We start from the raw sequence: 72,089 nt of genomic DNA, 5'->3' as shown, positions 1-72,089 counted from the left end.
CTTCTTAAACACTACAATTTACTTGTGAATGATGATGATACAAATATCCAACTTTAAACAATAAACAGAGTTGAGCCGAGTGTATCTGCCACTCCGTCTTTTTTGAAACATACTTGTTGTTAGAGTGTAGCAGAAAAAGGTTACCAAGTCAAATAATCATTTTTAGGTTATTTGACCTATTGGGATCAGAGTGTAAATTCATCATTTCCCTAAATTCATCATTTCCCTTTTCGGATAAAAGCAACAAGGGCCTACTAGATGCCAAGATTAACGGGTCTAACAGCAGCATTCTCAACCTTTTTTCCTTTATTGTAATGGAGGTTCCAAAAGTGTATTGGAACCATCCCAAACATAGAATTAGCTGTTAGGATACTTGTGTATAAGAACATTTACCTTGTACACACTTGAAAACAATTCAGATTATCAGAATCAATATTGAAATCGATCATATTCATTCATACAATTACTTTATCAATTATTAACATGGAATCAGAGCTAACGGTATCGATCTTTCGATCAAGATAATCGTTTTATGGCTCAATCATCTACCACGAATATAGCTACCATGTCTAAGATTGACGGTAGCCCAGAATTAATCCAAGCTGCCATGTCAATCTTAGACGGCAGCTCAGCTCATAATGAAAGGAGTTACCTTGAAGTTCTCTGAAAGCCTTTAATCATTGCCGGAACAGAAACAATCAAAATTAACCACCATAAACCACTACAACCGTTAAACTGCGTGTACTGTGGTATGTTACATCATACAGTGATTCAATGCTTCAAGCTCATTGGTTATCCCAAATGGTGGAACAAGGAGAAACGTGGCAGGGTTGTGATGACAATGGAGACCACCGGCGGCCACCATGGGGTTACCGGCAACGGCTTATCCAAATCATCTCAGAATCTGACAAGAGGTATCTCAAACTTTAATTTACATCAAAAATCTACCAAATGGGTGAAGATTACATCTTCAAACCCTAATAAAGGTCTCAAATCGAACAAAGTAATTGGGGTAAACCCTAATCACTTTGAATTAATTGATGATAATCGGTTCAAAGGCTTACAAGAACTGATAGAAGAAGAAGAAAAATTAGAATCCATACCTCAATCCAGGCCTCAATCGACCAGATTGAAAGGGGTTAACCCCAATCGATCAAGAACACAGAAGGGGATAAGAAAACCCTGTGTTCGATCTACAACAGATGAAAATAACACCAATCCCTTTTCACGATCTAAATCTGATGAGAATATCACAATTATATCTTCAATTGATAAAGAAAAAGTGGGATTTGGGGATAACAAAACTTTCTCTGATAAAGAGAAAGGTATATGTGGGGATAATAAAACCGATGGGATGATAAAGCATGGAGGGTTGAACCCACGCGTGACCAGGAAAGATGATCAAAGGGTTGGGGACAATGAACAGAGAGATTCTATCTCTCTTGGGAAACGACACACATATGTACCAAGGAACACGCTTGATAAAGTTGGTACAGATGTACAACTCATAACCACTCGTGACAATCTAAAGGACCAGTCAAAAGGGTACACAACATGTGGGCCAATTTTTAAAGAAAAAAATATAATTGGGCCAAATCATGGTAAACACACTAATGGACTGGATATTAATGGGTCAATTAAAAATACTTTTTCTGGCCCAAAACGTGATCAGGCCCAAAACCCAAAACGTTTTGTTAAAAAGACCCAATCTTTGAATTCAAACTATTTTTATAAAGCCCATACTATTGCCACACAAAATCAGGCCCAAAAGTCTTACGATTTTAAAAAGGTCCAAAACTCCGCTAATCTTGAAAATAAAAATTTAAGTAAACCATGTTTTAATCCATCCGGAAGACCTGGTTCACTAAGGCCACCGCTCTGATACCAACTGTGAAGACCCATCCTAATCCATCCGGACGAAGTCCATATCGATTATAAACGATTCACAACAGTTGATTACATTGCGAGGTACTTGAGCTCTATATGATACATTTTACAAACATTGCATTCGTTTTTGAAAAGATAATCTTTCATTATATCAGAAGTTGACGTCATGCATACCATTTCATAATATATCTAACTATAATTGACTTAATAATAATCTTGATGAACTCAACGACTCGAATGCAACGTCTTTTGAAATATGCCATTAATGACTCCAAGTAATATCCCTAAAATGAGCAACTGCACAGCGGAAGACTTCTTTCGTACCTGAGAATAAACATGCTTTAAAGTGTCAACCAAAAGGTTGGTGAGTTCATTAGTTTAACATAAATAATCATTTCCATCATTTTAATAGACTACAAGATTTTTTTTATTTCCATTTCTCATAAACATACGTCCCATGCATAGAGACAAAAATATCATTCATATGGATTGAACACCTGGTAACCGACATTCACAAGATGCATATAAGAATATCCCCATCATTCCGGGATCCTCCTTCGGACATGATATAAATTTCGAAGTACTAAAGCATCTGGTACTTTGGATGGGGCTTGTTGGGCCCGATAGATCTATCTTTAGAGTTCGCGTCAATTAGGGTGTCTGTTCCCTAATTCTTAGATTACCAGACTTAATAAAAAGGGGATATTCGGTTTAATAATCCAGCCATAGAATGTAGTTTTAAGTACTTGTATCTATTTCATCAAACATTTATAAAAGCAGCGCATGTATTCTCAGTCCCAAAAATATATATTGCAAAAGCATTTAAAAAGGGTGCAAATGAAACTCACAATCCAATATTTTGTAGTAAAAATATTCATACGACGAAACTGAACAATGCCGGGTTGGCCTCGGATTCACGAACCTATGTCATTTGTATATATATTAAAACATATAATGAAAATAAAATAATTTCATCTATTAATTATATAGTATTGGTATATTTAATGTTGTAGTTTATATATAATTTGTACTAAGCTCTAATATATTCCATATCTTAAATTGCATGATATATATATGTATTTATTTTGTGTATACATAATAGAAATGTTAATATTCTTAATATATAATCATAGGTAATATTAATCTAATTTTAGTATGAGTATATTTTTATATACAAAATATTTATTTGTTATAATAATATAATAATAATAATGATAATGAAATTTTAAATAAAAAGGTAGTTTTAATAATATTATTAGTTATAATAATATTATTAGTTATAATAATAATAATATAAATCTTAATAAAAATGATAATTTTAAATGATGCTTTTGGTAATACTAATAATTTTAATGAAAATATAAATTTTAATAAAAATGATAATTTTTAAAAAAATAAAGGTTCTTTTAATAATAATAATTATTATGATAATATTAAAAATAATAATAACAATGATAATTCTAATAATGATACTTATTGATAATATTAATAATACTCATACTAATAATAATAATAATAATAATAATAATAATAATAATAATAATAATAATAATAATAATAATAATAATAATAATAATAATAATAATAATAGAGAAACTACCTTTCAAGGAACAGTCCCAAAAATAAAGCATATGCCCGGGTTCGAACCCGAGACCTCTCGAATAACACCAACACTCACAAACCATCGATCCATCTATTAAATTTCCTGATTCAATCCAGGATTAAATCTATTTAAACCCTTACTTTCTGTTTCCTTTTTCTATTATAATCTTTTGGCCCAACCACAATAAGATACAACCCAATAACCATTTCATGAGCCCAAATAAGTTTATAAGATTATGTTCGGTTTTACGAGAGAGTAGATCAAAGCAGTAACGATGGGACCATGTGGTGGTTTCTGGTTTATAATCGAACAACCAAAGATAAGTATACAGCAGTTAACCTCCAATATTCATCATCATCGTGGCTTGTATTGTTATCATATCTTCATCAAGTCATCATTTAATCAAAACAGTAACAGTAATAGTAATGATAGTTTGGTTCGACCAAAACAGAAACAGAAGATGTCGACAGTAGTTAGATGGTGGTTTAAGCGACGAATGACAGAAAACAAAAGGACAGCCGTAGTAGTTTAATGGTTGATGGTTTAGGGAAGTTTTGTGTGGTGGTTCTGGATGATTTACGAAGAACATATAGTAACGGAATTTGATGTTGTAGCATGGTAGAAAAGGAAAAGAGAAACAGAAACAATCAAGTTGCAGCCGCCTTATTGGTCCTTCGATTAGATAGAAACAGAAACAGTACTCGATGATCCTTGATTAATCATCATCGTTATCACCGATCAACATCAAATGCAACATCAACTATTTGTTATTATCATCTTCTTTTTAATTTCAGAGAACAGGAGCAGTTAGCAGCGACTAGTAGCGACTGCAGGTTCACGAATCCAAAACAGAAAGAAGAAAAAAATATATATGTAACGAGTGGTGTTTGGTGTTGGGATGACCGGTACATAAAATGGGAACGAGTAGCAGCCTTTTGGCTTTAGTTTCGACCAGAAATATGGTATACAGTAGCAACCTATGATGGTTGCAATTGGTTGCAAGTTCGATACTAAAAAAAAATAGTATACGGCAGTGGTTAAGTGAGGGCGATGGAAGGTTGAATGGTTGTGAACTTCACAACACAAAAACAGAAAATAAGATATAGCAGCAGGTAACAACGGAAACAAATTGGCGGTTTGTTGTGGTTTCGATGGCAATGGAACAAAGATATTAATTTTACAGTTTGGGTTTCGAACGAGGAGAATAGTACAGGTGGTGTCGATTGAGTAGAGTTTCGAACAAAATTAGATGAGAGGGAGAGAGAAGAGAGAAGAGAGAGAAAGAGAGAAAGAGAGGGTGATGAAGATGGCTTGATGGTGGTGTTGGAGATGGTGGTGATTATTGGGTTTTGATGGTGATGAGGAAGTGGTGATCTATATGATGATTATGATGGTTCAAAGAGGTGGTGACGGCTGTGGTGGTTCACGGAGGCTGCAACAGCTGGAGAAGGTGACTGCAGTGGTGTGGTTAATGGTGGTTTTCATGGTGGAAGGGAGGTGGAACAAGTTGATGGTTGTTGTGGTTTAGTTTACAACCGATATTGAATTTGTGGGATTATAATATCATGCATATGTGTATGTTTTCAAGTGGTAAAACAAGTAGTGGTGGGTTTGGTAGATGGTTAATGTTAGTGGGTGTCTCAAATAAGAATAGAAACAAGAGTCTATGGTGATTTTCATAATCCATATACCTATATATGTATATATCTTATATGTTGACGGTAAACAGAAAATATATATATTATATATAATAAGTTAAAGTAATATAATATAATAATAATTTTATTAAATGCCATGTGGGGATGAAATGAATTCAAGAACAATAATTAAGGAAGTAAAAGGAACAGTTTAGCCATCGGTACTTTGTACCTATTCAGTCGACATCCCATTATATCGTGTCCATTGCTTAAACAGTTATAATATAAAAGTGTTCTTAAAAATCCCAAATTTTTAGATTAAATATATTTAATTATTTCACTCATTAACTGGTTGAAACCTGATCAAAAAGGTTCGATAATTATTTATTTTCTGTTCCAATTTATATGTGCGGAGTACTAATATTTAAACTTAAAAATGTAAAAATATTTTTAACAAACCTAAAATCTTCGTAATCGATTTACAGTCCAACTTTTATTTCAATCCTTCATGTATATGTACAATATCTATATTATAACTAACAAAACATCAACCGAGTATTACTGACGTTTACTAATTAAGCTCGAAATCATTCATTTTCCATTTACTCTCTCTCTCTCTCTATAACCAGTTTTAAATAACAAGTTTTATCACATAAATATATATTATATATTTTTAAACAAATAAATTTGATATTATTTTATATATTTCCAAGTAGTATATATATATATATTTATACACACACACACACACACACACACACACACATATATATATATATATATATATATATATATATATATATATATATATATATATATATATCTATTTACAAATAGTTGTTCATGAATCATTGAGAACAGTCGAAGGTCAATTGAATATATGAAACAATTCAAAATTTTTGAGATCCAACCAACAGACTTTGCTTATCGTGTTGAAAATACAATATCGTATCGAGAGTTTGATTTAAAATTAGTCGAAATTTTCCGGGTCACTACAGTACCTACCCGTTAAAGAAAATTCGTCCCGAAATTTGAGTGAGGTCGTCATGGCTAACAATAAAAATGTTTCATGACGAATATAAGTTGATAAATAGAGTTTTATCATCATTGAGTAATACGGATAAAATAATTCGATTATCCAACAATATGAATGAAGTTATCACTAAATAGTGAAATGAGAAAGACATGTGTCATCCTAACTTTTGACTAGTCATGGTTGAATTCCGGAATTCAAGGAATTTAAAGAAAATCTTCGAAATCTAAAAGATTTGAATCTTCGGCAAGTAAGGAAATTAAGATCTCTATAATTAAATACGGTGATCTGCCTCGATTACAATGTCTGATATTTCCATTATAAATTAAACTCCTCCGTTCCATTATTCTCACCATTCCTATACTTTCTTTCTTAGTTCATACATCCAAAAGATTGTGAAAATGCTTAGTCCAGTTCTAATCCCTAATATTTTCCTAATTATCATTTCTGTCATCCTTTTTTTCAATCTTTCACCAGAAAAATATGTTTACTTTTAATATAACCTTGGGGTGATACTATTCTTAATTATGTCGTGTCTTTATATTGCTATTCTTATTAATATCCACGGTTTGTAACTTCTGTGTTGTTATTGGGTTTTATATCTTCCCTTATATTTCAATGTCCCTGTTTCTGTCTCCTATAATTATTGTCATCCACAGCTAATGCGCTCTCTTATTTGCTGCGATTTATACCCCCTTTCTTTTTCGGAGCTTCATGCTTTTGTTTACTTTTCGCAAGTAACGGTCCAGAATTCATAGGTATGGAGTTTCGAATTATCATAATATACATGGTAGAAAGGAAAGGTAGTAGCACGATTTGTTTTGTCAAATTACCTGTATCACTGAGAATAGAACTATCAAGAATATATTTTCTTGATATGTTCAGAAGTTAAGCAGAACGAAAGAGTTATGTAACATGACACATGATGACGTTATAATCTGTGAATCATCACGTTCCATTTAGAAACTCAGCATGACTTACTGTAATATAATCATGTTGATCAAGTGTCATTATATTATACTAATTCATGCATAAGTCTTAACATTACTTCAATAACATTCATATTTTAAGCTTGAAAGTTTACAGAATATAAAAACTAACAGTTTCTATATGATGTAACACTGATATCATGATGAGATTAATGATTTCAGATAAGAATAGCTATGTAAATTTCTTCAGAAATATAGAGGATATTTATAATGAAAGATACGATAATATCTCAGAATATCTAAGGTCAGAGGATGATAGAGACTATTATCTGCAAGGGTTTAGAGCAAGGAGCAAGATATTCACTAAAGACTTTAGCAGACATTGAATCATTTGGATTCTTTGAAGTCAAACTTATTCTTTATGATTTGTTCACGGCTTTCTTCCTAGTTTTGCATAATCTGCTTTTCGGTACTAAATTTTCTATTGAACGTTTCCAATATAATGATACACAGGAAACACGAGGAGGTATATAATTTCGGACGAGAATATTTATGACAATATCCTCAGAAATATCGAAGATATTGATAAAGATATTTTTGAATTTCTGAGTTCGATGGTTGATGGAGAAAGATTTTCCACAAGATTTTAACATGACTTCGGAGCAAGATATTCTCTAAAGATTTCAACGGATCCAGAATTACCTGAATTCTTTGAATATAGGGTTTGGTCCTTGTATTTGTCCTTGGTCTCCTTCATGGGTAGCTCAATCTGTTTTTTTTTTTCAATACCCAATTTTCTATCGAGCGTTCCTAACACTCCTTTCTTTATCATCAAACTTTTGGTCGTTTAGACCCTCTACCATTTTTTTGTTTCCTCTGCATTTAATGCTATGATATCTGAATCATCGGTTATTAATCCGAGGTGGTTTCAGGAAAATTGTGTTTTTAGATGATAAAACGCTGATGGTAATATAGTGGAATATGAAAGGTTCCCTGGTAACAATAAAAGAGCACGCGTATATATCAACGTTATAATAAGGTTGTTTCGTACAAAAAGTCGAAGTTGTCTTGCTGGAGCTGTGACAAAACTGGCTATCTCGAACAGCAGATGCAAAGTTATTTTCGGTAATAATAACGCTAAAGGAATTAGCATAGCTACGTTTTAAACGTTTACTCAGGTTTCGAGTGTTTTCAGGTGCATAACTATAAGCATCAATCTTTTCTCCCATAAATTAAGTGCGGTTGGTTCATCCTCTCGATTGAGATGTTTTCAAGAATCATGAAAGGTTTGAACGCAGAATGTAATCGTGAAGATACAAATGAGGTTTAAGATGAAATCAAGTGGCAACTTGAAGAATTGTTTAGTTTCATATGTTATAATCAATATTATAATTCATTTTAATTGTCCAATGTTATTAGTCCACAGTCGATAGTCCACAGTTGACAGTCCAATAATTCATATATAGCTTAATATATAATATTCGAATTAATTAATACGTGTCGTGACCCGTATACATCTCAGACTCGATCACAACTCAAAGTATATATATTATTATAGAATCAACCTCAACCCTGTATAGAGAACTCGATCATTACTGCATATAGAGTGTCTATGGTGATTCCAAATAATATATATAGATGTGTCGATATGATATGTCAAAACTTTGTATACGTGTCCCGATATTTAAAGTGCGTAAAATAAATAACAGAAATTAAATGACGATAAATAAAGTGCGTAAAGTAAATAATAGAAATTAAATGACAATAAATAAAATTGCGAGAATATAAATTGCGATAAAATAAATTGCGATAATTAAATTGCGATAAATAAAATGTAATACGGAATTAACAGTTAGATAGGAACAGTTAGCTAGGATTTTGTTAGCGTGGTTTCTTAATAAAATTTAATATTGTTAATTAGTCTGTTTCTAATCAATTTTTATTGTGTCCATTATTTCTTCATTATGCCACTTGTTGGATTCTGATAGGTCAAAATCTAAATATGAAATTGAATTTGAATGAAAATAGTTATTCTTTGGTGAACGGGTACGTATCTCGGTGGTTGTAAATAGGATAGTGAATAACTGTTGAATCAGATTCGAAGAATATACAGTGTAACTTATTAATGTGAAATTTAAATATTCCTCGGGTATTACCTACCCGTTAAAATATTTTTACCATTAACAGTTTGTACAAAAGAATTTTTTTTTTTTTTTTTACAATCTTTTTGAAAACATATATACATATATATTTTCTTCAGATGTAATCATGGATTTAATGAGTCAATATGATATTAAACTCATTTGATTTATCGTTAGAACAAGAATATATAATCTCTAACATATTAGAGATTACATAATCACCATGTCGAACGAAGATAAATGATGTAGAACGATTCGCAGGTTGATGATTATTCCCGAGGTACATAATGAGATGTTGAGGTGTATGATATTGAACTTGGGTTGTTGGTAGTACTGGTATTGATGTTGGTGCTGGTGATATTGCTGAAGCTGGTACGTTTTGCACCATATTCTCCAAATTGATTACTAGAGCGCGAAGTTCGTTGACTTCTTGTATTACTCCGGGATGAATGTCGATCGGAACGAGCGGATGAATAAGGTTTAGAATCTGAGATAGTATATGATCGTACCTAGATACTCTGTAAATGGGAGAGAAAATGGTGTCTCGAACAGGTTCGCCAGTAAACGCTTCAGGTTCATTGTCGAGAGGTGAATTCGGTTAGTGGAAGGGATCTCCTTCTTCGTGTCTCCATTGATTAATTCGACTACAGACCCATCAGATGAATTGGGGATGGATGATGGGTTGATTCATTCTGGTGACACTGCTTTTGGAGCTTAGGTGAATATTCATGTCGGAATGGATGTTGGAATAACTATCGGAATAGCTATCGAAATCTGAGGGACTCGAACTGGTTGAGGGATTCATCTCGTACGATTAAATGAAGTATTTTCGATACGAAATAGATTATAGGATGTAGATTAGTACCCTGCAATACATAATTTACATATGCATGTATAATATTAAAATCCCATAAGTTACGGAGGAATCTACGGAAGTTGTCAGGCAAAGTCTACAGTAACAGATATGCTAAGATATGAATTAGGAGATACGCTAAGATACGAATTTTGTCTATACACTATTCATGCAATCATTGCAGTAAGATGTGTCTAGACTAAGAATGATAAGCAGGTAATTTCCTAAGGATGATAAACAGATAATTTTCGACAAAAATGATAAGCAAAACTTTTGACATGCAGACACGGTCGTAGTGCAGACTTACTAATGCATCCTAACGACTATCAGTTAAACACATTAATGCAAGACCTGGTTCACTAAGACCACCGCTCTGATACCAACTGTGAAGACCCGTCCTAATCCATCCGGACGAAGTCCATATCGATTATAAACGATTCACAACAGTTGATTAAATTGCGAGGTACTTGACCTCTATATGATACATTTTACAAACATTGCATTCGTTTTTGAAAAGACAATCTTTCATTACATCAGAAGTTGACGTCATGCATACCATTTCATAATATATCTAACTATAATTGGCTTAATAATAATCTTGATGAACTCAACGACTCGAATGCAACGTCTTTTGAAATATGCCATTAATGACTCCAAGTAATATCCCTAAAATGAGCAAATGCACAGCGGAAGACTTCTTTCGTACCTGAGAATAAACATGCTTTAAAGTGTCAACCAAAAGGTTGGTGAGTTCATTAGTTTAACATAAATAATCATTTCCATCATTTTAATAGACCACAAGATTTTTTTTATTTCCATTTCTCATAAACATACGTCCCATGCATAGAGACAAAAATATCATTTATATGGATTGAACACCTGGTAACCGACATTCACAAGATTCATATAAGAATATCCCTATCATTCCGGGATCCTCCTTCGGACATGATATAAATTTCGAAGTACTAAAGCATCCGGTACTTTGGATGGGGCTTGTTGGGCCCGATAGATCTATCTTTAGAGTTCGCGTCAATTAGGGTGTCTGTTCCCTAATTCTTAGATTACCAGACTTAATAAAAAGGGAATATTCGGTTTAATAATCCAGCCATAGAATGTAGTTTTAAGTACTTATGTCTATTTCATCAAACATTTATAAAAGCAGCGCATGTATTCTCAGTCCCAAAAATATATATTGCAAAAGCATTTAAAAAGGGAGCAAATGAAACTCACAATCCAATATTTTGTAGTAAAAATATTCATACGACGAAACTGAACAATGCCGGGTTGGCCTCGGATTCACGAACCTATGTCATTTGTATATATATTAAAACATATAATGAAAATAAAATAATTTCATTTATTAATTATATAGTATTGGTATATTTAATGTTGTAGTTTATATATAATTTGTACTAAGCTCTAATATATTCCATATCTTAAATTGCATGATATATATATGTATTTATTTTGTGTATACATAATAGAAATGTTAATATTCTTAATATATAATCATAGGTAATATTAATCTAATTTTAGTATGAGTATATTTTTATATACAAAATATTTATTTGTTATAATAATATAATAATAATAATGATAATGAAATTTTAAATAAAAAGGTAGTTTTAATAATATTATTAGTTATAATAATATTATTAGTTATAATAATAATAATATAAATCTTAATAAAAATGATAATTTTAAATGATGCTTTTGGTAATACTAATAATTTTAATGAAAATATAAATTTTAATTAAAATGATAATTTTTAAAAAAATAAAGGTTCTTTTAATAATAATAATTATTATTATGATAATATTAAAAATAATAATAACAATGATAATTCTAATAATGATGCTTATTGATAATATTAATAATACTCATACTAATAATAATAATACTATTAATAATTAATAATAATAATAATAATAATAATAATAATAATAATAATAATAATAATAATAATAATAATAATAATAATAATAATAATAATAGAGAAACTACATTTCAAGGAACAGTCCCAAAAATAAAGCATATGCCCGGGTTCGAACCCGAGACCTCTCGAATAACACCAATACTCACAAACCATCGATCCATCTATTAAATTTCCTGATTCAATCCAGGATTAAATCTATTTAAACCCTTACTTTCTGTTTCCTTTTTCTATTATAATCTTTTGGCCCAACCACAATAAGATACAACCCAATAACCATTTCATGAGCCCAAATAAGTTTATAAGATTATGTTCGGTTTTATGAGAGAGTAGATCAAAGCAGTAACGATGGGACCATGTGGTAGTTTCTGGTTTATAATCGAACAACCAAAGATAAGTATACAGCAGTTAACCTCCAATATTCATCATCATCGTGGCTTGTATTGTTATCATATCTTCATCAAGTCATCATTTAATCAAAACAGTAACAGTAATAGTGATGATAGATTGGTTCGACCAAAACAGAAACAGAAGATGTCGACAGTAGTTAGATGGTGGTTTAAGCGACGAATGACAGAAAACAAAAGGACAGCCGTAGTAGTTTAATGGTTGATGGTTTAGGGTAGTTTTGTGTGGTGGTTCTGGATGATTTACGAAGATCATATAGTAACGGAATTTGATGTTGTAGCATGGTAGAAAAGGAAAAGAGAAACAGAAACAATCAAGTTGCAGCCGCCTTATTGGTCCTTCGATTAGATAGAAACAGAAACAGTACTCGATGATCCTTGATTAATCATCATCGTTATCACCGATCAACATCAAATGCAACATCAACTATTTGTTATTATCATCTTCTTTTTAATTTCAGAGAACAGGAGCAGTTAGCAGCGACTAGTAGCGACTGCAGGTTCACGAATCCAAAACAGAAAGAAGAAAAAAATATATATGTAACGAGTGGTGTTTGGTGTTGGGATGACCGGTACATAAAATGGGAACGAGTAGCAGCCTTTTGGCTTTAGTTTCGACCAGAAATATGGTATACAGTAGCAACCTATGATGGTTGCAATTGGTTGCAAGTTCGATACTAAAAAAAAATAGTATACGGCAGTGGTTAAGTGAGGGCGATGGAAGGTTGAATGGTTGTGAACTTCACAACACAAAAACAGAAAATAAGATATAGCAGCAGGTAACAACGGAAACAAATTGGCGGTTTGTTGTGGTTTCGATGGCAATGGAACAAAGATATTAATTTTACAGTTTGGGTTTCGAACGAGGAGAATAGTACAGGTGGTGTCGATTGAGTAGAGTTTCGAACAAAATTAGATGAGAGGGAGAGAGAAGAGAGAAGAGAGAGAAAGAGAGAAAGAGAGGGTGATGAAGATGGCTTGATGGTGGTGTTGGAGATGGTGGTGATTATTGGGTTTTGATGGTGATGAGGAAGTGGTGATCTATATGATGATTATGATGGTTCAAAGAGGTGGTGACGGCTGTGGTGGTTCACGGAGGCTGCAACAGCTGGAGAAGGTGACTGCAGTGGTGTGGTTAATGGTGGTTTTCATGGTGGAAGGGAGGTGGAACAAGTTGATGGTTGTTGTGGTTTAGTTTACAACCGATATTGAATTTGTGGGATTATAATATCATGCATATGTGTATGTTTTCAAGTGGTAAAACAAGTAGTGGTGGGTTTGGTAGATGGTTAATGTTAGTGGGTGTCTCAAATAAGAATAGAAACAAGAGTCTATGGTGATTTGCATAATCCATATACCTATATATGTATATATCTTATATGTTGACGGTAAAAAGAAAATATATATATTATATATAATAAGTTAAAGTAATATAATATAATAATAATTTTATTAAATGCCATGTGGGGATGAAATGAATTCAAGAACAATAATTAAGGAAGTAAAAGGAGCAGTTTAGCCATCGGTACTTTGTACCTATTCAGTCGACATCCCATTATATCGTGTCCATTGCTTAAACAGTTATAATATAAAAGTGTTCTTAAAAATCCCAAATTTTTATATTAAATATATTTAATTATTTCACTCATTAACTGGTTGAAACCTGATCAAAAAGGTTCAATAATTATTTATTTTCTGTTCCAATTTATATGTGCGGAGTACTAATATTTAAACTTAAAAATGTAAAAATATTTTTAACAAACCTAAAATCTTCGTAATCGATTTACAGTCCAACTTTTATTTCAATCCTTCATGTATATGTACAATATCTATATTATAACTAACAAAACATCAACCGAGTGTTACTGACGTTTACTAATTAAGCTCGAAATCATTCATTTTCCATTTACTCTCTCTCTCTATATATAACCAGTTTTAAATAACAAGTTTTATCACATAAATATATATTATATATTTTTAAACAAATAAATTTGATATTATTTTATATATTTCCAAGTAGTATATATATATATATATATATATATATATTTATTTATTTATTTATTTATACACACACACACACACACACACACACACACACATATATATATATATATATATATATATATATATATATATATATATATATATATATATATATATATATATCTATTTACAAATAGTTGTTCATTAATCATCGAGAACAGTCGAAGGTCAATTGAATATATGAAACAATTCAAAATTTTTGAGATCCAACCAACAGACTTTGCTTATCGTGTTGAAAATACAATATCGTATCGAGAGTTTGATTTAAAATTAGTCGAAATTTTCCGGGTCACTACACCAATTCCATACCCTTCCGACTTCATTTAGCATTGAACCTCGAATATTTGGGTGCTCGGTCTTCGTCCATATTCCAAAACATGAGCGTAGTAAACTAGATCCATGTGCGGAAAAATGTGTCATGGTTGGCTATGGAATTAACCAAAAAGGATATCGGTGTTACAGTCCAAAAATACGTCACGTTTTTACTACAATGAACCGTGATTTTGTTGAAACTGAATATTTTTACAAAAATACCCAACTCACGAGTGAGGGGGAGAATGAAAGTAATGACACTCTCAGTTGGATGACATGAGTTCCACATCAAATACCTCAAACACAAAACCCTGAACCACCTCAAACACAAGAGCCCGAGCCAACACAAAACCCCGAATCTATACAAACTCCAACACAAAACCCTGAACCTATACAAACTTCAAAACTGAACCCCGAGCTAACACGGGACCATGAACCCACAGAAACTATCCCACCAAACCATGAGACTACTGAAACCTCCTCGAACAATGAACATCAAACCCATGAGACACAAAATGACACAAGTTTCGATGAAACCACACAACAATATGTCCTACCTCAAAGAGTCAATAGAGGTGTTCCACCTAAACGATACTCACTAGAAAAAGAAGCGCAAAGATCCAGATATCCTATGGCTAATATAGCACAGGAAAATCAGTCAAAAAAAGCTCATAAATTTAACTCCGCGATCTACTCCGAAAATATTCCAACCTCCATTGAACAAGCTCTAAAATCAATAAACTGGAAAAACGCAATGGAGGTTCAAATGAAAGCCTTGAATGATAATAACACGTGGGAAAAATGTGCCATGCCTCAAGGAAAGAAACCAGTGGGTGTTTACGATAAAATATAAACCAGATGGAACTATTGAAAAATACAAAGCTCGACTGGTTGCAAAAGGGTACACTCAGACATACGAGATTGATTACTCCGAAACCTTCTCACCAGTTGCAAAGATTGATACCATTAGAGTTCTCTTCTCTATCGCTGCAAATGAAGATTGGCCACTTCACCAATTTGATGTGAAGAATGCTTTTCTACATGGCGAATTAAAGGAAGAAGTCTATATGGAAGCACCACCGGGATTCACTGACAACTTCAAAAACAGGGAAGTGTGTCGACTTAAAAAGGCTTTATATGGGTTAAAACAATCCCTACGGGCTTGGTTTGGGAGATTTACATTATTTATGAAAAAATACGATTTCAAACAAAGTAACTCGGATCATACTCTTTTCTTTAAACGAAAAGGAAAGTTAATTACATGTTTAATCATTTATGTTGATGATATGATAATAACAGGAAATGATAAAGAAGAAATTTCTAACTTAAAAATGAACTTATTTAAAGAATTTGAAATGAAAGACTTAGGCAGACTTAAGTATTTTTTGTAGATTGAGGTATTACGATCCTAACAGGGAATATTTATCTGTCAAAAGAAGTATGTTCTTGATTTTCTTGCAGAAACATGTATGATTGATTGCAAACCAGCTGATACTCCAATGATTCCAAACCAAAAGTTATATATGGAAGACAAAGCTGATCTTGCTGACAAAGGGCAATACCAAAGGATGGTGGGAAAACTCATCTATCTTGCTCACACTCGACCAGATATAGCACATGCAGTTGGAGTTGTGAGCCAGTTTATGCATTAACCACAGGTTCACCATATGGATGCTGTAATGAGGATCATCGGATACTTAAAGAAAACAGCAAGTGATGGAGTTGTATTTAAAAGGAATGGGCACCTTGAAGCACAAGTTTATACGGATGCAAGTTGGGCTGGAGAGAAAGGAGATAGACGATCAACTTCAGGGTTCTTCACAATAGTTGGAGGAAACTTAGTTGCGTGGAAAAGTAAGAAACAGAAGGTCGTTTCCTTATCAAGTGCTGAATCAGAATTTAGAGGAATCGCAAAGGGAGTGGTGGAAGCTTTATGGATTCGAAAACACTTGACAGAAATAGGATTCCCTCCAAAAGAAGCTATTTAGATCCTCTGCGATAATGAAGCAGCAATTGCTATCTCAGAAAATCCAGTTCAACATGATCGAACAAAACATGTTGAAGTGGATAGACACTTTATCAGAGAAAAGTTGGATGCAGAAATAATTTCTTTACAATCAATCAGATCAGAAGATCGGCTCGCCGACATCCTTACGAAATCTGTCAACGGAAGACTTTTCAGTGAAGTTCTTGGCAAGTTGAATATCGGAAACCCCACTATTCAACTTGAGGGGAAGTGTTAGAGTGTAGCAGAAAAAGGTTACCAAGTCAAATAATCATTTTTAGGTTATTTGACCTATTGGGATCAGAGTGTAAATTCATCATTTCTCTTTTCGGATAAAAGCAACAAGGGCCTACTAGATGCCAAGATTAACGGGTCTAACAACAGCATTCTCAACCTTTTTTTCCTTTATTGTAATGGGGGTTCCAAAAGTGTATTGGAACCATCCCAAACATAGAATTAGCTGTTAGGATACTTGTGTATAAGAACATTTACCTTGCACACACTTGAATACAATTCAGATTATCAGAATCAATATTGAAATCGATCATATTCATTCATACAATTACTTTATCAATTATTAACACTTGTACCACATCGAAAACACATATAACCATTCGTATCACAACTTACAAGGTTGATACATGAAGCTTTGATTTACAAAATCATCCATTGAGAATTATGAGAATTACCCTTCATTGGAAATCTTTCAGTGCAATGACTAACCAGAGTTCCAACTTTTAACGATAATTTTATATCTACGTTTAGTCATATGTATAAACTGGCTATGACAATTTATTATATTAAGTAATGCTCATGTTTTTACCCCGCAAATTTGCAGGGTTATAACCTAGTTAATATAATATAATGAAATAATAATAAAAAATATACTTAATTAATTGGGTACATAACTGTCCTTTTTTAGAGTTTATTACCTTGAAAGAAAAACAATGAAATCGTGTAGATTTTTTAGTATTAATATAAAAAATATATCACCATATATAAAATAATGGCAAGACATGCTTATTTCAAGCTTGAAATCTTTTAGAGATGGAAACAATCTTAGACATATATACATATATAAAGTCACGTACGTACCTTAAACAAATGCATATATAACGAATCAAATTATATATATATATATATACATAGGTTGAGGCAATCGATCGATCGATCGATCAGGTAACGTACGTACGTATAATAAAAATCGATCGATCATGTATTTGTTTACATTGTAACAATACATGTGAAATTAAAAAGTTTAAAGACTTCTTAAAGTCTAAGTTTCAAATAAAAGATTTAGGTGCTCTCAAATATTTTCTGAGAATTGAGGTTATTAGAGAAAATAAAAACATATGTTTGTCTCAAAGAAAATACACTCTTGATTTATTAACTGAGTTTGGGTTATTGAACTGTAAACCAATTTATACACCTCTTGAACCTAATCTTAAGTTTAATAATGATAACAATCATATTAATTTACCTCTTAAGAATATCACTGAATATCAAAGATTGATTGGAAGATTAATATACCTTACTTTGACCAGACCTGATATCTCTTATTCTGTTCATGTATTAAGTCAATATATGCATGCTTCTAAGGTTTCTCATTTGAATTGTGCATTAAGAGTTTTGAGATATCTCAAGTCTGCACTTGGAAAAGGTATTTGTATAAGAAAGTATAATGATAATGATCTTGTGTGCTATGTGGATTCTGATTGGGGTAAAAGAGTTATGGCTATGAAATCTGTGACTGGCTATTGTTTGTTTTTGAATGGTTCACTTCTTACTTGGAAAAGTAAGAAGCAAGATTGTGTTTCAAGATCTTCTGCAGAGGTTGAGTATAGAGCCCTTGCAGATGCATCATGTGAGGTTATTTGGATTTTAAAAGTTCTCAAAGATTTTGGTAAAAGTTGTAATATTCCTGTTTAGATTCATATTGATAATTCTGCAGCAATCAAGATTGCTGCAAATCCTGTTTTTCATGAGAAAACTAAACATTTTGATTTGGATTTGCATTTTGTTAGAGATAAAATAAATAAAGGTGTTATTCAAACTAAAAAGATTGATTCTGCTGAAAATAAAGCTGATGTATTTACAAAAGGGGTGTGTTCTTTTGAACACAACAAAATGTGTAATCTTCTTGGTTTAAAAGATTGTTTTGGCAATTAGATTGAGGGGGGGTGTTGAAATAGTCAATCTAATATGCTTTAATATTTATGTTTGGTACTTAGTATGTGATTAGTTGTGCAGGTATCCTAAAACAAGTCTAGATGAGATGTTGCACAAGAAGATCAAGTTACACATGAAGATAAAGAAGAGCTAAACCCTTCGTGGATCGAGTATAAGTTAAAAGTAGCTAACATACCTAATATGGGGGTGAAATTATACTTATACAACGACGGGACATAGTTGGGTTTAGTTTTTATCACTTCAGGGACGGGACTGTTTCTGTCAATTCTCATTTCTCAAAGATGTACAGGGGCCTGAATGTCATTATTCAAAGTTTATGCAGTGTCGGTGTTAGTTTTTTGATATACTCATCTGTCTAGGGTTAGGTTTTCATTGTAGTTGTATTCGTATTCATAATATTCACACATTCATCATTATTGTATCTGTGATCCATAGTTTGGATTTGTGATTTGTGTTCATCTAGTTGATGAACAAAGTATTGTAATCATTGTTAAATCTTCAAGTGATTGATTGTTGGTTTGGTTTCTGGTTATTCAAAGTATACGATCTTGTATACTTGTTGTTATTGATTCGTTTAATCTGTTTTAACCAAATGCGGCCCATCTAATTTTATGACTTCATTAATTGGCCTGCTTTCTAACGAGGCCTCAATACCCGAAGATTTAACTGAATCCAACTTGGATCAATTAACATAACATCATACCCAGAAACAAATTCTTGTGACCAGAAACAATAATAATAAATATAATGAAATAATAATAAAAAATATACTTAATTAATTGGGTACATAACTGTCCTTTTTTAGAGTTTGTTACCTTGAAAGAAAAACAATGAAATCGTGTAGATTTTTTAGTATTAATATAAACAATATATCACCATATATAAAATAATGGCAAGACATGCTTATTTCAAGCAAGAAATCTTTTAGAGATGGAAACAATCTTAGACATATATACATCTATGTATAGTCACGTACGTACCTTAAACAAATGCATATATAACGAATCGAATTACATATATATATACATAGGTTGAGGCAATCGATCGATCGATCAGGTAACGTACGTACATATAATAGAAAATAAAAATAGAAAATAAAAAAAAAATGGATAGCAGAAGACGAAAGGAGGATGCGGTGGCGATAGGAATTGACTTGGGAACAACGTACTCATGTGTTGGCGTATGGAAGCATAATCGAGTCGAAATCATAGCGAATGATCAAGGCAACCGAACTACACCTTCTTCCGTTGCTTTCACTCCTAATGATCGTCTCATTGGCGAAGCTGCCAAGAATCAACTACCTATGAATCCTACCAACACCATATTTGGTACGTACGTAATTAATTAATCATCCATCTTGTTCAATTCCCACTAGTGGTCGGCTTTTATTTTATTTTTGTCTTGGTAATTAAGTGAATTGAAGTTAACAAATTAAAAAACAAAAATTAATCTTCTTTGCTATGGCTTAAGTTTCGCTTTAACAGTACTTTCCGAAAGCTTTGAAACTTTTTACGAGTTAGGAAATTAAACTTGCCTACTCATTTATTTTTACCAAATTAATAAATAAAATAATAATCACGAGATACGTACTATTTGTGTTTACATTGTAAGTAGTACGGGGTAATTTGTTTAATTAGATAATTTTAATAATGGATGATGCAGAGAAAAGAATAAGAAAATCCACTTCATGTTTTAGTACAGAGGACAATTAAACAAATGGAGTAATTAACAAGTAACAATGACCAGCTAACTTAATTTTGTTAGTTGACATAATTTTCTTTTTTATAAATAATTAATTAAATAGAAAATATATATATATTTTCAGATGCAAAGAGGTTGATTGGACGGAATTATAGTGATAGCAAAGTGCAGGATGACATGAAGTTGTGGCCTTTTAAAGTCATAGAAGGTCCTTCCGACACACCAAAGATCGTTGTCACCTACAAAGGTTTTGATAAGGAATTCACGGCCGAAGAAATTTCATCAATGATTCTTGGTAAGATGAAAGAAACCGCAGAGGCCTACCTTGGACAAGTTGTGAAAGATGTGGTTATCACCGTTCCAGCTTATTTTAATGATTCCCAACGTCAAGCTACAAAGGATGCAGGCACTATCGCTGGCTTACACGTTATCCGCATCATTAATGAGCCCACTGCTGCTGCAATCACTTATGGTTTAGACAACAACATGTCTGAATATGATAAAAATGTGCTCATCTTTGATTTGGGTGGTGGTACTTTTGATGTCTCTATAGTGACTATTAAGAGGGGAGGGGGTAAGTTTGAGGTGAAAGCTGTTTCTGGTGACACTCATTTGGGAGGTGAGGATTTTGATAATCGAATGTTGGAGCATTGCGTTGTTGAATTTAAAAGGAAGTATCGTAAGGACTTAAATGGGAATCAAAGAGCGATAGGGAGGTTAAGATCTGCTTGTGAGAAAGCAAAAAGGATTCTCTCGTGTAGTGTTCAAACGTCAATCCAAGTGGATTGCTTGCACGAGGGGATTGATTTTTCTATCAACTTTACTCGAGCTAAATTTGAAGATCTGAACAAGAGCATGTTTGACTCTTGTATCAAGATCGTAGAAAAATGTTTACACGACGCAATGATGGAGAAATCACAAGTAGATGAGATTGTTCTAGTTGGTGGCTCGACTAGGATACCTAAGGTTCAAAGTATGTTAGAAGATTATTTTGATGGTAAGGAGCTTTGCAAGGGTGTGAACCCTGATGAGGCTGTTGCGTACGGTGCAGCCGTTATGGCTGCAAAATTAGGAGGACGTGATGATAATAATAATACAAATAACTATGTTCGTGATTTGGTGCTAGTAGACGTCACTCCTTTGTCACTTGGTGTAGAGTTATATGAAGATCTATTTCATGCTATCATACCGCGAAACACTCCAATACCAACAAACAAATCCCATATTTGTTGTACGCTTCACGATAATCAAACGACTGCGCTCATCAAGGTGTATCAAGGTGAAAGAGCAAGATCTATTGATAACCATCTGTTGGGGAAGTATACAGTTTCTGGTATTCCACCTGCTCCCCGATTGACTTCATCAATTGAGATTATCTTTAACATAGATGCTGACGGTATCCTGACAGTCACGTCAAGGATCTTATCGACTGGTAAGACGGAGAAACTTATCATTACCAATGAAAATGGAAGACTCTCCAAACAAGAAATTGAGAAGATGGTTAAAGACGGTGAAAGATACAAATATGAGGATCAAGAATTTAAGAAGAGAGTGGATGCATACAATGCATTAGAAAACTGCTTATATTATATTAAAAATAAACTCGGCGATGATGATTTCAAGAAAAGGGTGCACCGGAACAGCATGGAGAAAATCGAGAATGCTATCGCCGTCACAACCATGTGGCTCTTGGATAATCCAGCAGCAACTGCAGAAGAGCTTCTGCAAAGGAAGGTATGTATATATATTATATTATGTATGTATATCTTAAACCTCGATCTTTTATTTTTTTATATATATGCATTCTAATTAAGATGTTTGTTGTTGTTGTTGTTGTTGTTGTTAGATTAAGTTGACAAGTGAGGTGCAACGCTTTTCAAGTGAATCAAGACCGACAGATATAAGAAATTTAAGCAGCTCGTTTAGAAGGCTACTAAATGAAAGACATTAAATATCTACTAAATGATGAGCTTTTTGGTACTAAATTTGAATTTTAATCTGAATTTGATGACTTTTGGTTTTAAATTTTGTAAGTTTAAAGCTTAGCTTATAATTTTAAGTTTGTTTCAGTTTAAGGCTTGATTTTAAATATCACCATTTGTGGTATTTGTACATATATACTCAATTATGTTAGCAGTCACTTTTATTGTTTGTGCTTAATTAAGATAATAATTGCATGACATATAATATTGAAGATCATGTTGGAGGTTTTATTGAAATTTCGTGTAGGGTAAAATAATCGATAGCCGGATAAATCACTGAATCGTGGTATCACTTTCCGAAAGTAATTATTCGACCCTTATTGCATGGGTTACACGAATATCACTTTGGGATAAGACAGAGATTAGTTCTTGTTATTGGCAGTAAACAAGAACTCTTTTGCATAAGAGTATTAAGGTGTTTTTCGTATATCTTATTCTCATAAATGATAGTCCTTATTTATAGGCACCCAAAAATAAGTATTATTCCACGATGGAGATGTTTCACTAACTAATTTCGTTTTCAAATCTAAAACAAATCCTTTACATAAAGTTGTTTGTTTTATTTCCAACAACCAAATCAAGGAAATCGTTTTCAAATCTAAACAAATCCTTTACATAAAGTTGTTTGTTTTATTTCCAACAACCAAATCAAGGAAATCGTTTTCAAATCTAAAACAAATCCTTTACATAAAGTTGTTTGTTTTATTTCCAACAACCAAATCTAGGAAATCGTTTTCAAATCTAAAACAAATCCTTTACATAAAATTGTTTGTTTTATTTCCACGATGGAGATGTTTCACCTAGTGCAGGAATAATACTTCCGTAATCACTCAAATTTGTGATAATGGAAAACCACTTTCGGGTTCGGGCAATCTATCACTTAATGGGTGTACACTCCTTACCTCCTAACCCGTTTACAAGTGTAGATTAAATCCCTCAATTACACTAAATTTCCAACAATCCTCCCCAATTTAGTGCAATTCGTTTCATGAGAATTAAACAAATTAAAACAAAAACTTATGCATAAATGAAAATATCTTGAAGATTGAATTTTCACCTTAGTACATTACACATTCCAAATATTCGAGAATCAGGGTGTTCTAAGAATTGAACCCTTCAACCCATTTGAATAACTGAAAATAACATACACATAAGTTTTCAAATACTCTAAAGCTATCCTGACACTTTACAAGCCATGTGTCCATATCCATTCATGAATGTATCTAAAGCAAAAGTCCAAGCTTTGTTGAAGCGGCAAAACTTCACATTCACATAGGTAGTTCATTTCAGTCATGCACCTGCTATTGCACTTTTTCAAATAAACCATTAAGAAGCTAAACTTCATCCTCACCTTCAACAGGTCCGAGTACATACCTTACTTTGGGATGATACAAAATTTTGTACTCCAAATTTCTAAGTATAAGCCTTCCACATTGAATTCAACTTCTAATTTTCATCAGAAGGGAATTGGGTATCTTATAATTAGAAATTTATGTAGACTTTAAACCTATCCCCACAGCAGACTTGTTCACCAAGTCTCTTGCCAATCCCTTCGTCAAGTGATCAGCTAAATTCTGTTGTGACCTCACGAACACTATATAAATCACCCCATTCATGATGAGTTCACGAATCATGCTATGTCTGACACCTAAGTGTCTAGACTTTCCATTGTACATCTGGCTATAAGCCTTTGCCAATGTCGCAGCACTATCACAATGGATAGATATGGGTGCTATAGGTTTAGGTCATAATGGTATCTCATGGATCAAGTTTCTAAGCCATTCTGCTTCTTTACCAGCAGCAGCTAAAGCAACAAACTTAGATTCCATCGTTGAGTTGGTAATACATGTCTGCTTCTTAGAAGCCCATGAAATAGCACCTCCCCCAAGCAAGAACACCCAACCACTCGTTGAAGAATGATCTTCAATATTGGTTATCTAACTCGCATCAGAATATCCTTCTATTACCGAAGGAAACCCATTATAAGATAAACTATAGTCCATAGTTTTCTTCAAGTACTTCAGTACCCGCCTAATTGCTTGCCAGTGATGAGTACTAGGATTACTAGTATATCTACTCAGTTTTCCCACAGCAAAAGCAATATCCAGCCTTGTACAAGTCATGGCGTACATCAAACAGCCAATCACCTGAGAATACTCAAGTTGTGATACAGCTTCACCTTGATTAGGCATAAGCTTCTCACTTGGATCAACAGGGGTACTCACAGGATTACATTCAAAGAAATTGAACTTTTTCAACACCTTCTCAATATAATGAGATTGACAAATCGAAATTCCTTTGCTTTCACGTTTGATCCTAATGCCAAGGATAATGTCAGCCTCCCCCATATCTTTCATGGAGAATTTTGATGACAAAAATTCTTTTGTTAAATCAACCTGACTTTGGTCAGTCCCAAAGATTAACATGTCATCAACATATAGACAAATTATAACTCCTTTACCAGAATCATCAAATTTACTATATACACATTTATCTGCTTAGTTTAATTTAAAACCACTAGATAAAATCACTTCATCAAACTTTTGATGCCATTGCTTAGGTACTTGTTTCAAACCATATAAGGATTTCACAAGTTTGCACACCTTGCCTTCATTTCCTGGCATGACAAAGCCCTGAGGTTGGTTCATATAAACCTCCTCATCAAATTCACCATTCAAGAATGCTGTCTTCACATCCATCTGGTGAATAACTAGATTGTGAATTGTAGCCAAAGCAATCAGCAGTCTAATGGTAGTGATACGTGCCACGGGAGCATAAGTATCAAAATAGTCAATTCCAGACTTTTGTCTAAAGCCTTGAATGACTACCCTTGCCTTGAACTTTTCAATAGTTCCATCCACCTTCATCTTCTTTTTGAAAATCCATTTGCAACCCAATGGTTTGCAATCAGGAGGTAGATCAGCTAACACCTAAGTGTTATTGCCCATGATAGAATCTATCTCATCATTAATTGCCTCTTTCCAGAATGCAACATCTTGAGATCTCATTGCTTCATCATATGTTTTAGGATCATCATCAACATTGAAACAATATGAATATTGGGTAGAAACATCATCCCTAGAACCTTCAACTAAGTATAGTTGAAAATCTGGTCCAAATGATTTAGGTTTCCTTTTTCTTTTACTTTTTCGAAGCTCAAGTGACTGATCAACAGCCTTTTCAGAGACTTCATCATTACAATCCTTATTGATTCCATTGTTACTTGGAATCATATCCTTTGGTCTAGGTATAGATGAAAATCGATTTTCATCAAAGATTGCATCACTTGAATCAATCACAGAATTGATTGAGACAAACTCATTAGGCTCTATTACATAGAACCTATATGCCTTGGAATGTTCAACATATCCAACAAATATGCAATCTATACCTCTTTCACCTAAACTTTTCTTCTTGGGATCAGGTAGTCTTACAACCGCCCTACAGCCCCATACCCGAAGATAATTCAAGTTAGGTTTCCTTTTATTCCAAAGTTTATAAGGTGTAATCTTGTTTCTTTTGTTAGGAACTCTATTAAGCAAATAACAAGCTGCTAACATAGCTTCCCCCCAAAATCCTTCACTTAAACCCGAATAGGATAACATGGAATTAACCATTTCCTTAAGGACCCTATTCTTCCTTTCAGATATACCATTTTGTTGTGGAGTATAAGGAGCTGTGGTCTCATGGATAATACCAACGGATTGGAAATACGATTGGTCAATGTATTCACCTCCCCTATCTGTTCTAAGTCTTTTAATCAAAGCCTTTTGTTGTAATTCTACTTCAGTTTTAAATATTTTAAATTTATCTAATGCTTCATCCTTAGTATGTAACAAATAAACATAGTAAAATCTAGAAGCATCATCAATAAAAGTCACAAAATATTTCTTGTTCCCTAAAGTAGGAGTAGCATGCAAATCACATAAATCACTATGTATTAATTCCAAAATTTCAGTATCACGATGTACATTTTGAAATGGTTTCTTAGTGATCTTTGTTAACATACACGTTTTACACTTTTCATTGTTCATGTCAAAAACCGGTATTAATCCATCTTTAGACATATCTTGCATTCTTTTAAAGTGTATATGTCCTAGTCTAGCATGCCAAAGTGTAGAATTATTTATGCTAGAAGTAGATATAAAAGCAAAATTAACATTCAAGTGATTAATGTTAAGTCTAAACATTCTATTGCATAAATAACCAAAACCAACAAACATACCATGTTTTGACAAAACAAACTTATCAGATTCAATCACTTGTTTATAACCACAACAATTTAACACACTACTGGAAACCAAATTTTTTCTTATTTGTGGTACATGCAAAACATCAAACAAACAAATAGTTTTTCCAGAACTAAAACACAAATCCACACTTCCACGTCCATGAACAGAGGCTGTTGACTCATTTCCCATATGAAGAATTGATCCATCAGTCACGGACTCGTAAGTCTTGAACCAAAATCTATCCTTGCATACATGGGTGGTGGCTCCCGAGTCAACCCACCACGCGACATCATCATCCTGCACAAAATAAGCTTCAGATATATATGAAACATAATAATTCTCATTTGAATTATTAAATATATTCTGACCTTTCGAGTTGTGGTTGTTTAAACCATTTCCCGAACCGTTTGTGCTAGATCCTTTGGCATTATTATTACCAAAAATAACCTTGCAATCCTTTTTCATGTGTCCAGTTTTACCACACTTCCAACAAGTCAATTTAGACTTCTTGTTCGGATTAGCCTTGTTATAACCTTGATGTTTACGTTTGCCCTTTTTGTCATTATTACTAGTGAACTTTTTATGTTCCACCATATTGACAACAGACGTACCAGCAACTTCGTTGCTCTTTGGCTTGTCATTATCCTGCAACCTGAGGGATTCCTCAATACGCAGATGACTACCCAACTCAACAAGAGTTAACTCCTCCTTCTTATGTTTCAAAGAATGTTTAAATTCTTTCCAAGATGGAGGTAGTTTATCAATTATGCTTGAGACTTGAATAGACTCATCCATGTTCATCTTATGTTGTGTGAATTGACCAAGTATACGAATGAGCTCATTGTATTGTTCCAAGACCGGTCTAGAATCGACCATCTTGTAATTATTAAAATTACTCACAAGGAACTTTTTACTAGAAGCATCCTCAGACATATACTTGGTTTCTAAACAGTCCCATAGTTCTTTAGAAGATTCAACATTTAGGTAAATATCAAAAAGGGAATCAGCCATACCATTGAGGATTAAACCTCTAGCGATGTAGTCATCCTTCTCCCACTTGCACCTTTTCCGAATTTGTTCAATAGTGGCATCATCACCATGATCTTCAGGAATTGGTGTGCTGAGTACGTACACCACACTCATGCTGCTCAGAAAGAAGTGCATCTTCTTTTGCCATCTCCTAAAATCAATTCCCTCAAACTTATCAAGTTTGAAGAAATTCGCCGTCATGTGTTTCATCGTAGCCGCCATCGATTATAACGAATAATTACTTTCGATTGTTGGAGGTTTTATTGAAATTTCGTGTAGGGTAAAATAATCGATAGCCGGATAAATCACTGAATCGTGGTATCACTTTCCGAAAGTAATTATTCGACCCTTATTGCCTGGGTTACACGAATATCACTTTGGGATAAGACAGAGATTAGTTCTTGTTATTGGCAGTAAACAAGAACTCTTTTGCATAAGAGTATTAAGGTGTTTTTCGTATATCTTATTCTCATAAATGATAGTCCTTATTTATAGGCACCCAAAAATAAGTATTATTCCACGATGGAGATGTTTCACTAACTAATTTCGTTTTCAAATCTAAAACAAATCCTTTACATAAAGTTGTTTGTTTTATTTCCAACAACCAAATCAAGGAAATCGTTTTCAAATCTAAACAAATCCTTTACATAAAGTTGTTTGTTTTATTTCCAACAACCAAATCAAGGAAATCGTTTTCAAATCTAAAACAAATCCTTTACATAAAGTTGTTTGTTTTATTTCCACGATGGAGATGTTTCACCTAGTGCAGGAATAATACTTCCGTAATCACTCAAATTTGTGATAATGGAAAACCACTTTCGGGTCCGGGCAATCTATCACTTAATGGGTGTACACTTCGTACCTCCTAATCCGTTTACAAGTGTAGATTAAATCTCTCAATTACACTAAATTTCCAACAGATCAGTGTATCAGTTAATCTCGAGTATAAGAAATATGAAAAGTGCTAATATTTACACGAGATTACAAGTTTGGTATGAAGAAGATGATTTTCATACTACCCTATTACGTTTATCAACACAAAAAGCTATGATCAAAACCCCATCCCATCCCATCCCATCCCATACATATTATTCTTGATGGGTCGTGTTTCATATATTGGTACAAACACTTGAAGACCTTGGAGCAAATCCTTAGATGTCCACTTGGTTTTTCCATTTTTCGATCTGCCAGCTTCTAAAAACGATTTCAATTAAAAAAAATAAAAACGTGTAGAATATGAGAACTGTTGATAGCCTTGGGTATTCTGAAAAAGGAATTCATATGAGCCTCCATTGATTGAGAGTTCTATCTTAAACTCATACTAAATCCCATGTACACTAATCATATGACCATGTAAATAAAATCAAGTTTAGATAAGCTAGCTTTGTTCATTTCACATGTTTTAAGCGGTTTAAATCCAATGTTGCTTCCTAGACGTTACTTATCATGTTCTTTTATGTATGTATAGAGAGATTGCTTTCGAATGGACTTCCGGTTAATAATTAGGTTTAAAAAAAAGAAAAAAAAGTCTGAGACGCCATGAAAAAAAAGTCTGAGACGCTTTGTTAAATCTACGAGTAACTAAATACTAGTAATAAATACTAATTTGACGTGTTACGAGTAAAGCATAACCCGAATCAATTATCAATAATAATAATAATAATAATAATAATAATAATAATAATAATAATAATAATAATAATAATAATAATAATAATAATAATAATAATAATAATAATAATAATAATAATAATAATAATTAGTAGTATAAAATATAATCAATTAAGATTTCAAATTATTAAACATCATATGTGGAATACATAAACTAACGTTTATGTTATAACTTCACAAGCTATTACCTATAGCAGTTGATGGGCTTCGTTAACATTTGATGGGCCTGGCGCTTGTGGCCTGTGCCACGATCTAGATCAAAAGCTGGCCCAAAGCCCACTTCAAAAGAGGGGAATGCTTTTTTGTACAAGTGACAGAGTTAGCTAAGAGTACATACATACACACACCTCTGCTCTTTCTCCCTTTCCCCCCAAAACACGAAAATGGCGGACACGAACAATAGAAACACTAACAGGAACGGCAACATTAGAGGGAGCGGCAACCCTAGAGGGAACGCCAACACTAACGGCGACGGCAACACCGGCGGGAACGGCAACACTAAACTCAGTAAATTTGAGCTTGTGTTTGGATGCTTTGGGCTAACTACAACTCATGGTGAGTGTTTAATTATATACTTCGTACTATATATGATCTGTTTTAATTATATGACGGTGAGTGTTTCGATGCTTTGGTTTATGTTGAATTGTTTGTATAAGTTGTTGTTTAATAGTTTGTTAGGGTTTGATTAACTGATGTGTTTAAATTAATTGTGTTTGCAGTGGAGAATGGAAACGTTACTGTGAATATGAGTGATAACAAAAACTCACTCGGGATACATGAAAACTGCTCAGGATTTTCGGAGTTAAAAAAACGGGTCGTGATTAAGGTGGTGGTTGTTGTTGTTGTTGTTGTTATTGTTATTGTTATTGTTATTGTTATTGTTATGATGATGATGATGATGATGATGATGATGATGATGATGATGATGATTGTTATTATTATGATTATAGCATGTACATTATATGAATGATGGTTCTATAATAAATATATTATAATATAATGATCCGTATTTGTTTATTTGTGCCGATATATGTTAACAGAAAACTGGTGGAAGTGCCAGTGGCGGTGGTGGTGGAAATGCAAGTGGAATTGTCAGTGGAAGTGCTAGTGCCGGTGGAAGTGGAAGTTCCAGTGGCGGTGGGACTGGAAGTGGAAGTGGTGGTATAAATGGAAGTCAAGTTGGCAATGGCGGTGGCGGTAATGATGGCAGTGGGAGTGGCATTGGAGGTGGAAACAGGATCCACAACGTTGGGACACAACATGATGATAATTACGAGGACCACTATACTCTGAAAATTGAGTATCTTTTTAGCTCTGAGAATCCAAGTGCTTGTTTAGTTATGTAATCACTTTCTAAGAGGAATTATGAAGTAAGTAAGAGTTCAGAGATACAAAGATCTAATGTTTAGATGTAAAGGAAAAATACTCTAGCCGTTTGACAAAAGGCATTATATGAGCTGTTTTTTTTCATGTATGTTTGACAAAAGGCATTATTCTAGCTATTTGACGAAAGGTATTATTCACGTTTTGATAAATTGTGTTGTTGATATATGCTTGGTTGTGTTACATAGTTATCTGTTGTTTGATCAACTCTGCCTACCTTTTTATTTTTATTTTTATTGTGTGTGTGTTTGTTTCTAAAAGGGTTGTGTAAATAGATACCAGCTGCCTAAATAGAAGCCATCTGCAGGTTCTCCTAGTAAAGCCATCTGCAAGTTTTTTTTTTAGCTCATTTTTACTGCTGAAAGAAGGTCGTCTTGTGTGGACCATCATTGGACCTTACATTCTTGGATGTAGAATGGCACCCGTGCTGCAACTTATACCTCATTCTATCTTTGTTTTCCATTTCTGTGATATTCACTATATTGTGATCTGCTATTAAAAACATTATTTAGGTCTTTTATTTAAGTTTTTATCATAGTTTTGACAATCTCTCTTTAATCATAAGTTATTTTGCTATATCTCTATAGTCATAAGTTTAACATAGTGTTTGAGTACCATGAACACGTTCACTTGAAAAGGTTTTTCGTCAGCCATTATCTGGTATTTTCATTGTTGGAGTTGCAAATGATCTTGATGCTATTGTTATTGCATTCTGAGGCACCCAAGTTACCAGGTATGATACACGTTACACTTCAGATGGTTATGCAGCTCATGCAGTATATACATCATTTGTCACCATCCTGGGTGCACACATGGCAAGGTGTGTGCATATTGCGATAATCTTTCTTACTGTGTTTATTTCCTGCCATCATTCACTGTTCTTACTGGAATGTATAATATAATGCTTACAAATATACAATTCCAAAGCTAGGAATAATTTTGGATGGTGTTAATAGGGCATTGATTTGATGTGTATATATAATATAATACAGAGTCCGATCACTTGATAATATGGGACGAAAAGTGATACTTGTTTTGGCAAAAGAAATGCAACGTGGGTTATGCATTCATCAACATGAATGAGCCTTCCTTATTGTTCCTTTCTATCAGGTCTGTCTTTCATACAACTTACTTAATACTAAGATTTATTTATAATGTATATAATTAGTAGTATCAGGCTGATCACTTTTTGATGATATGGGACAAAAAAAAAAAAAAAAAGGTGATAATTCTTAAACCTAAATCCGCAATTGCAGGCATTTAATGGGAAGAAGTGGGTTTAAGTTCAACAGTGAAAAGGTGGCTTATCTTGCATATGGTCGCATACAGGGAAAAGCTTCACTCGTCGCTCACTTTCAGACTTCAGGTTTGATGAATGAAGATAAACGTTGCTGCCCCATTCTTTTTCACGCCGATGGTCCTAATGCCGGCGATCAGGTATGATACTACCTTTGTCCCTTATTAGATCAGCGAGTAGTACTTGGGCAAAACTCGGGAATACTCCGAAAATCAGTCAAAAAATCTAGGTTAAATTCGGTGAAACTCAAACTGAGTACTCGATCAAACTCGGTCAAAACTTAGGATTACTCCAAAATCGGTCAAACTCGGCCCAAACTCTGGATTACTCGGGAAATCAGTCAAATTTGGTCAAAATTATGTTAAAGTAAGTCAAAGTCAAACTGAATACTGGATCAAACTCGGTCAAACTCGGTCAAACTCGGTCAAACTCAACCACTAGAAGTGGAGCACTAGCAGTTGATTAGTAAGTAGTCATTGTTACTTCGGTAAGTTCAAGACCATTTTTTAACATTAACCTTGCCTGACCGTGATGATGTTGGTTTAGGTCCCTCTAACTTTGAATTAAATTATATATACAGAAGGTATAAGGGTCTGTGTTTGTCATTGTATATGCAACAAAAAGAAGAAAAATGGAAACGGAAGTAACTGTGTAGCTAATTATATAGCTAAACCATTACATAAGTGTGCCCTATAAAATAGGTCAACCAAGCTACTAATTCAACAAGAATAAACGGCTACTGACTTCCCACTCCCCTAATATCCGGTCAACACCTGATTTCTTAAACTTAACAGTGACATTTATTAAAATGCTAGCTTAGGTACCCTAACCAATTTATTTCTAAGCTTATAATAATCAAGCACTACTATGACCAATTAGTCCCAACAGAAGATACAGAGTTGGAAAGTAGGGAAACAATACTAATCTGTGTTTATGTTAATATAGGATATAGGATGCAGATGCAGATGAAGAGCATATGGTCGCATACAGGGAAAAGCTGCACTCATCGCCCATTTTCAGAATTCAAGATTGATGAATGAAGATAATAACATTGCTGCCCCCATTCTTTTTCACGCCGATGGACCTAATGTCGGTGATCAGGTATGATACTACCTTTTTCCCTTATTAGATCAGCGAGTACTCGGTCAAAACTTGGGAATACTCTGAAAATCGGTCAAAACTCAGCCAAAACTCGTAGAAAATAAGGCAAAACTAGGTAAAGATCGGTCAAAGCCAAACTGAGTACTCGGTCAAACTCGGTTAAAATTGTCCAAAACTTAGGACCACTCCGAAAATCGGTCAAAACTCTGGCCAAACTCTGGATTCCTCGGAAAATCAGTCAAAATTAGGTTAAAATCAGTCAAAGTCAAACTGAATACTCGGTCAAACTCGATCAAACTTGGTCAAACTCGGTCAAAATCATCCATTAGTGTTGTTTACATCTTCCTCCGGAGCAGTTTTGTGTGCCAAAAGAAAAAAGAAAAAATAAAAATCTTCATGTGATGTTGCTATTGATGAAGCCTAGACCCTCTGATCCTGCTATTTGCGAGCGAAATAGGCATGATGTGGCTTATGGATACGTACTAAAGGTTTGAGAATTGAATAGTAACGCTGTAAATGTGTGTATGTGGACAAGTATCGAGTGTGATGAATCGCGTCATTTTCTGTTTTTATATCCGTTGATAAAGCACATACACTGTTGAGATAGATGTTGTTTATAGTTGGATTATCGATGTTCTCTGATTTTAAAGGTGCTGAATGTTCTATCTGTAGTTGTTATTTTGGTTGGTATCTTTGTTAGCGAGTTTATGTTTTGGTATTGAGAATGAATTTTCATGCAATCCCTCTCTCTTTTTTTTTTTTTAAAGTGTTTTGTTTTTCTTGGGTTCTTTAAACATCTCAGGTTGAAATCTGTTATTGCTTTCGAGAATGTTATTTTGGTTGGTGAATCTATAGATCGATATGATTGATTCTGTAATTGTTTTTTTCAGGTTGTTCAAGGTGTTTTGCTATCGATTTTGGCCCTAAACCAATCAAAATTTTCGATGAATGGTTGGTGATGGAAGGTGCGAGCAAGGTTATCAACGATGCTTGGAATGTCAAGGTTAATAACCATAGACTTGATGGCGTATTTAGAACAAAGCTAAAAAACTTGAAATATGCCTTAAGAGAGTGGAGTCAGCGGACTTTTGGGAAATTGGACAATGATATTGAAGGTTTGATGAATGAAGCGTGTGCTTGGGAAAAATTGGCCGAATGTAGATCCCTAACTGATACCGAAAGGGATAAATGGTTAGACTCGAGAAAGAGGTGGTTTGAGCTAGAAAAGATCAAGACAAGCATGGCAAAACAAAAGTCTCGAGTTAAGTGGATCCTTGAAGGCGAAGAAAACACTAAATATTTTCACTCCTTTATAAAACGAAGACACTCTAGACGTAACATTCGGGGTCTAAATATTGGTGGTGTTTGGTGCGAAAATCCTATTGATATCAAACAGGAAGTGTTCAGGCACTTTAATGATCAATTCAAAGTGAGGTCCAGCAACAATATGAAATTCATGGGGCCTGGTACATCACATAATGGGCTTCTCGGCCCAATGCCGAAGCAGATTACCCCCGAGCAAGCCGACTGCCTGGAACATATGTTTTCGGAATCAGAAGTTCTCAACGCTATTGGTGAATGTTGTGTGTCAAAGGCCCCCGGGCCGGATGGATTCAATTTCAAGTTCTTCAAATTATATTGGGGCCTTGTAAAGAATGATCTTATAAACGCTCTAAATTGGTTTTGGGACAAATGTGACATTTCCAACGGTTGCAATGCTTCTTTTGTAACCTTAGTACCAAAGAAGATTGACCCTATGGGGTTGAACGATTTTCGTCCCATTATCCTAATTGGATGCTACTATAAGATTCTTGCGAAGATCCTTTCAATTCGAATCCGTAATGTGCTACCCGGTCTTATTGATAAAGAGCAAAGCGCGTTTTTAAAAGGAAGATATATTCTAGATGGTGCACTCATTGTAAACGAGTCGATTGATTTTCTCAAAAGGAATAAGAGAAAAAGCCTAATGTTCAAGGTGGATTTTGAGAAAGCTTTCGATAGTCTAAGTTGGGATTTCCTTCTTGAGATCATGAAGAGAATGGGGTTTGGAGATAGATGGCGAAAATGGATACTTGCTTGCCTTCAATCCGCATCTATATCTATTCTTGTTAACGGTTCGCCTACTAATGAGTTCCGTATAGAACGTGGAGTGAGGCAAGGGGACCCGATATCCCCGTTTCTTTTTATAATCGCGGCGGAAGGTTTAAACCTTCTCACTAAAAGAGCTATCGAGTGTGGATTGTACAAAGGTGTAAAAATTGGATCGGAGGACATCAACATCTCGCACCTTCAATATGCGGATGACACCATTTTCCTTGGTGAATGGAACCGGCAAAATTTTTGCAACTTGATGAAACTTCTCAAATGTTTTGAAAACGCTTCGGGTCTCAAAATTAATTATAATAAGAGCAAATTATTCGGGTTAGGTGTCAATAAAGACGAAGTTGAAGTTTTGGCTATTCGGGTCGGTTGTAAAATTGGTGAGCTTCCGTTCACATATCTTGGGCTACCTATGGGTAAGAACATGAATCGTGTAGAAAATTGGGATCCCGTTATTGAAAAGTTCAACAAGAGACTATCGGATTGGAAAGCCCGAACGGTTTCTTATGGTGGAAGGTTGACGCTTGTTAAATCGGTTCTTAGTAGCCTACCGTTATATTATTTTTCTCTCTTTCGTGCCCCGTTGAGTGTAATCAAAATTCTTGAGAGTATTAGGCGCAAATTTTTTTTGGGGGGGGGGGGGGGGGGGGTCGGGTGAGTGCTCTAAATTAAATTGGGTGAAATGGGAAGTTTCTCTCTCGCCTTATGACGAGGGAGGACTTAACATCGGGTCTCTTCGGGGGAAAAACCTTGCTTTGTTGGGGAAATGGTTTTGGAGGGCCAAAACCGAATGTGACTCACTTTGGGTGTCGGTTATTCGAAGTATTCATGGTACTAACGGCCTACTCCTACATCCGGGTTCTCGTATCCCGAATGGAAAGAGTAGTGTTTGGGTTAACATTATGCGTGCAGGTTATACTATCGAAGACTTAGGAGTAAACTTCACTAACTCCTTTTCAAGACTTATTGGTGATGGCTCGAGCACACAGTTTTGGGAAGAACCGTGGCTGATTACAGCTCCTCTAAAGGACACTTTCAAGCGACTTTATCATTTGGAAGCTGTTCGAAATGCATGGGTACGAGACAGGATCGCGTGGAGCAATCTTTCGGTTGAATCCTGCTGGAATTGGCTTCGTGAGCCTACGGGACGAGCACTAAATGAATTAAATCAGCTATTGAACCTACTGAATTCATATGTTAAATCGGGCAGGGACACGGATACGTGGGTTTGGAACTTATCTTCAAGCGGGTTGTTCACTACCAAAAGACTCGCAACTCTAATCGACGAAAAAATAATTGGAGGGTACGCATCCGCAAACGACGAAACACTTAAAAACAATCTTGTTCCGTTGAAAGTTGAGCTTTTCATATGGAGGATGCTAAAAAGACGGATTCCGGTTCGGGCCGAGCTTGATAAACGCGGAATCGATTTGGACTCCGTTTTATGTCCCCTATGTGATAATGACGTGGAATCTATTGAGCATTTGATGGTTTTTTGCCAACAATCGATGGATATTTGGGAACGTGTTTACAAATGGTGGGGGTTAGGTCCGGTTACAAATTTGAGCATCAACGAGGCTTTCCGAGGCAATTGTAACCGCTCCTCTTCCCCATTGGGTTCGAAGATATGGCAAGCATTGGAATGGACTTGTGCGTATTTAATATGGAGGAATCGAAACCAAATGGTATTCTCCAAGAAATCGTGGAATTCACCGACGGCGTTAATGGAGATCCAACTCAAATCATTTGAATGGATTTCTACTCGAATTAAGGGTCGCAAATTGGAGTGGTTAACGTGGCTTTCGGATCCGTGGTCTTGCTTGATTTAGCTTTGATTCGTAGGTTCTTTAGTTGCTTCCTTGGCAACTCCCTTTTGTTTTAATTCCTTGTAATGTAGTGCTAGCAATAACGTAGTTCTCGTGTTTGTTTGTAGCCTTTTCGGCAAATTATCCTCTCGTGTAATGGGGTGAGCCCCCCTTCTTGGTGAAAGGACCGGTTATAGCCCAACAAGCACCAAACATATAAGCCATGAGCTCTCAAATTACTCTAAAACCAATTGGTAGTAGAGAGAGACACTCATGAGCTTATATGTTGATCTTGACATTTATCCCAAACCAATGTGGGATTGGGTTTGCACCCAACAATTTGTATCATCATCATTCACAAGTAAATTGTAGTGTTTAAGAAGGCAACCTTGACCTCCAAATATGAAAATCATAACTAAACTAGTAAAGAACATTTGGTTGCCATGATATTCTTAAGTTACTTGTCATGAGATGATTGTATTCATTAGTTGTTGTCAATGGACATTATTCGTTAATCACCTTTGAAGTTTCCTTTTGTACAAAACAATCACATTTGAGTATATTCACTTTCAGTAAAATATCAAAATGATCCCCGTCACTTTTGAGAACTCATATATTTGATATAGTCCTGATATTAAAATCGACCCACTTAACTTGGGAAATAGTATTTGAACCAAATTAACCTAGTTAGAAGTAAACTGATAGAATTTAAAGAATTATCTATTTAATCTCATTTTCAACAAAGCTTGGTTCAAGGCCTATTAGCTTTTTCGTAATCCTTGGAGTCTTGTTTATACCATGCATCATTAACGTTGCAAGATACCTTTAATGCTTTTACATACTTCTTAACCTCGCTAAAATCAGTGCCATATTCAATGAACTTGGCAGCATGCAAATCTTAACCACGTCTACAAAACTTTCATCTGTCTTGAATACTTTTGTCTCTCTCGAGTTCAATAAGATCGGTCTCATCATAACCTTTCCTACAGAATACAGTTCCATACCAACCACTTCTACTCTACAATCATAGATTGTAAAATTGTCACACTTTGTAATTCAACTTATTATAGTCGACCAATCGCATTATTAATAGATATTTGTTAACTTGCACCTCCTCGGATGACTTGTTAATAAGAAAAACTAATACCATATATAAAATGCAATCCATTACTCATAGACATCTGAAAAAACACTAAATTAATTTATACTTAGCACATTCATCCTTATGTAACTACTCGAGCCCGACCTTCCAAATGTCACTTATATATCATGAGTACTTACATTCATCGAATAAACCTCGTACTTCAATTTCTATTGAAAATCTGATAGTTTCATGAAGTTCATCATCTCTACACAAAGAATTGATCAAAGTGGTGTACGGTGTAGCCCATCATCAGCCATTTGAGTAAACGCCCTTTTCACCTTGCTCAAGGCCACCACACTTTAAAAACCACATCCTTCAAAATTCGAGTCTAATTTTTCATGGTCACCTGCATTATTCCATAAGCCATGTCAACACTCAACACAAGTTAAATTAATACGACAATAAAGTTATTCCATTTAACTAATATATCTGTACTGCACTCACAAAATTGCATCATTTTAGCTCATTTTATAACCAATATATATACAATGAACAATTTTCATACAGAATTTTGTAGTTGCTATTAATGTCTTAAAATCAAATCCATGTCTTTTATACATCTAGATAATACCATCTCACAACTTAACAAACAAAAATTTTGACCCAAAGTGAACTTTTTGATAATATCCAATTCTCATTTCCTTCCCAATATTCGCAACTCAGTCCCAGCTATTAGAGTTACTGATTTCATAACACTTAAAGTTTTCTCAATGTTGGATATCTCATAGCACATTCATAACAACTTCGCAAATGGATTATTTAAAAAATCAACCATCGACTTTTTAATATTAAAAATAGATCCTAATTCAAATAGTATCTCTTTATACGTGGGAAGTTTATATGACATGTAGATAACATTTTACCATGGAAAGTAACATTTACAGTTTAATAGGTCACACTGCAGCCATTAACCTTAAGTTCATGCATATTAACGCAAGATGAATGTCTTGGAGTAGTAGCCAAGATCTAAAAGGTATAATGTGCTAAATTAAAATTTAAAGCACTAAACAACATGTATCATGCAAAAGTAATTAGTCATTGTATGCCATCATATATCTAACTTAGCCGTACGTAAAGTGGTTGCGCGCAAAAGACAGGAAGATGTTAAGTCAATAATTTAACTGATGTTTTATCAAGTCAGAGTAGCCATGTTCATTGTGATGGTGTAACTATAACTACCAAAGCAAATTAGAAGTTACCTTTAAGTAAGTCAGGGTTGCCATATTCCTTAATGATTTTAGCCATTGGTGATCAATATGCTTAAGTCTAGACTTAGACTCTATGTCTGCTTTTATGTGAATTATTAATCACCAATCAATCAAATATATGGTACAATAATGAATTAATAATCACCAATCAATCAGTAGTTATATCTATACCACACTTATATACCTTGCACTCAAGACATGAACAAAATTGCACTTTAGAGTACTGTCAAATTTTGAGTTATGCTTCTAGAAACAATAGTCAAGCTGCCTGACATGTGAATTGTGCACGAAAATTGGTTTTGATCCTTGAGTTCGTACTTGTCCATATTGTACTACATAGACCTAGGAGACGCCAAAACTAGTGATCTTTGATACCATTTCCATATATCAAATAGTTGTAAATTCTAGCAACGGGAAGGGGATTATCCACTAAATATTTCACCTAACTCCTCAAATTTTAAATGATCGAGAGCAACAGAGGACATGTTTAATCCACCAAACACACTTTTGAAGTAGCTCAGTGGTACTTGATATCTTTGAAACTAGGATCCACCATGTGGAAGTTTAGACCTAATGATGGCGGATGTTCGATCCCTACTCGCGAGGAACATAAGAAATCCCTAGTGAATTTTCGCTTATGAGAAAAACGAAGTATTGATTGCCGACAATGGTTATAAACTTATAATTCAAGTAATCACTTATGATTTTAAACACACACATACTTGCTTTCGACTTTAGACTATACAAAATGATATGAAAAAGTGTTTTTTTTTTTTGCTTTTGTTATATCGATCATTACCAATGTAACAATGGTCATGAGTTGACTTCACTACTTCATTAGAACATACACAAAGCAATCAAAGGTATGTGTTCTAATGAAACTGCAACACTAAAAGGTCACTTTCACGGATATATTATGACAGAATACCGAAGGAAACATCTAATAGAAATTAAGTTGTGAACAATAACTCTAACATCTAAATTTTAGTATAACAAATATAGAGGACGGATAACCAAAAGCTCTAATGGAAGGACCGAACTTTTGCTAAAGAAGACAGAATTACATACCATAATAGAAGAGATGTTAGGTTTATAAGTTGTTACCTATTTATGTTGCTCGTGCTGTTGATTGTAAGATTGTCTCCTGAACTGCTTGTTTAAGTTTTTCAGATTTGATGCTGTGGATATCATCAATTATGAATTCAGGGATTCTGCTGTTTGAGGTTTGGTTGAAGTGAAACTGAAAAATGTGTCGGGTGCCATCGATTGCTAGAGGTAGCTCATGTGCGTTGTCATACTACAATTCTTTCACCAACATCGAACATGTTTTGTTGATGATTTTATCCGCTGCTGGTGTAAAGAAGGTGAAGAAAGCTATTGTTGATTCGTCAAGTATAACTGATCTGAAACAGAAGCTGCATAGTTTTATGTGAGTGTGTGTTGTTAGAGCAATGAGTAAGGGAGAGTGATAATAGTGTAGATAAAAGATACATATATAGTTTGTTTTTTTTTTTTCGAAAAGCAAGGATATATTAAAAACTCGAGAGCCAAGTGATGGGAAAATAATCACAACGGGCAATCTACAAAGCGGAAACAAACCCGTTTGACAAGCATTTCCCGACCCGTATGAACCCGTGAGGAAGCTAACAAACAAGCTATATCAAAACCAACCCAAATCAGTCCCCAAGTCAGTAGCAAATCAACTAATAACGAATAATCAAGCACACACAATACACGCGAGACTTTTTACGTGGAAAACCCCTCAAAATCGAGAGTAAAAACCACGGGACTCGTAAGCCACTTAAATTCCACTATCATCAACAAGGAGAGCAATACAATAATCCTTCTCTAGATCAACTAGAGGTATACAACATCATCATACTCTTGAACAAGAACAATCAACAAGTATATGAAATAAATAAAGACAAAAGTGGAATAAATCACCCAAAAACTGCTCTCTGCTCCAGCAGCAATAACTCGACCTACAGGCCTTTTTAGACGAATTCAACGGTTGAAAACCTTGGCACTGATGTCAGGAAGACACAGCCCAAAAATGAAGAAGATTCAACGGTCGGATCTCCGGGGATCGAAGGTTTTCTGGACTGCTGTAAGAAGTGACGGAAATTGGGATTTTTTCTCTCTTTTTCTTGAACTCTCTTCACTCTTGATAATGAAAAACAGCTGCAACTTGATGTTTTAAGATGCCCTCCTATGCTTGACCAAGTCAACCAAGCAATGGGCCTAATTTTGTTGGGCTTGGGCTTGTTAATACTTACTCATATTTGGAAACCCAATAACAAAACCCAATAACAAAACCCAACAAATCTCCCCCTTTCCAATTATGAGGAAGGAATCGCCATCCCAGCGATCGAGCAACATACCTTGAGCTTCTCACTTGCTAAAGCCTTTGTGAACATGTCGGAACCATTATCATCGGTGTGAACTTTATCAAGTTCAAACGAACCATCTTCAAGACGTTCTCTAATCCAATGATACCGCACATCTATATGTTTTGTCCGCTTATGATACATAGAATTTCTATCCAAATGAATCGCACTCTCATTATCACAAAGAACCACATATCGTGATTGCTTAAACCCAAGGTCTTGTAGAAACCTTTTCATCCACAATAGTTCTTTGCACGCTTCTGTTGCTGCCATATACTCAGCCTCGGTCGTAGACAATGCAACACATTTTTGTAACCTTGATTGCCATGAAACTGCTCCCCCTGCGAAAGTCATCAAATATCCAGAAGTGGATTTCATGTTATCTTTGTTTCCTGCCATATCTGAGTCTGTATAACCAACAAGCACCGGTTCTCCATTTCCGAATGTGATACCTAACTTTGAAGTACCTCGTAAGTATCTCATAATCCATTTAACCGCTTCCCAATGCTTCTTACCCGGATTTGACATAAACCGACTAACAACACTTACCGCATGAGCTATATCTGGCCTAGTACACACCATAGCATACATCAAGCTACCAACTGCTGACGCATATGGAACTATATCCATCTCCTCAACATCCTCCTTTGAAGTAGGACAATCTCTTTCTGTTAGCTTAAAGTTGTTAGTAAGAGGGGAACTAACCACTTTAGCATTCTTCATGTTGAATCTACTAAGCACCTTTTCAATGTATTGCTCTTGTGATATATGTAACGTCTTAGCACCTCTATCTCTAGAAATTCGAATGCCAAGAATCTGTTTTGCTGGCCCCAAGTCTTTCATAGCAAAAGACTTGCTCAATTCTCGCTTCAACTGCGCAATTCTTTCAATATTCTTACCAACAATCAACATATCATCAACGTATAACAACAATATGATGAAATCATCATCACCAAACCTCTGAAAGAAAACACAATGATCTGAAGTTGTCTTTCGGTAGCCTTGCTTTCCTATAACCGACTCAAACTTCTTATACCACTGTCTCGGTGCTTGCTTCAACCCATATAGACTTTTCTGAAGTCTACAAACATAATTTTCTTTACCCTTAACCTGAAAACCTTCAGGTTGCATCATGTAGATTTCCTTATCCAAATCACCGTGAAGAAAAGCAGTCTTGACATCCATCTGTTCAACCTCAAGATCAAGACTAGCAGCTAACCCAAGAACCACTCGAATAGATCTCATCTTCACAACCGGTGAGAAAATCTCATCAAAATCAATACCCCTTTTCTGGCTGAATCCTTTAACGACTAACCTAGTTTTGTACCTTGGTTGTGAAGTAAGCTCATCTGTCTTCACTTTGAATACCCATTTGTTTCTCAAAGCTCTCTTGCCTTTAGGTAACTTCACCAGCTCATAAGTATTGTTCTCATGCAAAGAATTCATCTCATCTTGCATAGCTTCACCCCACTCTTTCTTATGCGCATCTTTCATTGCTTCTGAATAACATTCTGGCTCTCCCCCATCAGTAACTAATACATACTCATCAGCAGAATATCTAATAGAAGGATGACGGTCTCGAGTAGACCGCCTAAGTGGGACAAATGGGGGCACATCTGGTACTGGAATCTCTACCTGCTCCGGAGCATAATCATCATCAGTACCATGTTCATCATTATGAACATCATCTCCAACATGTTGTGGAGTAACTGGATCCAAATCAACAAGATCAGCACTAGTTTGAGGAACTGAATCTGTCTTCTCAACATCTTTTAACATCTGATCTTCTGTAAAAACAACATCTCGGCTTCGTACAAGTTTCTTCTGAACTGGATCGTATAACCTGTACCCAAAATCATCTTCACCATAGCCGAGGAATACACATGGCTTAGTCTTCATATGAAGCTTTGACCTCTCATCTTTGGGAACATGAACAAAAGCTTTACATCCAAAAACTCGTAAATGACGGTAAGAAACATCTTTGCCGCTCCAAACCCTGTTAGGAACATCAAAACGCAAAGGAACACAAGGGGTTAGATTAATAATATGAACTGCCGTATTTAAAGCCTCACCCCAAAAGGAATCGGACAACCCTGCATGTGAAAGCAAACATCTAACTCTCTCAACCAAAGTTCTGTTCATCCTCTCTGCTAAGCCATTCAACTGAGGTGTCTTTGGTGGAGTCTTTTGATGCCGAATACCATTCTCCTTACAATAAGCATCAAATCTGCCAATGTATTCACCGCCATTATCAGTCCGAATACACTTGAGTTTCTTCCCCGTTTGCCTTTCAACTAGTGTATGAAATTCCTTAAACTTTTCAAATACTTGATCCTTTGACTTTAAGGTATAAACCCACACCTTCCTGGAATGATCATCGATGAATGTAACAAAGTAGGAACATCCACCAAGTGTCCTAGTCTTCATAGGCCCACAAACATCCGAATGAACTAGATCAAGTATGTTCTCCATTCGAAAAGGAGAATGACTCTTAAACGCAACTCTGGTCTGTTTCCCTGCCAAACAGTGAGAACACTTACTCAAATCAATACCACTAACACCCGACAACACATTCTTCTTGAACAAGATAGACATCCCCTTTTCACTCATGTGGCCAAGTCTTTTATGCCACAACTCAATAGAATCAACATTGTCCACTGCGTTAACAATGTTCTGGATGATCTTCGGACGCGTGATGTATAATCTTGAGTCTTTCTTGCCTCTTCCCACTATCATAGAACCAAGAGTTAGTTTCCAAATACCATTACCAAAACCGTTATAATAACCATCATCATCAAGAATGCATGTTGAAATAACATTAAGTCTCATATCCGGAACATGTTTTACATTATGCAAAACTAACTCCATTCCCGTGTCAAATTTCAAACAAACATCTCCAATACCAACGATCTTTGATAACCCGGCATTACCCATCCTAGCAAATCCATAGTCACCTGGAGTGTAAGATGAGAAGTGATCTCTACAAATTGCAACATGACATGTAGCACCACTATCAACAATCCAACTCGTGTCATCATGAGTAAGATTGATCATATCATAATCAATACAAACAAAGAACTCATCTGTGATAGCGTTAACTTCAACCTTATCATCATCACCACCATCACTTTTCTTTTGTTTATTCTTGTCATATGCTTTTTTCTTCTCGTTCTTTAACTTTGGACAATACCACTTTGTGTGCCCCTTTTCATGACAATTATAACACTCAACATTAGCAAATTTACCTTTGCGTGAGCTGCTACGATGATTGCCTCTTTTACCCTGACCTCTACTATGACTTCTCCCCCGCGTTTCTGTGACCAAGATATCTGACTGTGAAGAGGAACCTTGTGACTTTCTTCTCATCTCTTCATTCAAAATACTACCCTTAGCCAATTCCATGGTGATAGTACCATTCGGTGCAGAGTTAGACAAAGATGTCCTAAAAGTCTCCCAAGAGTCCGGTAATGTACCAAGTAACCAGAGACCCTGAATCTCATCCTCAAACTTGATACCCATACCTGCAAGCTGATTTATAATACCCTGATATGCATTTAGGTGATCTGTAATAGGAGTCCCATCATGATACTTCAAAGCCATCATCTGCTTAATTAAGAACAACTTGTTATTCCCAGTCTTTCGTTCATATAACTGCTCAAGCTTTTTCCATAAGGCTTTAGCATCAGTCTCCCCAGTAATATGATTCACAACATTATCATCAACCCACTGCCGAATATACCCACATACTTGTCTATGCAAAATTTTCCATTGAGCATCAGATTTTTCTTCAGGTTTATCCTCAGTAAAAACAGGCAAATAATAATCTTTCACATAAAGAAGATCCTCCATTTTACCTTTCCAAACATGATAATTTGAACCATTTAAACTAATCATTTTACTTGTATTAGCTTCCATCTTTCACACAAGTCAAATCAAATAACCTAGCTCTGATACCAATTTGATGGGAAAATAATCACAACGGGCAATCTACAAAGCGGAAACAAACCCGTTTGACAAGCATTTCCCGACCCGTATGAACCCGTGAGGAAACTAACAAACAAGCTATATCAAAACCAACCCAAATCAGTCCCCAAGTCAGTAGCAAATCAACTAATAACGAATAATCAAGCACACACAATACACGCGAGACTTTTTACGTGGAAAACCCCTCAAAATCGAGAGTAAAAACCACGGGACTCGTAAGCCACTTAAATTCCACTATTATCAACAAGGAGAGCAATACAATAATCCTTCTCTAGATCAACTAGAGGTATACAACATCATCATACTCTTGAACAAGAACAATCAACAAGTATATGAAATAAATAAAGACAAAAGAGGAATAAATCACCCAAAAACTGCTCTCTGCTCCAGCAGCAATAACTCGACCTACAGGCCTTTTTAGACGAATTCAACGGTTGAAAACCTTGGCACTGATGTCAGGAAGACACAGCCCAAAAATGAAGAAGATTCAACGGTCGGATCTCCGGGGATCGAAGGTTTTCTGGACTGCTGTAAGAAGTGACGGAAATTGGGATTTTTTCTCTCTTTTTCTTGAACTCTCTTCACTCTTGATAATGAAAAACAGCTGCAACTTGATGTTTTAAGATGCCCTCCTATGCTTGACCAAGTCAACCAAGCAATGGGCCTAATTTTGTTGGGCTTGGGCTTGTTAATACTTACTCATATTTGGAAACCCAATAACAAAAACCAACACAAATATCCAACTTTAAACAATAAACAGAGTTGAGCCGAGTGTATCTGCCACTCCGTCTTTTTTGAAACATACTTGTTGTTAGAGTGTAGCAGAAAAAGGTTACCAAGTCAAATAATCATTTTTAGGTTATTTGACTTATTGGGATCAGAGTGTAAATTCATCATTTCCCTAAATTCATCATTTCCCTTTTCGGATAAAAGCAACAAGGGCCTACTAGATGCCAAGATTAACGGGTCTAACAGCAGCATTCTCAACCTTTTTTCCTTTATTGTAATGGAGGTTCCAAAAGTGTATTGGAACCATCCCAAACATAGAATTAGCTGTTAGGATACTTGTGTATAAGAACATTTACCTTGTACACACTTGAAAACAATTCAGATTATCAGAATCAATATTGAAATCGATCATATTCATTCATACAATTACTTTATCAATTATTAACATGGTATCAGAGCTAACGGTATCGATCTTTCGATCAAGATAATCGTTTTATGGCTCACATGGTTGCAAAACTCGGCCAACTCGGCCGAGTAATCGGCGATTACTCCTCTGGAAGAACAAAACGAGTAATCGGTGTCTAACTCGTCCATTTACTCGGTCAACGCCGGTCAACGCCGGTCAATGCTGGTCAACGGCGTCGGAAAACTCAGTGAAAAGATGAAGGAAAACAGGAGACGATTAATCTGAGTTCAATAAGGTTTTGATCGACGTCCAACTCCCTAATTTCTCCAACAACTTTCTCGTCCAACTTTTTTCAGAATTGAAATTAAGAGTTCTGAATCGATTTGATGTGTTTGTTTGTTTAGATAGAACAAATTGAAGGAACATACCTGTAATGTCTCGATTTCCATCCATGAAGAGAACAAACAATTTAGGGTTTGGTGACTGAGCGGTTGAAGAAGAAGAAGTGGGTAGCGTGACTGCTACTGCTAGGGTTTCTGAGTCATTTTATTATTTTTTAACTTACATTCAAACCCCCTAAAGTTTAACTGTTATTTATTTTAACACCTCAAGTTTAGTTTTTCTTTCAACTTCATTATTATATATATACAAATCTAACCCCTCCAATTAAAATAAATATTTATATGTAACTAAACTTTACATATTTAACATATATATTTATAAATTTTATATATTTAACATATATATATTCTTAAAAATGTTTGTTTATAGCTAATATATATATTATATATCTATAATATATTGAAAATATTTAGTTATATTAGAAAAGTCAACAAAAGTCAACATCCGAGTACTCCTCCGAGTACTCCCCGAGTCGCCGATTACTCCTCAAAAACCTCCGGCCGAGTACTCCCCGAGTCGCGAGTTTTACAACCTTGATGGCTCAATCATCTACCACGAATATAGCTACCATGTCTAAGATTGACGGTAGCCCAGAATTAATCCAAGCTGCCATGTCAATCTTAGACGGCAGCTCAGCTCATAATGAAAGGAGTTACCTTGAAGTTCTCTGCAAGCCTTTAATCATTGCCGGAACAGAAACAATCAAAATTAACCACCATAAACCACCACAACCGTTAAACTGCGTGTACTGTGGTATGTTACATCATACAGTGATTCAATGCTTCAAGCTCATTGGTTATCCCAAATGGTGGAACAAGGAGAAACGTGGCAGGGTTGTGATGACAATGGAGACCACCGGCGGCCACCATGGGGTTACCGGCAACGGCTTATCCAAATCATCTCAGAATCTGACAAGAGGTATCTCAAACTTTAATTTACATCAAAAATCGACCAAATGGGTGAAGATTACATCTTCAAACCCTAATAAAGGTCTCAAATCGAACAAAGTAATTGGGGTAAACCCTAATCACTTTGAATTAATTGATGATAATCGGTTCAAAGGCTTACAAGAACTGATAGAAGAAGAAGAAAAATTAGAATCCATACCTCAATCCAGGCCTCAATCGACCAGATTGAAAGGGGTTAACCCCAATCGATCAAGAACACAGAAGGGGATAAGAAAACCCTGTGTTCGATCTACAACAGATGAAAATAACACCAATCCCTTTTCACGATCTAAATCTGATGAGAATATCACAATTACATCTTCAATTGATAAAGAAAAAGTGGGATTTGGGGATAACAAAACTTTCTCTGATAAAGAGAAAGGTATATGTGGGGATAATAAAACCGATGGGATGATAAAGCATGGAGAGTTGAACCCACGCGTGACCAGGAAAGATGATCAAAGGGTTGGGGACAATGAACAGAGAGATTCTATCTCTCTTGGGAAACGACAGATACATGTACCAAGGAACATGCTTGATAAAGTTGGTACATATGTACAACTCATAACCACTCGTGACAATCTAAAGGACCAGTCAAAATGGTACACAACATGTGGGCCAATTTTTAAAGAAAAAAATATAATTGGGCCAAATCATGGTAAACACACTAATGGACTGGATATTAATGGGTCAATTAAAAATACTTTTTCTGGCCCAAAACGTGATCAGGCCCAAAACCCAAAACGTTTTGTTAAAAAGACCCAATCTTTGAATTTAAACTATTTTTATAAAGCCCATACTATTGCCACACAAAATCAGGCCCAAAAGTCTTACGATTTTAAAAAGGTCCAAAACTCCGCTAATCTTGAAAATAAAAATTTAAGTAAACCTTGTTTTACCGGAAAAGCCAATACTGTTTCAAATAACATTAAGAGTAACGAATGGATTTTTGATTGTGGTGCTACCCACACCATGAGTTTTGAAAAATCCAATTTTTATGCTCAATCAAAACCTCGGGTTAGTAAAATTCAAACGGTCAATGGTGGTGTTGTACAAGTTGAAGGGGGTGGAAAAATTGAAATTACTCCGACTATGAACTTATCTAATTGTTTATATATTCCAACCTTGTCTCATAAACTGTTATTCGTTAGTCACGTTACAAAGGAACTAAATTGTTCTGTCTTATTACACCTTACCTTTTGTATCCTTCAAGATATTAGGACTGGGGTGATTATTGGGCGTGGTACCGAACGGGGTGGGTTGTACTGTGTGAACGAAGTAACCCAACAAGGTACCGTGATGCTTGCTCACGGAACACCTATGAGGGAAGCTTGGTTATGGCATAGGAGGTTAGGTCACCCATCTGCCGGATACTTACACTCTTTATTCCCAAGTCTTTTTCCATCCAATGTTACGTTAAATTGTGAAACTTGTATTTTGGCTAAAAGTCACCGAAATACGTTTAAACCTAGTAACATGAGGAAAGAAATTCCTTTTGCTTTAATCCACTCTGATGTGTGGGGTCCTGCACCGGTTGTTGGGGGAAATTTTTTTCGATATTTTGTCTTATTTATTGACTATCATACCCGAATGACTTGGATTTATTTTCTAACCCACAAATCAGAAGTTTTTGAGAAATTTTCTCACTTTTATAAAATGGTTCAAATCCAATTTAATAAAAACATACAAATGATAAGATCCGATAATGGGAGTGAGTTTGTAAACTCATCAATGAAATCTTTTTGCGAAAATAATGGGATTATTCATCAAACCTCGTGTGCTCACACCCCTGAGCAAAATGGTGTAGCCGAACGTAAGAATCGACTACTTTTAGAAATGACAAGAGCTTTATTAATTGAATCCAAGGCTCCGAAAAGTTTTTGGCCCGAAGCCCTTACTTCCGCTACCTATCTTATCAACCCGTTACCTACTAAGGTTTTGGGCATAAAAACCCCTAAAGATACGCTTTCCCAATTCCATACCCTTCCGACTTCATTTAGCATTGAACCTCGAATATTTGGGTGCTCGGTCTTCGTCCATATTCCAAAACATGAGCGTAGCAAACTAGATCCATGTGCGGAAAAATGTGTCATGGTTGGCTATGGAATTAACCAAAAAGGATATCGGTGTTACAGTCCAAAAAGACGTCACGTTTTTACTACAATGAACTGTGATTTTGTTGAAACTGAATATGTTTACAAAAATACCCAACTCACGAGTGAGGGGGAGAATGAAAGTAATGACACTCTCAGTTGGATGACATGGGTTCCACATCAAATACCTCAAACACAAAACCCTGAACCACCTCAAACACAAGAGCCCGAGCCAACACAAAACCCCGAACCTATACAAACTCCAACACAAAACCCTGAACCTATACAAACTTCAACACTGAACCCCGAGCCAACAGGGGACCATGAACCCACAGAAACTATCCCACCAAACCATGAGACTACTGAAACCTCCTCGAACAATGAACATCAAACCCATGAGACACAAAATGACACAAGTTTCGATGAAACCACACAACAATATGTCCTACCGCAAAGAGTCAATAGAGGTTTTCCACCTAAATTATACTCATCAGAAAAAGAAGCGCAGAGATCCAGATATCCTATGGCTAATATAGCACAGGAAAATCAGTCAAAAGAAGCTTATAAATTTAACTCCGCGACCTACTCCGAAAATATTCCAACCTCCGTTGAACAAGCTCTAAAATCAATAAACTGGAAAAACGCAATGGAGGTTGAAATGAAAGCCTTGAATGATAATAACACGTGGAAAAAATGTGCCATGCCTCAAGGAAAGAAACCAGTGGGTGTTTACGATAAAATATAAACCAGATGGAACTATTGAAAAATACAAAGCTCGACTGGTTGCAAAAGGGTACACTCAGACATACGGGATTGATTACTCCGAAACCTTCTCACCAGTTGCAAAGATTGATACCATTAGAGTTCTCTTCTCTATCGCTGCAAATGAAGATTGGCCACTTCACCAATTTGATGTGAAGAATGCTTTTCTACATGACGAATTAAAGGAAGAAGTCTATATGGAAGCACCACCGGGATTCACTGACAACTTCAAAAACAGGGAAGTGTGTCGACTTAAAAAGGCTTTATATGGGTTAAAACAATCCCTACGGGCTTGGTTTGGTAGATTTACATTATTTATGAAAAAATACGATTTCAAACAAAGTAACTCGGATCATACTCTTTTCTTTAAACGAAAAGGAAAGTTAATTACATGTTAAATCATTTATGTTGATGATATGATAATAACAGGAAATGATAAAGAAGAAATTTCTAACTTAAAAATGAACTTATTTAAAGAATTTGAAATGAAAGACTTAGGCAGACTTAAGTATTTTTTGGAGATTGAGGTATTACGATCCCAACAGGGAATATTTATCTGTCAAAAGAAGTATGTTCTTGATTTTCTTGCAGAAACATGTATGATTGATTGCAAACCAGCTGATACTCCAATGATTCCAAACCAAAAGTTATATATGGAAGACAAAGCTGATCTTGCTGACAAAGGGCAATACCAAAGGATGGTGGGAAAACTCATCTATCTTGCTCACACTCGACCAGATATAGCACATGCAGTTGGAGTTGTGAGCCAGTTTATGCATCAACCACAGGTTCACCATATGGATGCTGTAATGAGGATCATCAGATACTTAAAGAAAACAGCAAGTGATGGAGTTGTATTTAAAAGGAATGGGCACCTTGAAGCACAAGTTTATACGGATGCAAGTTGGGCTGGAGAGAAAGGAGATAGACGATCAACTTCAGGGTTCTTCACAATAGTTGGAGGAAACTTAGTTGCGTGGAAAAGTAAGAAACAGAAGGTCGTTTCCTTATCAAGTGCTGAATCAGAATTTAGAGGAATCGCAAAGGGAGTGGTGGAAGCTTTATGGATTCGAAAACACTTAACAGAAATAGGATTCCCTCCAAAAGAAGCTATTTAGATCCTCTGCGATAATGAAGCAGCAATTGCTATCTCAGAAAATCCAGTTCAACATGATCGAACAAAACATATTGAAGTGGATAGACACTTTATCAGAGAAAAGTTGGATGCAGAAATAATTTCTTTACCATCAATCAGATCAGAAGATCAGCTCGCCGACATCCTTACGAAATCTGTCAACGGAAGACTTTTCAGTGAAGTTCTTGGCAAGTTGAATATCGGAAACCCCACTATTCAACTTGAGGGGGAGTGTTAGAGTGTAGCAGAAAAAGGTTACCAAGTCAAATAATCATTTTTAGGTTATTTGACGTATTGGGATCAGAGTGTAAATTCATCATTTCCCTTTTCGGATAAAAGCAACAAGGGCCTACTAGATGCCAAGATTAACGGGTCTAACAACAGCATTCTCAACCTTTTTTTCCTTTATTGTAATGGGGGTTCCAAAAGTGTATTGGAACCATCCCAAACATAGAATTAACTGTTAGGATACTTGTGTATAAGAACATTTACCTTGCACACACTTGAATACAATTCAGATTATCAGAATCAATATTGAAATCGATCATATTCATTCATACAATTACTTTATCAATTATTAACACTTGTACCACATCGAAAACACATATAACCATTCGTATCACAACTTACAAGGTTGATACATGAAGCTTTGATTTACAAAATCATCCATTGAGAATTATGAGAATTACCCTTCATTGGAAATCTTTCAGTGCAATGACTAACCAGAGTTCCAACTTTTAACGATAATTTTATATCTACGTTTAGTCATATATATAAACTGGCTATGACAATTTATTATATTAAGTAATGCTCATGTTTTTACCCCGCAAATTTGCAGGGTTATAACCTAGTTAATATAATATAATGAAATAATAATAAAAAATATACTTAATTAATTGGGTACATAACTGTCCTTTTTTAGAGTTTATTACCTTGAAAGAAAAACAATGAAATCGTGTAGATTTTTTAGTATTAATATAAAAAATATATCACCATATATAAAATAATGGCAAGACATGCTTATTTCAAGCTTGAAATCTTTTAGAGATGGAAACAATCTTAGACATATATACATATATAAAGTCACGTACGTACCTTAAACAAATGCATATATAACGAATCGAATTATATATATATATATATATATATATATATATATATATATATATATATATATATATATATATATATATATATATATATATATATATATATATATATATATATATATATATATATATATATATATATATATATATATATATAGGTTGAGGCAATCGATCGATCAGGTAACGTACGTACGTATAATAAAAATCGATTGATCATGTATTTGTTTACATTGTAACAATACATGTGAAATTAAAAAGTTTAAAGACTTCTTAAAGTCTAAGTTTCAAATAAAAGATTTAGGTGCTCTCAAATATTTTCTGAGAATTGAGGTTATTAGAGAAAATAAAAACATATGTTTGTCTCAAAGAAAATACACTCTTGATTTATTAACTGAGTTTGGGTTATTGAACTGTAAACCAATTTATACACCTCTTGAACCTAATCTTAAGTTTAATAATGATAACAATCATATTGATTTACCTCTTAAGAATATCACTGAATATCAAAGATTGATTGGAAGATTAATATACCTTACTTTGACCAGACCTGATATCTCTTATTCTGTTCATGTATTAAGTCAATATATGCATGCTTCTAAGGTTTCTCATTTGAATTGTGCATTAAGAGTTTTGAGATATCTCAAGTCTGCACTTGGAAAAGGTATTTGTATAAGAAAGTATAATGATACTGATCTTGTGTGCTATGTGGATTCTGATTGGGGTAAAAGAGTTATGGCTATGAAATCTGTGACTGGCTATTGTTTGTTTTTGAATGGTTAACTTCTTACTTGGAAAAGTAAGAAGCAAGATTGTGTTTCAAGATCTTCTGCAGAGGTTGAGTATAGAGCCCTTGCAGATGCATCATGTGAGGTTATTTGGATTTTAAAAGTTCTCAAAGATTTTGGTAAAAGTTGTAATATTCCTGTTTAGATTCATATTGATAATTTTGCAGCAATCAAGATTGCTGCAAATCCTGTTTTTCATGAGAAAACTAAACATTTTGATTTGGATTTGCATTTTGTTAGAGATAAAATAAATAAAGGTGTTATTCAAACTAAAAAGATTGATTCTGCTGAAAATAAAGCTGATGTATTTACAAAAGGGGTGTGTTCTTTTGAACACAACAAAATGTGTAATCTTCTTGGTTTAAAAGATTGTTTTGGCAATTAGATTGAGGGGGGTGTTGAAATAGTCAATCTAATATGCTTTAATATTTATGTTTGGTACTTAGTATGTGATTAGTTGTGCAGGTATCCTAAAACAAGTCTAGATGAGATGTTGCACAAGAAGATCAAGTTACACATGAAGATAAAGAAGAGCTAAACCCTTCGTGGATCGAGTATAAGTTAAAAGTAGCTAACATACCTAATATGGGGGTGAAATTATACTTATACAACGACGGGACATAGTTGGGTTTAGTTTTTATCACTTCAGGGACGGGACTGTTTCTGTCAATTCTCATTTCTCAAAGATGTACAGGGGCCTGAATGTCATTATTCAAAGTTTATGCAGTGTCGGTGTTAGTTTTTTGATATACTCATCTGTCCAGGGTTAGGTTTTCATTGTAGTTGTATTCGTATTCATAATATTCACACATTCATCATTATTGTATCTCTGATCCATAGTTTGGATTTGTGATTTGTGTTCATCTAGTTGATGAACAAAGTATTGTAATCATTGTTAAATCTTCAAGTGATTGATTGTTGGTTTGGTTTCTGGTTATTCAAAGTATACGATCTTGTATACTTGTTGTTATTGATTCGTTTAATCTGTTTTAACTAAATGCGGCCCATCTAATTTTATGACTTCATTAATTGGCCTGCTTTCTAACGAGGCCTCAATACCCGAAGATTTAACTGAATCCAACTTGGATCAATTAACATAACATCATACCCAGAAACAAATTCTTGTGACCAGAAACAATAATAATAAATATAATGAAATAATAATAAAAAATATACTTAATTAATTGGGTACATAACTGTCCTTTTTTAGAGTTTGTTACCTTGAAAGAAAAACAATGAAATCGTGTAGATTTTTTAGTATTAATATAAACAATATATCACCATATATAAAATAATGGCAAGACATGCTTATTTCAAGCAAGAAATCTTTTAGAGATGGAAACAATCTTAGACATATATACATCTATGTATAGTCACGTACGTACCTTAAACAAATGCATATATAACGAATCGAATTACATATATATATACATAGGTTGAGGCAATCGATCGATCGATCAGGTAACGTACGTACATATAATAGAAAATAAAAATAGAAAATAAAAAAAAAATGGATAGCAGAAGACGAAAGGAGGATGCGGTGGCGATAGGAATTGACTTGGGAACAACGTACTCATGTGTTGGCGTATGGAAGCATAATCGAGTCGAAATCATAGCGAATGATCAAGGCAACCGAACTACACCTTCTTCCGTTGCTTTCACTCCTAATGATCGTCTCATTGGCGAAGCTGCCAAGAATCAACTACCTATGAATCCTACCAACACCATATTTGGTACGTACGTAATTAATTAATCATCCATCTTGTTCAATTCCCACTAGTGGTCGGTTTTTATTTTATTTTTGTCTTGGTAATTAAGTGAATTGAAGTTAACAAATTAAAAAACAAAAATTAATCTTCTTTGCTATGGCTTAAGTTTCGCTTTAACAGTACTTTCCGAAAGCTTTGAAACTTTTTACGAGTTAGGAAATTAAACTTGCCTACTCATTTATTTTTACCAAATTAATAAATAAAATAATAATCACGAGATACGTACTATTTGTGTTTACATTGTAAGTAGTACGGGGTAATTTGTTTAATTAGATAATTTTAATAATGGATGATGTAGAGAAAAGAATAAGAAAATCCACTTCATTGTTATAATTTAATAAAAGAACTACAAAATACAATTATACTTATTTATGAAATATTAGTAAAAGAGAGGATAAGTGTGTATTTCATATAATTCTATGAAATGGTACATTTTACAATGCTAATACATGAGGTATTTATACTACAAAATTGGCATCCATTTTATGACTTCTTGTACATGTATATATTATTATAAAGCCATCCATTTATGACTTCTTGTACATATACATATATATACATATATGTATATATTATTATAACACTCCCCCTTGGATGTCAATTTTTGTTTTGTTGGAGATAAACTACAATTTACTGCCTCGTTAAAAACCTTGGCCAAAGAAAAACCCAGTGGGATAAAAACTTTAGCTAAGGGAAAAAGAGTGCAGCATATAGTTGACTCCCCCTCAAGTAGACATTGCTGAGCTGTTACATCTTTTGAACATGCCTCATGCCAATATTATGAACATGCGTTCTGAAAATAGCAGTTGAAGATGCTTTGGTGAAAAGATGAGCAGAGTTCTTGCTGGATTGAACATATCTCATTTCAATCTGGTTGTCCTTGATGATATTTTGAGTGTATGAGAAGAATCTAGGGGGTATGTGTTTTGTTCAGTCACTTTTGATATATCCTTCTTTCATCTGTGCTATGCGAGCTGGATTATCTTCATAGATAGTTGTTGAACTTTTATCGCGTTCTAGTCCACAAGAATCAATAATGAGTTGTGTCATTGATCTTAACCAAAAACATTCCCGAGTGGCTTCATGTAATGCAATCACTTCGGCATAATTTGATGATGTTGCAACAAGTGTTTGTTTTTTTAGAACGCCATGATTTTGTGGTACCTCCATTTAGGAATACATATCGAGTTTGAGATTTATCTTTATGAGGATTTGATGAATGACCTGCATATACATAATCAACCAAATCTTGTTTTGAAGCGTTAGAATAAAATAATTTTAAATCGGCAGTTCCTCAAGGGTATCAAAATATGTGTTTGATCCTGTTCCATTGTCATTTGGTAGAAGTTGAGCTGAATCTTGCCAACAAATTAACTGCAAGAGAAATGTCAGGTCTTGTACAATTTATAAGATACATAAGAACCTCAATTGCACTAAAATATGGAACTTCCGATCTGTTAAGATTTTCATGATCTTCGCAGGGATGAAATAGATCAGTGTCAATATTGAGTGATCTAACAACAATGAGTTTGTCTTTAAAAGATGTTTTAAAATCTTTTCGGTATAAGTTGTTTGATGTACAAGTTAACCATTAGGCATATGCTCAATTTGCAATCTAAGGTAATACTTGGTATTTTCAAGATCTTTCATTTCAAAATAATTCTTTAGAAGTTGAATGATTTCATAGATCTCTTTATTTGTTCATATGATGTTAAGATCATTGTTTTTCATAATAAAATAACATGGCAAATAAGTTTATGTGTATACACTTTTCTTATCAAGTAATCACTTAATCAGTTATACCACATACGTCCTAATTGTATAGACCCATATAAAAATCTTTGTGATTTAATAGAATACATTCCCTTGGGTTTTGCATTAGATGCTTATGATACCTTAAACCCTTCAGGTATATTCATGTATATCACTATCAAGTGATCCATACAGATAAGTAGTTACAACATTCATGAGATGCATTTAAGTAACTACCAGGTTGATTAAGTATCTAATAAGTAATTGTATCTATTACAGGAGGATAAGTTTTCCTCATAATTCATTTCCGGTCTTTGTGGGAAATCTTGAGTTACAAGTCTAGTTTTGCCTTGTAACTTCATTTGCACATTTCTTTTTCGGATAAAAATTCATTTGTATCCCATACGTTTCACATTTTTCAAAGTGATAACGATTAATCCGAAAACTTTTCTTTTATTGAGCGATTCTAATTCAGCTCGTATTTCTCCTTTTCATTGAGCTCAATCATGTCTATTTTGATATTCAATGACAGATTTTGGTTCTAGATCATCATCTTTATTCATGATGTCATTGTAATATTATATGAAAATATCTCATCAAGATTTTTTTTTTTTTTTTTTTTTTTTTTTTTCATTTCGGTTCCATAATATTGCATAATTTATCGCAATTTATGTATTTACATTTATCAATATCCTCTGCAGAAGGAATATTGATTTATGGTTCTTCTTGAACACTTTCTTTTATCTCATTATCAGCTGATTTTCCTTTTCTAGGATTTTTATCTTTGGAACCAATTTGTCTTCCACGTTTCAGATGTGGCAAAGACTCATGAGTGACATTATTGCCAGCTTTTGGAATTTCAATTCGAGCTGGAGCATTTCCTGCTATTATATATGATTTAGTCACTCTTTTGTATCTTTAAATACATAAAGTAATTAATTTGCAAATTCTTGCATATGCATTATTTTTTAACTTTCTTTTCGCATTCTTTTGTGCGAGAATCAACATACCTTAATTGATGTTCATACTATGAAACATCATTTTCTTTATTTTTCATTTCTCCCCCTAATCTAGGGAACAATGTTTCATTAAAATGACAATCATCAAAACGTGCTGTAAAAACATCACCCGTCATGGGCTCAATATATCTTATGATTGAAGATGTTTCATATCCAACATATATTCTCATCCTTCTTTGAGGAATCATTTTAGTGCGTTGTGGTGGTGCAATTTGAAAATACACTGCACAACCAAATGTTCTATTTTGGCTCTCGACCAAAATTAAGTTGGTAGGGGAGAATATTTATGATTTGCACTTGGTTTAATGTGAATCAATGTCGCATCATGTAAATTTACATGTCCCCATATAAATATTGAGAGTTTTGTACTCATTACCAATTGTCTAGATATTAGCTGCAAGCAATAAATATTCAGCTAAATCAATTTTGTATGTACATGAGCAATAGGATGTTCAACAACAATCCCTATAGAAATATAATAATCATTAAATGCTTGAGATGTTAACTCATCAGCATTATCAATTTGCACCCTTTAATGGTGTAATCAGAATAATGTGTTCTCAATTTAATAATTTGTGCAAGAAACTTTGCAAATGCCATATCACGGCTTAATAACACACAAACATGAGACCATCCGCTAGATGCGTCTATTAGAACCATGAAATATCAAAATGGTCCACTTGATGGATGAATTGGTCCATATATATAACATATTCTTTTCATTAATCACCATATGTGCTTTTCATTAATCACCATATGTGTTTTTCATTAATCACCATATGTGCTTTTCATTAATCACCATATGTGTTTTTCATTAATCACCATATGTGCTTTTTCATTAATCATCATATGTGTTTTTTCATTAATATGCGCTTTTCAGTGCTACATAGATATTTCTCATTTCCGATTATCATTGACTGATAATCATATCCATTATGATATATATCAGAGAAACTTAACAAATTTCTCTTTGATTTGAGAGAAAACAAGACATTGTTTATAAGAAAATTCGTACCATTTGGTAATATGAATTTTATCTTTCCATTTCCTTTTGCAGGACCTAATATAGTATTTATAATTCTTTCAGATGATTTCAAATCAATGAAATATTTCTTAGATTTGATCATAATGTGTATGTTACTACTATCTGCAATACATAGCTCTTTACCATTTAATTGATGTTGTATTCTCAGCCCCAAAAAAATGTAAAGAGTAAAAGGGAATCAAATGAACTCACCATACGATATTTTGTAGTAAAAATATGCATACGACGGAACTGAACAATGCAAGGTTGGCCTCGGATTCACGAACCTCCAAAAAGAATAGGCTAAGAAAATAATGCGCCAGCCCGGACTCGAAGGAAATAATGCGCCAGCCCGGGCTCGAAGGTAGTGCAACATGTTCATTTGCACAGGGCCCAATAATTTAAGTGGCTCAATATATTTTATTTTATTAATACACAAAAGTTAACTTAGCCCAAGACACATCAAACCTAAGAGGATAAATGCAGGCTTTAATTCTTACTGATTGTAGATCATGAATTTACAATTTATAGAATACATATTTTATAATCGATGTGGGATTACAAAAAGAAATTAGTTAAAACTAACGATGTATTCTCTTTTAATATAAGTTAAAACTATCTATGTGTGATTATAAATCATCACTTTTATATTTCTTATCGAACCCATCAACGATTTTTGATAATTTTTTATTTTATTTTTTTTATACAATTCAACCATTAGCTTATATATGGATACGTGAAAACAAATTATGATAGAGACCTTTTTTTTTTTTTTATGCCTCACTCGGGGCACCGAAAAACTCGGGACTGGCCCTCGTGGTATGCATGTAACTCGAAGAATAAACACAAAGATTTAGGCGATGGTGGACTGTGTGTTAGAAGATCTTGGAGGCCCAAGGCCAGTTTTTTGTAGCAGCCCAATTGACCCAACAATAATATAAGTCACTGCCCTTTAGCATATGGTAGGCAAAAGTGATTAGTTCGATGGAATAAAAAAAAAAATTAGCTTTAGGCGATTCAATCATTAATAGCAACAATATTATACCATACTTAAATCAAGTAAAGGCAAAAAGTGATTAGTTCGATGGAATAAAAAAAATAGCTTTAGGCGATTCAATCATTAATAGCAACAATATTATACCATACTTAAATCAAGTGGGGTTCTTTTGATTATTTTGTGTCGGCCCGTGATATTTTAGAATCCAAGAAACTTATAAGCAACTTAATTATAATAAATAAAATAATAATATATATGTATGCATATTTACAAAAGTTTATTTAGAGAGAGAAAATATAAATCGGGTATATGTATAACATATATTTCATAGGGTACAAATGGTAATGCATTCACATGTACAACTTTGAGCATGCAATCCGTTATAAGATGGTATGAGCGCAGGCACACACCCACAAAACAGATTTAATTCTCACTCATCAGGCCATTATTGTCTGAAATGAAATTCTGAATATTCTCGAGATCTCAGGCAGGTAAAAAAAAAACTTTTTCCTACTTATAACTTGATTTCATCTTAATTAATTTATAGTTACATTAAAATTCACAAAACTACCTTCATCCTTATTGATAGTTTTGCAGATTATTACAGAGTTTGTTTTGTACAACACTAAAAGTCATTTATTATTAGCTTTATATCATACAAACTGTCCTATGATATAAATAATGAAGGAGTACGTTTGTGCCAGGAAGAAGAACAAATGGGTTGTGAGATGGTTGTTTTATATGTGTAAGTAATATATGTATATGTATCTTCATATTTCTTTTTTTTTAACTGTCCCTCTCAAAACGGGTTCATTTTATGATTGTTGTAAAGTCTTGGTTTTCTTGTTAATTAATTAATTCAAAGTATTTTAAATTAAATAACGTCAACAATTTTGGAATACCTGATGAGTATAACTCAGTGGTGGAAGAATCCAAGCTGATAAAATTTTGATCAGAAGACACTTCGGAGGTTTCTAGATCTTCCGGTGGTTTTAGCGGCGGAGGACGATGGCCGGTGGGAATCGTGAGAGGTGGAAGTGGTGGTTGAGTAACTATAAGAATCACCATGATTATATGGAGCTCTTCGTGCTGATAACGTGTTATAATTTAATAAAAGAACTACAAAATACAATTATACTTATTTATGAAATATTAGTAAAAGAGAGGATAAGTGTGTATTTCATATAATTCTATGAAATGGTACATTTTACAATGCTAATACATGAGGTATTTATACTACAAAATTGGCATCCATTTTATGACTTCTTGTACATGTATATATTATTATAAAGCCATCCATTTATGACTTCTTGTACATATACATATATATACATATATGTATATATTATTATAACATTCATGTTTTAGTACAGAGGACAATTAAACAAATGGAGTAATTAACAAGTAACAATGACCAGCTAACTTAATTTTGTTAGTTGACATAATTTTCTTTTTTATAAATAATTAATTAAATAGAAAATATATATATATTTTCAGATGCAAAGAGGTTGATTGGACGGAATTATAGTGATAGCAAAGTGCAGGATGACATGAAGTTGTGGCCTTTTAAAGTCATAGAAGGTCCTTCCGACACACCAAAGATCGTTGTCACCTACAAAGGTTTTGATAAGGAATTCACGGCCGAAGAAATTTCATCAATGATTCTTGGTAAGATGAAAGAAACCGCAGAGGCCTACCTTGGACAAGTTGTGAAAGATGTGGTTATCACCGTTCCAGCTTATTTCAATATATACTAACAGCTACCGTGAATTTGGTCGTTTGGGACCAAGAAACAAATACAAACGACAAAAAAAAAAAAAAAATGGAAAAAAAACTTTTACCCCCCAAGTTTTGATAGGACGCAACTTCACCCCTCAAAACAGGGGTACAAAATGTCAAATCCTTATTTTAATTAATAAACTCCACCCGGTTTTTCAGAGACGCATATCTTCCCGCTCGGTGCGAGTTAAATTTTTTCGAGAACACCGATCAGCTCTAAAAAATCTCAAGAACCCAACGGGACTAACTACACGAGAAACGGACATCATTAAAAAACGCTAAATAACGGGCCCTATATTCTCACTCGGTGCGAGTTAAATTTTTCCGAGACCACCGTTCAACTCGAAATAATTTTACGAACACAACGCGACTAACTATACGCGAAACGGACATCGTTAAAAAAGCTTTACATACATATACATACACGTCCAACAAACAACCCAACCTATTAGATATATTAGGTACCAAACAACGTATATCCAAATTCGACCGCGCGTCGAATACAACCGCAGCAACGCGCGGTCGAATTTTTTCTAGTTTTAATGATTCCCAAAGTCAAGCTACAAAGGATGCAGGCACTATCGCTGGCTTACACGTTATCCGCATCATTAATGAGCCCACTGCTGCTGCAATCACTTATGGTTTAGACAACAACATGTCTGAATATGATAAAAATGTGCTCATCTTTGATTTGGGTGGTGGTACTTTTGATGTCTCTATAGTGACTATTAAGAGGGGAGGGGGTAAGTTTGAGGTGAAAGCTGTTTCTGGTGACACTCATTTGGGAGGTGAGGATTTTGATAATCGAATGTTGGAGCATTGCGTTGTTGAATTTAAAAGGAAGTATCGTAAGGACTTAAATGGGAATCAAAGAGCGATAGGGAGGTTAAGATCTGCTTGTGAGAAAGCAAAAAGGATTCTCTCGTGTAGTGTTCAAACGTCAATCCAAGTGGATTGCTTGCACGAGGGGATTGATTTTTCTATCAACTTTACTCGAGCTAAATTTGAAGATCTGAACAAGAGCATGTTTGACTCTTGTATCAAGATCGTAGAAAAATGTTTACACGACGCAATGATGGAGAAATCACAAGTAGATGAGATTGTTCTAGTTGGTGGCTCGACTAGGATACCTAAGGTTCAAAGTATGTTAGAAGATTATTTTGATGGTAAGGAGCTTTGCAAGGGTGTGAACCCTGATGAGGCTGTTGCGTACGGTGCAGCCGTTATGGCTGCAAAATTAGGAGGACGTGATGATAATAATAATACAAATAACTATGTTCGTGATTTGGTGCTAGTAGACGTCACTCCTTTGTCACTTGGTGTAGAGTTATATGAAGATCTATTTCATGCTATCATACCGCGAAACACTCCAATACCAACAAACAAATCCCATATTTGTTGTACGCTTCACGATAATCAAACGACTGCGCTCATCAAGGTGTATCAAGGTGAAAGAGCAAGATCTATTGATAACCATCTGTTGGGGAAGTATACAGTTTCTGGTATTCCACCTGCTCCCCGATTGACTTCATCAATTGAGATTATCTTTAACATAGATGCTGACGGTATCCTGACAGTCACGTCAAGGATCTTATCGACTGGTAAGACGGAGAAACTTATCATTACCAATGAAAATGGAAGACTCTCCAAACAAGAAATTGAGAAGATGGTTAAAGACGGTGAAAGATACAAATATGAGGATCAAGAATTTAAGAAGAGAGTGGATGCATACAATGCATTAGAAAACTGCTTATATTATATTAAAAATAAACTCGGCGATGATGATTTCAAGAAAAGGGTGCACCGGAACAGCATGGAGAAAATCGAGAATGCTATCGCCGTCACAACCATGTGGCTCTTGGATAATCCAGCAGCAACTGCAGAAGAGCTTCTGCAAAGGAAGGTATGTATATATATTATATTATGTATGTATATCTTAAACCTCGATCTTTTATTTTTTTGTATATATGCATTCTAATTAAGATGTTTGTTGTTGTTGTTGTTGTTGTTAGATTAAGTTGACAAGTGAGGTGCAACGCTTTTCAAGTGAATCAAGACCGATAGATATAAGAAATTTAAGCAGCTCGTTTAGAAGGCTACTGAATGAAAGACATTAATTAATCCCGACCAGATGTTGACTTATCTACTAAATGATGAGTTTTTGGTACTAAATTTGAATTTTAATCTGAATTGATTTGATGACTTTCGTTTTAAATTTTGTAAGTTTAAAGCTTAGCTTATAATTTTAAGTTTGTTTCAGTTTAAGGCTTGATTTTAAATATCACCATTTGTGGTATTTGTACATAAACCCATCCCGTAATTGTTATTCTTGACGAGGCGTGTTTCATATATTGGTACAAACTAGTTTTATTAGCCCGTCCGTTGGACGGAAGTTGTAAAAATATGATTTCGCAACTGTTGAATATATAACAAAAGTAGAAGTACACATTATAATGAAGTTCGTTGTAGATAAATGCATTAAGTTTCCTTTTATGAGTCCGTAAGTTGAATGAAAATTGTAATAATATGATTTTGACTATTGAATATATAACAAAAGCATAAGTACATATTATGGTGAAGTTCGTTGCAGATAAATACACAGGATTTTCTTTATGAGCCCGTCCGTTGGACGGGAGTTGTAAAAGTATGAATTCGCAACTGTTGAATATATAACAAAAGCATATTTATATTATTGTGAAATTCGTTGTAGATAAATACACCGAATTTCCTTTTATGAGCCCACCCGTTGGACGGAAGTTGTAAAAAATTAATTTTAACTCTAACACAAAAAATACACCGAATTTCGCTTTATGAGCCCCATCCGTTGAACGAAAGATGTAATTATGTAAATTATTCCATAATTAAAAACCCACATGTCACTATTCCATAATTATTAAGATGTATAGTTAATATTTTCTTATCTATTAATATATCTATTTATTTATATATTAACGTGGATATATCTATTTATATATTAACGTGGATATATCTATTAGAAAAATTAGGAAATTATTTTAGGAAATTATTATTGTTTAATCCAGTTTAATTATTTATATATTAACGTGGATATATCTATTAGAAAAATTAGGAAATTATTTTAGGAAATTATTATTGTTTAATCCAGTTTAATTGAGAAAATGACACGTGTGTAAATTTAATTCAGTTTAATTGATAAATTGACACGTATGCAAATTTAAATCAGATTAATTGAAAAATTAACACGTAAGATTATTGGCACGCGCTTTATAATAATGTATAGACTCTTGAAAACCTTGGAGCAAACCCTTAGATGTCCACTCGACGGATTTTCTATTTTCGATCTGCCTTTTACACACCATTTAAATTAAAAAAATTAAAACATGTAGAAAATATGAAAAGTTAATTATTGCAAAGTCAAACTCAGTCTCCACAACGATGCTTTGACAATACTCACGACAGATCATAATACTAATATTAGAACTGTTGATAGCCTTCTGAAAAAGGAATTCATATGAGCCTCCATTGAGTTCTATCTTAGATCTTAAATTCAAATTAAACCCCGTGTACACTAATCATATGACACATGTAAGTAAAATCAACTTCATTTGATAAGCTAAAATTATTCATTGCACGTGTTTTAAGCAGTTTAAATCCAATCTTGGTTCCTAGACCTTACTTATCATGCTCGAACACTACTAGTACCTAACTACTTTCTACTTAATTCAGCTCCAATAGATCAATTTATGCAATGAGATACACATAGATACTGTAAGATAATTCAGCTCCAATGATTCAATTTATAATTAAGCATTAGATACACACCCTATACAACCGATTAAGCAGTATAACAAACATGGAATAAAACGATATAATGTCTTTGCTTGTTCCTTTTAGCTAATTTTGTATGTTGCGCATTTGCCATGAATCAATCTGTAAAAAAAAATTAATGTGTTGAAATTGCTACATCCCAAAAAAATGAAAAATACCACATAAATTGTATCGACCAGGAAATTGAAATTACAAATTAGTTTGATACATATAATGCCAACGTGCAAGCAGAGTAGTCTTTCATGTCTTAGCCCAACGACTTCCCCGGTGGTTAATTAATATTGATGTGTTTGATTAGTGAAACAAAATAAAATAAAATAATTAAGCTAGAAGGAGGGCTTGAACCTCCGACCTTGTGGTTAACAGCCACACGCTCTAACCAACTGAGCTATTCCAGCTTTTATTTGCCATCATATTAAACAATTTCTCACTATTTTAAGATTCAATTTACATAGAAAAGCTTAACATACACCCTGATCAAGTTAATATCGTTTACTAAACTAATAAATAACATGATTCACAATCTTAACACGATGTTGTGTTACACAAATGGATAAGACTATGTTCTGTTTAATCAAAAGGATGCAATGTTTTTGATCGTCTAGAATTACTTTAATGAAACTGATATCTAGAGATGGCCAAATGGGCTGGTGGGATGTCAATGGATGTCCGAATCACCGGATATTCATACGATCCGATTCATTTAGATGGATATGGATGATCTAAACGGGTGATAAATGGATATGGATATGGATATGGATATGGATATGAATATGGATATGGATAATGTGAAAAATTAATGGATCGGGTATGAATGACAATTTATCATTCATGGATATATTTATTTACCACCCGAAATACATATATACATATACATATATACATATTTACTTAAATATATGCATATATATTTAAAAATTATTATATGTGTATACTATAAACTATTAAAATGTTATCGAAAATATACATAGTGGAGATACAAATATGTGAATAGTATTAAATTATATATCTTAAATCTATTACACATCTTTGTTAAAAACATTTTGATGATTTCATTTCATAATAAGAATATTTTTTGAAAAATTTAGCATCCAACGGATATTCGATAACCCGTTTAATCTAACGGATATGAATATGGATGGATGAATTATATTCAAATAATTAAATGAATATTGATATGAATATGTATTTTAAAAATTAAATGGATATGAATATGAATATAAGTGCACCCGATCTATAGGTTTTGGGTAATCAGTCAATAGTCAAAACGGGCTTTCACCCAAAATAGTTCATGTTTAGGTACGAGTTGAATAAAAACAACTTTATTCCAGTTTATACTTATGATTTTCACACACTAAGATTTCAACAAACATCCTTACCAACTGTTCTACGTATTCATTATGATAAATTTATAGTTTGTTTAATATATATATCTTAAAATTAGAGGGTTTGGGAAAAATAAAATGTTACTCAAAGGGGGTTAAATTTAACATAATGTAAAAACTGGGGGAGAAAGTTATATCTCTTAAAATTAGAGGGTTGGGAAAAAATAAAAAGTTAGTCAAAAGGGGTGAAATTTAACATAATGTAAAAACTGGGGGAGAAAGGTATATCTGTTAAGATTAGAGGGTTGGGGAAAAATAAAAAGTTAGTCAAAATGGGTGAAATTTAGCATAACGTAAAAATTGGGAGGAAAATGTGACAAAATTGTAAAAAAGTTTCAAATGAATAGTAACGCGTTTTTTATCTTTTTCTTTTTTTCAAATGAATATATGTATACTATGTAAATATATATTATTTGGTCTGAGACATGGAACTCGTGGTCGGTCTTCAAAACAAAACGAGATCATGATCTATCCAATTAAAAAAACAATGTTACGTTCCTTTTTAATTAAATATATTTTCTTAGCTTTATCTTATTTCCTTCGTAATACTCCTTTTCATCATAATCGATGTGGGGATGGGTCGTCTAACTTGACTAAATTCAAAACCTCGAAAAAAAGATAATATAGTCAAAATTCTTGTTTGCAGCGTTGAAGAATATTGTTATCGTCGACAGAAGTTGCATACCAAAGTGGTACTTGATCCTTAGGCACAGCAAGTCACGACGTAATGAAAAAAAAAACGCTATGGAAAAGGAGAAACCGTTAGGAAATATGTGACCCTACAAGCGAATATCAGTCTATTCAGTGCCACAAATGAGAAACAAGAAAGAGTTACTTTTATTTATCTTTTAGTGTTTTCTTCCAGTCTCGAGCTTTCGCGATTTCCTCGATCGGACTGCGGGGGAGTGTTAGACGGATTATGTTAGGCTCAAGTCCGTTTGTGGGCATGGGTCCATTAGGGTATTAGGGTTTATATGTGTCCTTGTATCCCTATATATATCGGACTATAATAAAGTTATACGTACGGGTGTTTCATTGTCTAACAATATGCAATCGTTGTGATTGCTTTAGCCTTTAGTCCACGACCAACTAGAGAGTATTTTTATTGAATTTTCGTAGCTTAGGGATACAGATTACATAATGTTTATTTATAGTGAAAATTAAAATAAGGAAACATATTCTCAACTTATTGGCTACGCTAAACTTCGCGTTTCGCGAAGTGCTCCTCGCGTTCCGCGAGCAGTACCCAAACGCGATACCAGGGAACAAAATGCGAGATTCTAAGGCTTTAAACCCTGTCACATATTTCGCGTTCATACCCACATCTCAAGTCCCAAACACCTCGCGTTGATAAAGGCTCGCAATCCGCGAGCTTGTTTTGTTTCTTTGTTTTGATCTTCTTTGCATCCACAATCTCCCACTCAAAGGAGAACATAAACAAAACCCCAAATCTCATCAACCCAGAAACTATCCTTTTCAACCAAGAACGTCGAACCACATTTTATACCTCCAATCAAACATGGCACACGCAAACTCAATATCGCTGGAAGAGCAGACTTTGATACAAGGTCTTTAACATTACTAGTCGAAATCGAACCAATAACCCTTAAAACTCTCTAGTTAACGTCTTCTTTCATTAGTTCATAAGAAGACCAGTTAAAGCTATGAATAACTTCAACTTCCCAATCGTAACCACCTTAGTACACATATCAGCAGGATTCTCCGTACCAGGAATTTTAGCAACAACTAAAGTATCATCATTTATGCGTTCGCGAATAAAATGATACCTTAGTTATAAGACAAAATCTTGTTGAACTCGTCCCAGCTCCATCATAAAAATTCTTCAACCATATAAGTTCTTTGCTTGCTTCAGCTGCGGCCATATATTCGGCCTCCGTTGTTGATAACCCAACACTCTTTTGAAGTCTATACATCCAACTAACCGCGGTCTTTCCAACCGAGAAAACATAACCCGTAGTGCTTTTACCCCATTCGTCACAACCACTCAAATCCGCATCTACATACTCTCTCAAAATGGAATCACCGACTCACAACTCCCACCGCATGAGCTATGTCGGGTCTTGTGCCCGAATCGTCACAACCACCCAAATCCGCATCTATATTGCAACCCCGTTTTAGAAGTACATTTCAAGTAGCGCACAAGCCACTTTACTCCTTCCCAATGCTCTTTACCCAGATTCTACATGAACCGACTCACAACTCCCACCGCATGAGCTATGTCGGGTCTTGTGCACACCATTGCATACATAATACTACCCACCGCCGATGCATATGGAATTTATTTGTTTCCTCTTTGTTTATTTCTGTTGTAGGTGCTTGACTCTTCGTTAACTTGAAAGTACTGCCTAAAGGCATGGATAATGCCTTTGAATCTTCCATGTTGAACCGCTCCAACACTTTCTCGATATACTTGGTTTGAGACAAAGTTAAAGTAACTTCAAACCGATTCCTTGTGATACTTATCCTGAGTATTTGTTTAGCAGCCCCTAAGTCTTTCATCTCCCATGCATGAGATAACTGTCTCTTTAACTTATTGATTTCCAACATATCCGATCCTGCAATCAATATGTCATCAACATAAAGTAATATCAAAACATAGGAGGACTTGAGTTTTTTCAAGTAACAACAATGATCCGAATCGCTTCTCATGAATGCCGCTCCTAGCCATAATGTCATCAAATTTCAAGTACCATTTTTGTGGTGCTTGTTTCAACCCATACATACTTTTCTTCAATTTGCAAACTCATATCTCTTTACCAACTACCTCGAAGCCCATAGGTTGCGCCATATAAATCTCTTCACTAAGATCCCCATGTAAAAATGTGGTCTTTAAATCTAACCGTTCTAGATGTAAGTCATCAAGAGTTACAATACTCAATACCAATCGAATAGTAGTCATCTTCACAACCGGCGAGAAAATCTCATTATAATTGACCCCCTCCCTTTGTTGAAACCCCTTAACTACCAACTAAGCCTTGTACTGCTTTTTCCCGTTCAAATCATCTTTGACCCGAAAGACCCATTTGTTGTACAACGCCTTTTTCTTTGGAGGTAATTTCACTAGTCCCATTTCTCATTCTTTATAAGTGATCCCATCTCTTTTTTCATTGAAAACTCCCACTGTACGGGTTCTTTAGATTGTCTTGCTTCTAAGTAACTCTCGGTTTCACCATTTTCGGTATAGAGCAAAATAATTTGCAGATGGAGAAAACCTAACCGTAAATTTGGGTGTTCTACTAGTGCATCTTAATGGTGGAGTCACGAGTTGTGGTGATCGAGTTAAGTCACCATTATCCCCGCCACTAGAACTCTCATTATTTTCAGTGCTATGACCACTCTCCGAATCATCTCCATCGTTTGGGTCCTTACCGTCAATCGGCAATTCAATATCATCTCCACGGTTATTATTATTACTATTATTTTTACTATTACCACTAGAACTTGATTACTATTATTATTATTATGATAAAAATAATAATAGTAATCACAATAACAATAATAGTCATTATTATTATTATTACTATAAGTATTACTTGATATTGATATTATTATTATTATTATTATTATTATTATTATTATTATTATTATTATTATTATTATTATTATTATTATTAAATAGTAATCATAAACAATAATAGTCATTATCATTACTATTATAATGACAATAATAGTCATTTTTAATAATAATAATAATAATAATAATAATAATAATAATAATAGTAATAATAATAACAATAACAATAATAATAATAATAATAATAATAGTAATATAATAATAATAACAATAATAATAATAATAATAATAATAATAAGAATAAGAATAAGAATAATAATAATAATAATAATAATAATAATAATAATAATAATAATAATAATAATAATAATAATAATAATAATAATAATAATAATAATAATAATAATAATAATAATAATAATAATAATAATAATAATAATGACAACAATAATAAAAATAACAATAACAATAATAATGATAATAACAGTAACAATAACAATAACAATAACTATAACAATATTAATAAAAATAGTAATAATAATAATAATAAATTAATAATAATAATAATAATAGAGGAATATTCATTTGAGTCCATAAATTAAGTTGAGATCCAAGGGACCAATGAGAGCGCGACATGTGTCGCGAAAATCACAT

At 34.2% G+C, this 72,089-nt stretch overlaps 4 protein-coding genes, 1 long non-coding RNA gene, 1 other non-coding gene and 1 pseudogene across 6 annotated transcripts; 6 read left to right on the top strand and 1 right to left on the bottom strand.

Annotated features, from left to right (window-relative positions):
- The first annotated feature begins 18,370 nt into the window (after window positions 1-18,370).
- On the top strand, window positions 18,371-18,955 carry LOC139839498 (secreted RxLR effector protein 161-like). Its single transcript, XM_071829573.1, has 2 exons — window positions 18,371-18,650; window positions 18,738-18,955. Exons 1-2 carry the CDS (start codon window positions 18,371-18,373, stop codon window positions 18,953-18,955), a joined length of 498 nt encoding a protein of 165 aa, XP_071685674.1.
- Window positions 18,956-20,120: 1,165 nt separating this feature from the next.
- LOC139839496 (heat shock cognate 70 kDa protein-like) lies at window positions 20,121-22,628 on the top strand. The gene is made up of 3 exons (XM_071829571.1): window positions 20,121-20,304; window positions 20,802-22,411; window positions 22,524-22,628. Exons 1-3 carry the CDS (start codon window positions 20,280-20,282, stop codon window positions 22,626-22,628), a joined length of 1,740 nt encoding a protein of 579 aa, XP_071685672.1. The 5' UTR covers window positions 20,121-20,279.
- A 7,346-nt stretch (window positions 22,629-29,974) lies between these two features.
- On the top strand, window positions 29,975-31,002 carry LOC139839482 (uncharacterized). The gene is made up of 3 exons (XM_071829547.1): window positions 29,975-30,146; window positions 30,311-30,417; window positions 30,632-31,002. Exons 1-3 carry the CDS (start codon window positions 29,975-29,977, stop codon window positions 30,935-30,937), a joined length of 585 nt encoding a protein of 194 aa, XP_071685648.1. The 3' UTR covers window positions 30,938-31,002.
- A 1,047-nt stretch (window positions 31,003-32,049) lies between these two features.
- On the top strand, window positions 32,050-37,301 carry LOC139839495 (uncharacterized). Its single transcript, XM_071829570.1, has 7 exons — window positions 32,050-32,084; window positions 32,231-32,411; window positions 33,262-33,372; window positions 33,792-33,860; window positions 33,980-34,040; window positions 34,263-36,080; window positions 36,163-37,301. Exons 1-7 carry the CDS (start codon window positions 32,050-32,052, stop codon window positions 37,299-37,301), a joined length of 3,414 nt encoding a protein of 1,137 aa, XP_071685671.1.
- A 9,937-nt stretch (window positions 37,302-47,238) lies between these two features.
- LOC139844086 (uncharacterized) lies at window positions 47,239-47,877 on the top strand. The gene is made up of 2 exons (XR_011757819.1): window positions 47,239-47,430; window positions 47,540-47,877. It is a non-coding gene; the product is annotated as an uncharacterized lncRNA (long non-coding RNA).
- An 8,040-nt stretch (window positions 47,878-55,917) lies between these two features.
- On the top strand, window positions 55,918-64,825 carry LOC139839492 (heat shock cognate 70 kDa protein-like; annotated as a pseudogene).
- A 2,014-nt stretch (window positions 64,826-66,839) lies between these two features.
- On the bottom strand, window positions 66,840-66,913 carry TRNAN-GUU (transfer RNA asparagine (anticodon GUU)). Its single transcript has one exon. It is a non-coding gene; the product is annotated as a tRNA-Asn (tRNA).
- Between the last annotated feature and the right edge of the window lie 5,176 nt (window positions 66,914-72,089).

The sequence above is a fragment of the Rutidosis leptorrhynchoides genome, chromosome 4 (assembly GCF_046630445.1).
Source record: "Rutidosis leptorrhynchoides isolate AG116_Rl617_1_P2 chromosome 4, CSIRO_AGI_Rlap_v1, whole genome shotgun sequence".
NCBI classification, from domain to species: Eukaryota; Viridiplantae; Streptophyta; class Magnoliopsida; order Asterales; family Asteraceae; genus Rutidosis; species Rutidosis leptorrhynchoides.
This window is presented reverse-complemented; position numbering and strand designations above follow the sequence as displayed.

Coding starts and splice junctions, on each gene's coding strand:
- LOC139839495 (XM_071829570.1), top strand. CDS start 32,050: ATGAATGAGCCTTCCTTATTGTTCCTTTCTATCAG. Junction 32,085..32,230: donor TTATTGTTCCTTTCTATCAG/GTCTGTCTTTCA, acceptor CCGCAATTGCAG/GCATTTAATGGGAAGAAGTG. Junction 34,041..34,262: donor AGGTGCTGAATGTTCTATCT/GTAGTTGTTATT, acceptor TGTTTTTTTCAG/GTTGTTCAAGGTGTTTTGCT.
- LOC139839496 (XM_071829571.1), top strand. CDS start 20,280: ATGAATCCTACCAACACCATATTTG. Junction 20,305..20,801: donor TCCTACCAACACCATATTTG/GTACGTACGTAA, acceptor ATATATTTTCAG/ATGCAAAGAGGTTGATTGGA. Junction 22,412..22,523: donor AAGAGCTTCTGCAAAGGAAG/GTATGTATATAT, acceptor TGTTGTTGTTAG/ATTAAGTTGACAAGTGAGGT.
- LOC139839498 (XM_071829573.1), top strand. CDS start 18,371: ATGCATGCTTCTAAGGTTTCTCATTTGAATTGTGCATTAAGAGTTTTG. Junction 18,651..18,737: donor AGCCCTTGCAGATGCATCAT/GTGAGGTTATTT, acceptor ATAATTCTGCAG/CAATCAAGATTGCTGCAAAT.
- LOC139839482 (XM_071829547.1), top strand. CDS start 29,975: ATGGCGGACACGAACAATAGAAACACTAACAGGAACGGCAACATTAGA. Junction 30,147..30,310: donor TGGGCTAACTACAACTCATG/GTGAGTGTTTAA, acceptor TTGTGTTTGCAG/TGGAGAATGGAAACGTTACT. Junction 30,418..30,631: donor AAAAACGGGTCGTGATTAAG/GTGGTGGTTGTT, acceptor ATATGTTAACAG/AAAACTGGTGGAAGTGCCAG.